We start from the raw sequence: 72,089 nt of genomic DNA, 5'->3' as shown, positions 1-72,089 counted from the left end.
TTGTTTGTATGAAAAAGAAAATATAATTTAAAGAAGCCTTACATTTGCCGTATGTGCGTCAAAAAAATAAGATGGAATTGAAGACCAGTGTTGGCAACGTAAGTTACTCCGAGTAAGTTACCCATATAGTTAGGCGTAACTAATTTTAATTAGTTACACCTTATTTTCTGCGTAGCAAATGCTTATGTAACTAAAATAGCTAAAAAAAATGTTGACTAACTGTGAATGAGCATTGAAACAAATAAACAATAACATTTATGATGTAAACATAAATTTTATTCCATAAAAACAAAAAATAACAAAACAAATATTATAAAGAATTCAGAGATCAAATAATCTTTGTAGGTATGTAACTCAAATACATATGTAGGTATTAAATTAATTGAACTCGTCAAACTCAAAGTCCTCCAAAGATAAATTTACGTCTTCCATTTTTAAAGTTCCATAAGGAAACATTAATTTTTTGGAATGTTCGAAAGACAGCCGATTTCTCAAAGGGACGTGAATTAAAGACCATTTCGAAAAAGTACGCTCTATTTCTGTGAACGATGGTTTAATTTTATCCATCTCTTATTTTTCATTAGAGTAGACTTTTGTCCTTTTTTGACGACTTTTGTTTGCATTCGTTGTACACACAATCGAGCCACTTTGACGACAGTGATTTTCTGTTGGGAATTTGTGTATGTATGTAGCATATGACGGACGAATTGTTTTAATGAACTCCAAATACAATTTTTGACTCCACAATGTGAAATGGTATGTTGCACGTCAGCTATTTCCGGTTCAGAAATGACCAGTTTTGTTGCCTTGTTTTCCTCTTGCGATCTTTTAAGCAACTTTGATTTGAATGTTTTGGAGACGATTGTATTTCCGAAGAAGAGGACCGTAAATATGACGTTGACAGAAGAGACAAAGTTGAAGTAGACGCTTCTACAGATGCCTGATTATCTGATAAACCTATGCCCGTAAAAGTTGACGGTATAGAAGAGGAAGTTGAGGGCAGAGACCAAGTGGAAATTGAAACTTCTCCTTGGTTGTGTGCTGACGCTGAGTGCTGACGCTGAGTCCAAGCTGGCTGTAGCTAGAAGAACTTCATTTGTTGAATCGTTGACCAGGATGGATTGTGGAACTGTTGTGATTGCAACTCCATCTTCGCAAAATTATATCTAAGCAAATACACATTTTTCACTTTAGCTGTCTCACAAGTACACAAATTTTTCATGAATATTGTGGTTATACTTACTGATTCATCTCCGTAAATTAATATATATGTTTCTATATCATTCCGCTCGGCATTCACTAGAGGCATCTTACAAGTATTTCTGAAGATAACAATGGTTGCATTAGCGAAACAATTTATTCCGTTTTTGGATTAAAAACATACCAGTGTCCTTTTAATCGTTGCAAAGCAGTGTTTTGCAATTGTTTATTGCAAATTTTGCACAAAACCATCAATATTGAGGTTTCAGGGCATCTTTTTGTGATGTTTTAATATTCTGAACAGTAATAAGCTTTCGGATTGACGTTTTATTTCATTGTTTGACTCCGACATTTTAATTTTTATATTTGAACTTTATATATAAAACATGACTTTTTTCTGGAGAAATTTCAAAAAAGCTGATTTTGATTCCGTAAGACGCTTGTCTTTAAGCTTTTTTGGTTGGAATGTCTCTTAAATTTTGAAAAATGATTGAAGACATATAATATGATCGAAAACTTTACGCAGTTTGGAATGTACAAAACCTATCTGATTGGTACCTTGCGTTGGTAGGAGTAAAACAAAGGTGTAACCTGCTTAAAGGTATGCCTTGTGGCGTAGTGATATATGGGATAGTAATTCAAATAGTACCTACCTACCCGTGGCATTATGGTTAGTGCATTGGACTCTCATGCAAGAGGTCTTGGGTTCGATCCCTGCCTATGCCACCTTAAGTTTTATTGCCGGGTACTGCCTCTTACGAGGAATTGACAAATTCTCCAAGAGCAATTATTCTTGTCATGAAAAAATGCTTTCTTAAATTAGCCGTTCGGATTCGGCATATGAACTGTAGGTCCCCTCTATCTCAGCAATGACTCGCACACAGGAATGGTTGAGAGTTGTAAGTCACTAGGCCCTGGTTCTCTACGGACTGTTGCACCACCTAATATATTTATTTATTATTCAAATTTCTATTGATGACCTCGTGAAACAGGGCGCTTGGCTGCAAATAGGAAATGGGGTTTTTGGGGCACACTATATACTTCCTATTGAAACTAGACTTTCACCACTGTACCTTTCATCTCTAAAATTGCATTGTTTTGTTAAGCTTATGTGTAGCAAAACTGAAGAAATATAGAAGGATTGCAGACTCTATAATAAAATCCAGAACTTCGTTGTTTCAAGAATGGATAAAGTTAGCTAAGCTTCGTTTCAACCCTTCTTTGCGAAATTTGACTGAATGGAAACCATTTTTGAACAATCTGCTTGAAAGGCTTGATTTTAAGCCTAGAAATGATTACGTGAACAAAGCAATTGACTCACTCTATAGAGAGACATATTAAAATCTTCTATATGATCTTGGTGAAATCCATTACATTCTTAATGATTTAAAGACCAAGCAGCGAATATTGCCTTTAAATTTCATACAGCTTTGTAACGACTTGGAGCTGTATTGCTCTTTATGCAACAATAGATTCAATCTAATTCTGACGGGGATACGTCGACAAATTTGGCAACAAAATAACCTTGAACAAAACGAAATAAAACCAATCTTTAACGGCAGCGAATGGATAAAGTTGGCAGTTTTACCTTCATTCCTATCCCTATAGCTTAAGTTCTTCTAAAGGTAAAATATTAAATAAACAAAATATCAATTTTAGGTAATACTTATTTCCTACTACGCCATTATTATTTCTCTTTAAAACGTAAATAATTCCAATAGTTTAAAAATTCGAAAACAATATACACTGAGTACTCTAGCACCTATTGTTATTATTATTTCCTATAATTAAATCAAATCAGAGACTTCCCCAACGATTATTTAAGTTGTCAACAATCTTAAGTATGTGAAGCACTTGAAAGACTTGAATGGAGCAGATTATCTAATAATAATAATTGCGGACAGAGGTTAAGTAGCGGCGTATATATTAAAAATACAAACTCATTTCTTAAGGGTTTGTGTTTTATGACTTAAACAATGATTGTCCTATCTGGCGTGCTGTAAAAACACCTGCTTATTTTTGTTTGACAACATGATGAGTACATATGAACTTTTGACAAAAATTAAATCAATACACAAATGTTTGTGTGTACAATGATATTATCTTTAATTTCAACTTTAAAAGAGAGGGTAATGTTTACCTTTTATGTTTGCTCTAAGCAATATAATAGACATTAACATTTAAATCATCTATCTTATTTCGCAAAATTTAACCCTTAATTACTTGGGTAGTTGGATTTTAAAAGGAACCCATATATGAAAAATGATGATAGCTATACGAATAGTTGAGGAACTTTGCAAAATTTTGCGGTAAGTACTTCGGATTACAATCTATGAAATTTAATACGATAATGGATTTTAACATTAAATACTTTTATCAAGGGTTGATGTTGGGTTTGATGTTTAGTACCGCAACATACATAAAGCTTTGAATGTTTTATTTTAAATTGTACCTATTAACAGTAGTCAGATGAAATTAGGGCAACTTAAGCTAGAAAGGTATATTTTTTTTAAATAACACACCTTTTTGAGGTAGCGTTTACATTTTCTTAAATAAATACAAAAAAAAAAGAAGCTGGGATCGACCCACACTGGGAACTTCCCTTCCCGTCTGTCGATATATCTTGCTTAAATGTTATTCGTACTTTTTTAAAAAAGTTGTCAGTTGAATTTTTCTAAAAAAAAATAATCAAAAATTACAAACATTTTGCATATAATGAAAAAGTTTGATTTCAAAATCTATGTATTTCTGCTAATGAGGTTTTAAGACGAAAATCAATTTTTATCAGGTTTAGTAGCATTTAAATTTTGTATTTCTTGTTTAAACAATTATAAACAATAATCAAAGAATGAAATCACACCTATTTTTACTTTTATTTATAAAAAAATAAAATGAATGTCGAAACAATATTTTCTACAAGTTGAAATTAGTTTGGAGCCAATATATTTTATTTTAAAAAAAATATTTGAGTCGAAAATCAGTTCTTACCAACTTTTAACTTATAACTTTCTGTGGGAAGTTCAAAATTGGAACAAATCAATTTTGATGTAAATACTCAGCTGTAATCTTCCCTACTTCTTAAACTGAATATCTTGACATTTTTCTAGAATTTGTCAACAAAAAAATATGATATAACAATTCCTATAGATTATTTGTACGTCCCTTACACTTCCTGATACAAACTATCGTTGAATATCCGTTTTAAATAGTTTTTATAAAATTTTTGTGACAATCCTAAACAAAAGGCGAAAAACCATAATATGGCAAACGAATCATTAATGAATTAAATTATTTCGAAAATGGATGCACTTTTAGATGAAAAACTAAAAGATATTGTCACAAAGAATGATATTAGCGGTGTTATTTTTCGCGTGACAGAACTTGAAGAGAAAAACAAATTATTGAAAGAGAAAATAGAAAAGATGAAAATAAGTGAATCCAGGTTTGAAAGAAGATTGAAAGAAAAACTATTTTATCTCATAAATAAATTAGGTGGCGCAACAGTCCGTAGAGAACCAGGGCCTACTGACTTACAACTCTCAACCATTCCTGTGTGCGAGTAACTGCAGGGATGGAGGGGACCTACAGTTTATATGCCGAATCCGAACGGCTAATTTGAGAAAGCACTTTTTCATGATAAGAATTACTCTTGGAGAATTTGTCAATTCTTTACAAGAGCCAGTACCCGTGAATAAAGGTTTTAGATCGCACAGACAGGGATCGAATCCCAGACCTCTCGCATGACAGTCCAACTCACTAACCATCATGCCACGGGTACTACCCGTCTTATCTTCATCGAGCAGTTTAAAAAACACACAATTATCAGTTTATAAAGACCTCACATTTAATGAACGATCTGAAAGTTTCCATCTGCGTCAGTTGAAGAGAGTGCTGCTGAAATTGCATACCCGGCTTAAACTAGAGATTAAGCATTGAACACTATCAGTTGAGGGACGTCATTATAAATGCAACAAGGATGGTATTATCACTTCATTTAAAGAAGCCGATAAGTACTTGGTTAATCTTTTAAGCAAAACCAAACTAGACTATCTTGTCAAGGTGGCAGTATCTAAAATTCAACATAACAATATTAATAATTAGCAACGCATTGCCTGTCAGGTTTTGTTCTACAATATAGCTGATCTTGTAAACAAATCTTTTTTATGTATTTTTTTTAAAAATATATTCGTATATTTCAAATTTTCTTTTTATTCGAAACTTTTGTTTTATCTGCGAATTTTAAAAATTATGAGAAATACTCCGTAGGTGAAAAACTTAAATGGATATCTCCTACAAAAACGCCAAATTTTGTGGATGCTTGTTTGGGTATAAGGAAAGTATTAAACCCATCTATCAACTAAAGTTTGTAACAACGCATTATATGATTATGCTGCAAGGATGTTTTGCCGGAGAACAGCTTAATTTAATATCTTTTAATTGAATTGTCGTCATTGGAATAGAGACTTTACAATTCTTAAAAACTTCTTTTCTGAGTTTTCATCCACCGATTTCATTCTTGGAGGGGATTTCAATGTAAGCACAGGCACAAGAGCAACAGTGGACTGCAACTTATTCTACATCTTCGATTATGGAAAGAAGATATAGAAAAGATTCAAACTGTGACAGTACTGCACCAAATTTATTGAATTTCTTGATGATATTGGTGCATTTATTCTTAATGGCGGAGAGTTTAGTGACAAAAATGGTAAAAATTGTAAGTAGTAGAGGTTTTCTGCTGTTGCCCTTCGTACGAAATCTCTAATTTGGTTGAAGATTTAAGTGTAGATTGTGTAACCTTCTCAGATCACATGCCATTAATTTGTTCCCTAAAATCTTCAGAAACAGCAGAAAATACCAACCAAAGAGGTATCTCTTGAATAAAATGGTATGACCAAAGAGGTGTTGCTTATAATACCGACTGATTCAATTGAAGAACTATGCAAACTAATCAAAAGCAAAGGGAATTCCCATGCAACAAAATGTTAAGTTTGAGCCAAAAAAAATATAAGTTTGATTTAGTTTGTTTTCTGGCCAAGACAAATGTTCTTAAACACCTTAAATCCTTCAGATAACTAAACCTGGAAGTATGTCGTAGGAACTACTATGATGCCAACAAAAAATAAAGGGTTTTATGTATAGAACCAAAAACAAGCAAATACACAGGCAGTCCATTAAAACCACAACGTCAATAAAAGTAAATGAATTTAAAATACATTTTGAAACCTTACTCTCGCAATCAAATAATTCAGCTAGTATCTCATACGCCCTTCCTCAGCGACATATTCCAGAGTTAGATTACCCCGTTGAGCTGCCCGAGATATATGCTGCTACATCTTAATCAAATGATTAGACAACTCCTGGTTTTGATGAAATACCGTATGAATTTTATAAAAATGCATGTCCATCTCTTATTGAAGAAATGCAGAAGTTATCCACTGAGATTCTTGAAACTGCAACGCTTCAGAAAATCCATTATATACCCATTGTTCAAAAAAGGAGATACAAATGTTTTGTCAAACTATAGAGGACTTTCATTTCTCGATACGCTCTATAAGCTATTTACTATAGTTCTATTGAACATACTATCAGCTTGGTTAGAAACCATTTAGCATATAGAACCAACTATTCTTCTGTGGACCAAGTTTAAAATATTTCATGCATAATTCAATTTCAACTCTGCCAAAGGAAGAAACTCAACGCTTTTATCATCGATTTTAAGGCTGCTTTTGATAGCATTGACAGGAATGCTCTTATTTATAAGCTATCGACTCAGGGAATATCTTCGAAGATACTGGTTTCTATAAAGCCTTTTTATAAGGATACTACTGCAGCTGTTTGGGATGGTTCGTGTTTGTCAGACTTCTTCCCTACTAAGAAAGGTTCGTCAAGGATGTGTGCTAACATCTCTTCTTTTCGTTCACTTTTTAATTGATTTTCACTTGGAACTTCTAATCGGTATTGTTTTATACGATTTTCAAATTAACGCCCTCTTATATGCGGACGATATTGTACTGTTGTCAGATAATCCTTCCAATTTATAACAGCTAATTGAGGGTTTTAAGACTTATCGCATTCAATGAAATCTTGAAATATATCTTAACAAGTATGAAATAGTAATATTTCGTAATGGTCGAAGAAGAGCAGCGTGCGAAAAATGGTTTTAAAATAATTCTGAAATAAACTTTTCAACATTCTTAATAACTACTGCTACTCAAACTTATATTACTTCTTGAAAGCGTCAATTAAATATAACAATCTTATAATAAATATGTTTTCATAACATATGCATGTAACTTAATCTATACTTACTAAGATTATATATTTTTAAATTTCCTAATTTTAAACCAGCAATACTCATTTTTTGTAAAATCTTTTTGAAAATAAAATTATATATCTATCTATCAATCTCTCTACTTAAAAATCATTATTACAATAAAAGGTTTGATTCAGCTCTCTTGAACACCATCTAAATGTATGAAGAGTTACCTTCCTATTCAGCTATTTTAACTGATTATGTCCTTGCAAAACATACTTTGTAAGAATCAAAATTCAAAAAATATTTTAAAGGCTATCACATTGTTGATTTAGTTTCATACGATTACCATAATATGATATGAATAACTCTTTTGGAAACTATGTATATAAAGTAATCGGTCCGATTTGACTCATTAAACTTATCAACAAGTTTATTAATAATTTAGATTTTATCTAAACGCCTTTATTTAATAACAAAACATAAACAAACCATCCATGACACACTCTCGGTGATTACTCATCTATCTAAAATGCCAATACTTTTGTCAAGAACTAATTCCCTCTCTACTATTAGATAAGTATTAAATATCTAACAATAACTCAGGAAACATTCAGCTACTTAAATTTTAACTTGTATGATTTTTTAGAACCATACGAAAACAATAGGTATTTTAATTTGCGTTTTAAGAAAAAGACATACTTAAAAGTTGTTAATATGAACATGAAATAACAAAAGAAAATAAGATTATTTGTTTTGCATCTTATGACTGAAAGGTTTAAATTTAGTTTGTTACAAATGTATTCTTTCATTTAGAAGATTGCCATAAAACACCAAATCCGAATCTTACCTAATTGAGCTTTTGACGCAAGACTACCATCTTCAAAGTTTCTGCTTTAAAGTCAGTTAAATTTCTTTCTTGCTTCATTGATTAATCAAGTATTCCTAAAATTTTGTTTGTCACTAATTTCATTTTATATTCTTGTTGTTCTCACAAGCTGTTCGAACTTCTGTAAAGTTTATGTTTATTCTCGATAACTATGTAGGAATAACTTTTAATAAGAAAATAGAAAAAACAAATGTTTCTGTTTAAAAGTAGAACAAGCGTACCCGTGCAGGAACTCTCGCAACCTAATTTTATCTCAAAGTTGAAAATGTATTAGATATCTGAAGCTTTTTGTACTAAGTCTCAGTTGTCCGTGCCTTGTACAAAGTTAAAAAAACGGAATTTAATTTTGCAAACACTGTTTTTCATCCTGGGTCCTCTATATAAAACATACCCAAACATACACCTTCATCCTTACTAACTTACTTAAAGTCATCTACCTCGCTGACCCGAACATCTCAGTCGTTGGACTTTTATCATTCTGGTTAAGTCTATGTCGTCGCTGCAGAGCTCGTTGTTCATCTTCTCCTCCATTCACCTTCTATGCATACGGGACCGAAGATCACGAACTTTTCTCTCGAAACGACCCAAGGTGCTTTCATCCGCTTTTGTCAGAGTCCATACCTCTGCACGTTATAACAGGACGGGGATGATGAGGGTCTTGTATAGCGACACTTTAGTCTCGTGAGAGAAGGCTTTAATACTCAATTGCTTTCCTAACCCAATGAAACAGCTATTAGCAAGAGTAATTCTTCGTTTGATCTCAGCGCTGGTGTTGTTTTCTGCGGAGCCTCTAGGTGGACGTCCTTAACTACCTCAAAGCTACGTCTGTCGATGGTGACGTTTTGACCAAGACGTCGGTGTTCATTAACTGCTAAGCCCATTTTTGTCACCTCTGTCCCAATACTCGCAAAGTCCCCATTAAAATCGCATGACAGCGCATCACCTTGTTAAACCCTTTTTGTCCCTTACGGCACAGTGCCAATTCTTCAAGGTCATCGTTCACAAACGGACTAATTTGGCTGGGATGCCAAAGCTAGGCATGGCTCTATGAAGCTTGTCCCTGTAGATACTGTCATATGTGACCTGGAAATCGATCCATAAGATTGTTGACTATGGACTTCAGAAGGGCACATTTTACGGCTGAGAAGATTTTGTAAGCGAAGTTTTCAAGGCTGAGTTTAGAGGGTTTCATTTTTTTAATATCGGTCAAACAATACTGAGGTTCCATTCATCGCACATGCTTTCTTCCGACCATATTTTATAGATAAGAGCTCAGCTTTTAAGCCGTCTGCATTCTTTTCTTCGTCTAAGTCGCGAAGACAAGTGTCTTCTACATTGAATGGATCATCCTGCCTGACAGCGGAATTCGGTTCGTAGTCGTCGTCGTTACATAGTCTCCAAAAGTGGTCTTCCATATCCTCAGCATTGACTGCTGTTACATTATGATGGGTAAATTCACAAACGTCAAATTTGTTGGTAGTGATTAGGCATCACAACTATTTTGCCAAGCTTACCCTTGCTCAGCTGATTACAATGCGATGCTAATTGACATAAAGTTTTACGTTTAAAAACAACTTTTGCTTTATAATGGATGTAATACTAATAAGAACTCTCATTGTAATTAAAATCTGGAGCCACACATTTTATCTCCTCTAGAATTTTTCTTCTAGATTTTTCTTCACAATACTGACTTTGATTTTTTGCCGGAAATAGATTCGCGTTCATATTTTAATCTGATTTCTATTGATAGTTTATTTTGTGTGTAATTTAAATTCCCTGAAATTCACCAAATTCATTAATTTATAAACAGTTAAGAATTTTATTGAATACTTTTCATTGTCTTTTTCCGCCATTTTTAGCTCCAAATCTCTTCGGAATCAACAACTTATCAAGAAATATTTGTATTAACTCCAAACGAGAATGTCTTCGATTATCCAGTGTTACCATTTTCTTGGGATGAGCTTTTGTTTATGGTATGAGGTGTCCCTAAGGTATGGGCTGCGTTAACATCTCCCACAAAAACATTCTGCACAGTTCACTCCCTAAAATATCATTCAAAAGTCTGATGTCTGATATTTTTATACAGATGGTTCAAAAACAAAAGAAGGGGTACTTTGAACGACTGAAATTATCGCGGAACTATTGGCGATAAAGAAAGTCTTGTCCTGGCTTAAAGAAAACGTGATATCAACATCTAATATCCTTCTTTTTCAGATAGTCAGGCCGCTATAAAATCCCTGGACTCTGTCTCTACAAACTCTATAACAGTCCATAACTGGCAAATGAATTTAAAAGGAAGGGTACAGTGCAGCCCATCCTACCACATTTTGCACACACTGGCATACCAAACGCTACTTGTAAATTGTTGCTAGTGCCAGGTGGAACAACATCACCACTTCTTTTGTCACGGAAAACATCTGGGCAACACTAGATTTAAAGCGTTCAAGGTGCTTGCTATCTCTAAGCAGGTCGCATATAAGCTCGATAATAGGTGTCATAACCGGACACTGTCTAAAAGAAAAACATGCCACGCGACTGGGTGTATTCTCAAATGACTTTTGCAGAAGCTGTATGGACGAGGAAACAGTTCTACACCTTCTCTGTTCATGCCCTGCTCTAGCTCAAAAACGTTTTGTAAGGGACTCAAACAGGTTCCATTGAGCTTAGGCCATTTAAGTGGCCTAAGTGTGTCTGTTTTCATCATGGACAGCCCCTTTAACCTAACCTAACCTAACCTGATGTAATAGTTTTTTGACAACAAACTATTATTTAAATCAACGAAATCCTTCAATGGAGTAAAATAAGTCCGAACCCTATATTACACTGAATTAATAATTTGGCTTACTCTCACATAAGTTGCTCTAAACGCAACTAAGGTTTTTGGGGTTTATATGAAATTTTGTTGATTTATTTTTTTTGGCTGAGATAAAAACTTTTTTCTTGCACCTATTCTACAATTAATAAAACCAAACATTAAATTCAGTGCAAAAGCACTAAAGGAAATAAATTAACATTTGTGATAAAAGACAGGGTAGTCATTCGGAATAATATGTAGGTAGGTGATTCTGATCGCTACTCGATAAGATTATAAAGTTTCAAGTGGATACTCTTCGTTCGTATAAAAGCAATTCCGAAATTCATATAATTAATCATTCTACTTCATTCATTTGAAAAGCCAATTCAAGACCTAATCTCTACAACTAATTTTTATTTTTATTTTACAAAATGGTTAAACACTTCTCAATTTTAACTTTAGCTCTGTTGATGACTTTCGTGATCTTTTGTGAATCAAAAACACATGTTCGAAAATGTAAGTAATATTGTTTAACTAAAAGTATAATGACAGTTTTTTTAAACAACTTAATTATTGATTTTTTTAAACAGGCCCTGGGGATCTTCCGTTTCCGTTAAATGTTCAAATCGATGATTGTGAAGAAATGCCTTGTTCTGTAACTAAAGGGACAACCACACACATGGAAATTCAGTTTGTTGCATGTAATACAAACAAAATAATAATTGGTCATAAAAATATTAACTTAAACTTATTGTTTAATCTTTACTTGCAGTAAAAGATGAAACGTATCAAATTGAAACGGACATTCTTGTTACAGTTCTAGGCATCAAGATTCCATATGAGTTGCCTTCGGGGAATGGCAATGTTTGTAAAAATCTTATGTTCGAAGCTAATTGTCCACTTTATGCAGAAGAAGATGTTACTTTTAAGCTTGAATTTCCAATTGATAATAATTTTGTAGAAACAAATGTAAAAGCTGAGGTTAAACTTAAGGATGTGGAAGATGATGTTGTAGCTTGTTATATTGTTGATATGAAAGTTAGTAAATAATTTTTTAAATACCAGAAATGTATAAATATTGATACGTAGTGTAGTTTAACTACATGATAAGCCTGCCATATTTAACTTAATTAAGTTAATAGTTTATTTAATAAGTTAGGATTTAAGATAATTTAGCTTTACCATAACAATAAATATAATTAATTTAAAAATAACTTCCATTCTTTTTTTAAGAAAAGTTGTTAGATTTTTTCACTTACTTAAAGATCATAAAATTCCTATCTTCACAAACATGCATTTTAAGCCCCCTTTTGGACGTCGGTTCAGTAAAGTTCACTCAAAAAAATATACGCCAGTTCAGTTTGTTATTTTTTGTCGTTCATGAACCCTAGAAGAAGAAGGAAATGGAGCAAAATTGTTTTTTAAAAACACGAAACCTACGATTTTTAGCTTCTGGAAATACTTATCAAAGCCTTATATTTTCTACGGTAATATCGACACGAAGTCTAAGTTCAATTATACCTGAAACTTGCAAAGCCATAATAAAAGTACAAAGCGCAACAGTCTATGAAGAACCAGGGCCTAGTGACTTACAACTCTCAACCATTCCTGTGTGCGAGTAATGTTTCCAGAGATGGAAGGGACCTACAGTTTATATGTCGAATCCGAACGGCTAATTTGAGAAATCACTTTTCACAACAAGAATTACTCTTGGAGAATCAATTCTTCGCAAGAGGCAATACCCGTGAAAAAAGTTAGGTCAGTCGTTCTTTGACTCCCAAACAGTGAAGAAGTGTTTTTGTTTATATTTATTTAAAAGTTAAATAGTAAGTTAAGTTATAAATAAAGTTGCAAGTTTGCCACCAGCAAAAATAACAAATCGATTGCCCAATGGAATTGGCGTTTGGAAATAGATCCAAGGGTCGTGGGTTCGATTCCCAGCCGGAGTCAACAAAAAATTTAATAGCTTGTTTCACAACAGAGAAATCGTTGATTTTATCAGTTGGGAATAAAAAGTAATGGGGAAGGAGAAAAAAGCAGGGCTTGTTGCGGTGGTGCCAGCAGCGGTACCGCAAGGAACCGCAACAAAAAAAATGGAGAAGAGGGAAGGAATTACCACGGAGAGTGAATTCTCAGACTATGCCGAGCCTGAGAAGACAGAATACATGTCCGAAGGTGGAGAGGGGCTCTTCAAGTCTCTGAATAGTGATTTAATCCTATCGGATCCAGAGCCAGTCCTGCTGACAAGGAAGGCTCTGGAGGTAGTTGCAGACCTTCAAGAAACAGAACTGGTGCAGGCCCTGCAAGCGAAACATGTAGCCATCAGCCAGCTCGATCGAAGTCTTAATAAGCTCAAGGAGGAAATTGAGCCCCTCCTCAGTTAGATAAAGCTGAAACAAGAGGCGCGCCGAAAGCAAAAGGCAGCTCAAACACAACAGCAGCAAAAACAGTCACAACCCAAGCCCGCTCCCGAGATAAAGAAAGATACGAGCGGAGCAAAATAAAAAGAGGCCATCAGTATTGACAGGCCCAATGTCCGAGGACTCATCGACTTCGGCTAAGGCCAAACATTAACAACAACAACAGCTACAACCAAGGCAGCAGGAGCTGCAGAAACAGCAACAACACCAGAAACTACCACAGGCCAAGAAAGAAAAGATACAACAAATTAGGACACACAGAGTTGACCTGTACGACATAAAACAGGTATGTAAGTCGGCCACTAAGGGCAAATTTTAAACGAAAAGGAAAAGAATTATTTGGTCCAGTGTTTCTCACTGGCCGAATACAAGTTAGTAAAAGGGTTACTAAAAGAGGCCACAGCTGAGTTCTTCAGATGCATGCCTAAAAGCTAGAAACTTAAGACGGTCCTACTGAAGGGCATAATTTCCTGCACGGAACCGGAGGCGCTCTTAACTGAGCTCCGTGAAAAAGCCACTGACTTTTCGCGCCAAAGCAGTTTTGAAAGTGTGAAGAAAAACGAATCTCTCGACCATCAAGCTGTTCATTGGGACATATTAAAAAAACACGCGACATTCTACAATGTACGAAGTGCCAGAGGTTTGGAGGTTTGGAGGTCAGGTGCTCAGAAACCCAAATCCAAGGAGAATGCAAGCAGGGGAAGGAGCGGGTTGAGGATTTGACCATGTTCAAGTGTGTCCTTTGTGAAAAACAAGGGGACCCGGCTAGCTATAATGGTTGCCCTAAGGTCCAAGAAATGAAACAGAAACAACCCAGTCAAAAAGCCGAAAGAAGTCGAACAGTTCGACAGGCTCCAACACAAAAATTCGTGGATCCCAAATTTTCCTATGCCTAAATGGTGTCAGTTAATGGGAACACGAGACAGGCTTCACCAATGGTTTCGCCTAAGGTACCAGAGGTGCAGCTTGACATTGTTGAGCATTCAAGGTCAACTAACAGGGCTGCAAAGTCAGATAAAGGAGCAAGGAAAAAGGGTAGATCATCTCTACTCTTTGTTGCGTGGTCTGGCGCAATTTAGACCATAATGGGCGCGCTGCCGGAGACGCGCCTAAAAGTCCTAGCTGTGAATGTAAATTTACTGATAAGGATTAAAAGAAGAGCCAACATGTTTCAATTGTTGAAAGAATACAGTCCCGATGTGTTTATGGCTAGCGAAACCAAGCTTAACCACAAACACAAAAAGTACAATATCGTAAGAAGAGACCGGCCTAATTCCACTCAAGGGGGCGGTCCGGCGGTGTCGCTCTCTTTATACGAAAAGTCGTTAATTATAAAGTCATATACAACAATGAATTGCGAAACTCAAGACGCTAGAAGTTTGCGTTGTATGCATCTCTCTCACTCAAGGGAAGCGAATGTATATGATTGCGGCTTATGCGGCTGGAGCTCCGCAGGTTACTTACTTTGCATCAGACCTCGAGATACTTTTTAGGGAACTTAAACTGAGCTTGGAAGAAAACTATTTCATCTTGGCCGGTGATTCGAACGCAAAACATGAAGATTGGTAAAATCAACATAGTATAATCCCAGAGGTAACCATCTTTTTAATTTGATGAATCTTTATAGCGTTGAATATGGCGTCGACCTGCTGGCTACTGAAAAGCCATCATATCCAAGAAGCGGTTCCTTTCTTGATCTTTTGATGTACGACACAAGACTGACACTTACAGACAAAATGGGTAATCACCCTCGAAACTGCTTACAGACAGTCGAGTACGACAGTGATTACTGCGGACTAGCTGCTTTAATGCAGATTCCGAACGAACGCATGGAGTTGGAACGTTGCAACGCATTCTTACAATTACAGTAAGATGAACTGGCCTCGTTTCACCAACGCCCTAGCGAGAGAACTTCGTTCGAGTGAAATACCCCCACCAAACAACAGAAACCTGAAAAGTACAGAAATTGACGGTGCTACACACTAACCATCATGCCACGGGAACTTGCTTTTAAAATAGTATTGGCCTCTAAAACAGCTGATCTGGAAGTACTAAAGACAATAGTAGTCTTGCGTTTTTTCGGGTGTGTTTTCTTTCCAAACATTTTTGCATGTTTTAAACCTCTTCTAAACCGAAAGCTATAATTTTTCGTCATTTCCTTTCACTAAAAGGCATACCTCTGCGATGCCGAGAAGTGTTTCACAATTTTGATGATCGGTCAGTCAGTTGCGGTTTTTTGCGATTTTTGAAGTGCTGTATTTTAGAAACACTTTTGTCTACGAAACTGAAATTTGGTAGTTAGAGAGGGGCGAAAACAAAAAATTGTTAATGTAAAAAGGGAGTAGGTCAGAACTTAAAAACATTGATATATTGTTTTGAACATTAATTGAACATCTTTCAAGTATGTTATTCCGAAAGTGCTCATGGATTAGATTAAATTCTATTCAAGTTCTATAAATACAAAACTAAAATCGAGCACTTAAATTAATAAAAACTAATTTAATAATCTTAATCTTATTTAGCTGTTTCAATAGTTTCATTTTCAAGAAGTCCTTTCAATCTGAAACCTTTTAATTTTTATTAAAGAGGTCATATAAATTTTGTAGCTGTATTAATCAATGCATATTTTTTTGCTTAAGGTTCTTCAGAATAATTTAATTATAATCATAAAAGGAACGCAATAACCTGCCCGAACTATAATGCAATTTCTTTTCAAGGTTTTATTTTTTTTTAACATTTTTCCTCTCATCATCATCGTATCCTTGTTCCTTGCACAATTTGCAAACAATTCACTGGTTCTCTTGAGTGGAAAAATTAAATTTTTAACGTCATCATTTTGGTATTCGTTGGCGCTTCTACTGTAAGTCCTGACTAGCCTGAAAGGTAGAAAAGCAAAAAATCACTATTTTACTTACAACGAAAAAATTTTCATTACCATTACAGCACAGAGTGGATGTACATTATATATATAAAATAATAAAAACTTACCCTGTGTTGTTATGCTTTTCCTAGAAGAATTAATAAAAAAAATTTAAAATAAAAATTGGACACAGTGGTCTCACATTGTAACTCTTAAAAAGACTATTTATTTATTTAACTTTTATTAAAATGAAACTCATTTAGGTATTTTTACTTTGGTCTTCTTATAAGATTCAATAAACTACCCTTATCAGATTTATTGCAACCATATACAACAACAACAAGAAGTATTAAGGAACATCATTTTCATCATCATAATGAGCTCGACGATGATCCAAGGATAACTTGGCAATAAAATTTCATAAAAGAAATCCTTACTTATATACTTTCTTATTAAGGCAAATTGTCAGAGGTTAAAAAGTGTTGCTAATTGGCACAAGAAGAAGCAATCGCTGTGAAGCTTTATTAAGTCCATGATGTGATGATTATGATTACCACCACCACCAGGTGATGATATGATGGGGGAGGAAGGATTTGGCCTTGTTGTGAATATTCTTCAATATGATTTTATAGATGAGGGAAAAGTAGGTACATTTTTGTCTTCTTTGAGAAGTAATTTCTTGGATTATAATTAAGAGCGCAAGCTTGATATTTTCAAAAATGAAAAAGAGTCTGGAGTTCGTGGGGAGGTTCAGCAGAAGTCAAGTATTTTAGTATGAATATTTTTAAACTTATAATGACGTGTCTGTTTTTGACAATTTTTCTCTGTTAAACTCGAAAACACTTTCATATACAGCTTGCAATGAAAATGTTTTGAGTTAAGCAGAAGTTCGTCTCAGTGACAAATAGACATTCCTTTTTGTTATATACTATACGGATTTTTTTTTGAAACAAATTTAAGATAAGAATTTGTATATGATTGTAATAAAAAGTAACGTTTCAATGAATGTCTATTTAACAAGACAGGAAAAAAGTATCTACATACAGCCCTTGCATTCCTTTTTATAGATAAATACATTAATTTGTTGGCCTAACAGTCTGTAGAGAACTGGAACTAGTAACGTACAACTCTCATCCGTTCCTTATTACTACAACTAAGTTTCTAACACTTTCTGGTTTAGTATGTTATCATTGGCAGGACATAATCCTCAACCAATAATATCATAAAATAGACGAAAAAGAACGGACTACAGAGGAACTCTTGCTAATGATTACTGACGTGATTAACAAGTCTAACAAACAGTTTGATATAATGAAAAATTACATGGAAAGCTGTTTGCAACTAGTCAAGAAGATAGATACAAAAATTAAACCAATTAGACTTACCTTTAAAAGCTATGACAAGAAACAAAATATATTACTTGGGAACAGTCGGGGCCAACATTCATTATCGCCGAAGACATAGCATAATCTGTGGTTGCAGCAAGAAAATCTCTTATCCCTAAACTACTCGAATTTAAAAAAAGAAGGAAAGAAAACATACTTCAGATTAGATGACTTCGTCGTTGAAGGCAAACTATGGAAAGAAAATGAACCAGAAATTTCAAGAAAATGATCCTGTTCTAACGAAAACTTACAAGAGAGAAGAATTACGAGCTAGACGAGAACTGCAATAGTTTGATCAACTGACACTAACCCCAGGAACCCGATCAAAAAATTCCTGACTCAACATCTTGTCGAACGAATTCATAGAAAAAAAGAAATAGTTCAAAACAACGCGAAAAGTACGAATATAAACGACAGAGGTGAGTCCCTTTTTGATTATATTCTTAGTACTAATCTATTAGTAAGTAATGTTGAAAATGAACCAACTAAAACTCAACAAGAAGTCCTAGTCATAACTCTTGTCTCAGATACTATGCACCATATGATCTTGAAGTTTAAAGTATCCAAAGAACACTCATTCTCTGATCGTAGATATATCCAGTTCAATATTAATGTGAATGAAGTCCATTGACTTTTAGAAAATATCGGAAAACTGACTGCGCTTCATACAGGAACTTATTGCAAAGCTTACTAAAACCTGGACTATCTAGTCCTTCCTCTGACGAATATCCATTTAAGGGCAACTATTGATACAAGACTTCTGTCTTCGTCACAATATGCCTACTGGAAACGTAAATCGGTGGAAACAGCGTTACACACCTTAGTACGTACCGTCGAATATTTCCTCCATCATAAAGAGTTCACTATGGTCGCTTTTCTCGACATCGAAGGTGCCTTTAACAACGTGGACACATCTGCAATCACATCTGCACTAACATCTCTTAATGTAGAGATATCGCTTCGGGAGGTAATTCATTTAATGTTGACTAGCAGAATAATTAACTCAAAACTGGGCAACTCTTCTGGCAGACTATTCGTTGGAAGAGGGACACCGCAAGGTGGTGTTCTATAACCTCTTTTCTGGAAGCTAGTGGTGAATGCAATCCTAACTAGTCTGGATTCGGAGGCTTTCAGAGTGATAGCCTATGCGGACGACGTTGCTATAGCAGTTTCAGAAAAGCACCTTAACACCGTAAAAGAACTCTTACGAAATGCCTTAGATAGATTTATATTTCGGCTGATCGGTGTCGACTTTGTGTTAACCCACACAAAACCGATCTGGTCTTATTTTCGAGGAGATACAAGGTGCCATTTGTCAACCCTCCCTATACAAAGGAATCCAATTAAAATTCTCAGACGAGGGTCTAGTACTCTCTTTTCTTGCAAAAAAGCTATTGGTAATAAATGGGGCTTACAACCCAGAATCACGCATTGACCATAAACATCGGTAATCATACCGATTTTAATGTACGGTGCGGCAGTATGGTAGACTGTTTTAGAGAAAGGTATAAACAGGGATAAGCTAAATAAAGTCCAACATTCAGCTTGCCTATGCATAAGCGGATCGCTTTTCACGACCCCGGTCTGCCGAACTGAACACCTTGCTCTACCTAACAGCTCTTGACATATTCAGCAAACAAATAGCTGAGAGCTCTCCTATTCGCCTCAAAGCTTCGTCGCAGTAGACTAACAACAACATTGGTAACTCCGTAATTCTTAGGTATTTAGAATCAATTCCAAAGCACATAGACTACACCATCCCCAACTGCAATTCGACAGAAATTTCCAGATTTCTGTGCCTTCCAGATCTTTTTGGGATGATAGGACATTCTTGGAAGATGAGTCAATCCATTTCTATACAGATGGGTCAAAAACAAAAGAAAGGGTTGGTGGAGGTGTGTACTCTGAACGACTGAAATTAAGTCTCTCATTCCGCCTTCCATATCATTGTAGCGTGTTCCAGGCGGAACTTTTGGCGATAAAGAAAGACTTGTCCTGGCTTAAAGAGAACGGGATATTGAAATCTGATATCCGTATTTTCTCAGATAGCCAGGCTGCTATCAAATCTCAGGACTCTATCTCTACAAACTCTATAACAGTCCATACCTGTCTATCATCTCTAATGCAGATGGCACAACAGTTTAATATTCACCTTTGCTGGGTGATGGGCCATAGAGACATTCCAGGTAACTGTAAGGCAGATGAACTCGCCAGGAACGGTACACTGCAGCCCATTCTACCACGTTTGGGACATACTGGCATACCAATCGCTACTTGTAAACTGTTGCTAATGCAAGACGTTGTGAGGAGGGCAGGTAGCAGGTGGAACAACATCACCACGCAAGAATTACCTAGAAGAATTCTTCTTTAACGATCTAAACGATCTAAATCATATCAGCATAATCAGCCTTTCACATTTTGTAAGATACTCAAACTGGTTCCATTGAGCTTAGGAGGAAGCCTCAAGATTCATGTGGTGTCACAATGGGCCATTAAACTGGCCTAAGTGTGTTCTTTTCCAACCACTTTAACCTATAACCTAACCTGTCCCAACAACACTGAAACAATCAATAACAAATAGCAATTTAAATATACCAACCATAGACTATACAAACAATGAAGGCCGAACAAGACTCCAATATCAATACAAATATATCAGCACAAAAATCCTTCCCAAACCGATCGATCGCCGTAGGAAGAGTAGATCAAAAACCTCCATATAAAAATAAGCAAACAAATGATAAGTGAGCCAAGAATGTGTACTTTAAATTTGGGAAACTATCTTCAGACAAAAATAAATAGAATTGAAACTGTACTTAAAAATATACATTTTCACAGCCATCACAGACTTGTAAGAATAAAGATAAGAGTTGACATTAAGAAGAAGACAAACCTATTTTATCCCTAAAATAGAAGCCTTGATTGCTTTTAGGTTTTGAGTATTGTTTTGAAAATGTATGTATAGTTCAATAAATTATAATAATAATAAAAAAAAAAGAGGTTGGGATGCGACCCACACTGATAACTTTTAACAGAGTTATATTAAAACGACTTGATTATAACGATAGTAAATGACAGACTAAATATTTTATTGAAAAATATTTTCTTTATACATAATAGTCAAAACTTGATTACTTAGAAATTTTGATCGCAAGTATAAACTTAACAAGTTTTCCAACACCTCCACTCGAACAAAATTTACCTCAAACGTAAACCCATGTTATTAGAACAGAAATTATGTTTTTCGGTAGAAACTGGCTTAGTAAAATAATCTGCAACCATTGATTCAGTTCCAATTCCAATGAAAGAGATAATGTTCATGTTCTTCTTCTCACGAATAAAGTGATGTCTAACATCAATGTGTTTGGATCTTGATAAGTACTTGCTTGTCGACGCCAGATGAACTGCACTTTTGTTGTCGCAATATATTTTCATGACCGAGTTGTTAAAATTATGGTTCAGTTCAGACTCGAGGCCACGAATCCACATTGCTTCTTGAGTTGAGGCCGAAAGTGCCATATATTCGGCTTCTGTTGTGGATAATGCAACAGTTGGCTGATGTTTTGTCGCCCAAGACACGGCACCTTCCTGTAAGATACGTATGTATCCTGTGACAGATCTTCTTTCGTCACAATCGCTTGCCCAATCTTAATCAGAATGTATTTGAAATTCAGGATTTCCATTTCTTGAAAATTTCAGTTTGGCCGATTTTGTCCCTTTCAGATATCTAAAGAGTCTCTTGACAGCAGTCCAATGTTCTTTGCCAGGACAGTTGTTGAATTTGCTTAATTTGTTGACTGTAAAGCAAATATCCGGTCGAGTGCACTGTGCTGCGAATAATAAGCTTCCAATTGCTTGCTGATAAGGAATCTTAGCCATTTCTTTTTCTTCTTCTGAAGATTTAGGTGACATCTCTTTTGACAGTTTTATGTTGATATCCATAGGAGTTGCTACTGCAACCAATGCTCATGATCATCGGCCTATATTCATCAGGAAGACCTTTCAATAATAAGCTACCAACCCATTCATCATTTACTGCAAATCCTATTTCATTCAACTTCTGTGCGGTCGAAACCATTTTGGCTTACGTAATCTTCTATAAAGGAACATTCTACCAGGACCACTGAGCATAGTTTTTGAAGTAAACCTATGCGCCTGTCCAGACCAGAGTCTTGAAAAAGATTTTGCAAAGCAGTCCAAACTTCTTTGGAAGTTGTTGCATTCTTAACATGGACATAAAGACTCTTGTCGATAGCCAGAATCATTTTGCAACGAGCAATCTTGTCCTTAGAAAGATACAACTCAACGCCAGGAACATTCTCGATACATTTCCATGAATCTTCGAGTTCTAGTTGGGTTTTCATGGCAAAACTCCATGTTGACCAATTTTCAGAACCAGTTAGCTTCTCCATTTGATGGACTCCCAAATTCTGTTGTACAGACATTTTTCTCCAATATATGTATATAATATATATTCCTTGAATCTTGCTATTGTCCTGGGCCCATAACCTTTTAACAAAGTTATATTAAAACGACTTGATTATAACGATAGTAAATGACAGACTAAATATTTTATTGAAAAATATTTTCTTTATACATAACACTTGATTACTTAGAAATTTTGACCGCAAGTATAAACTTAACAAGTTTTCTTGCTTAAAAGTTTATCTATATGTACTCGTATCAATTTTTACCAAATTTGCGTACTATTTTTTGTAGATTTTAATTTTATAAAAAAACGGACTGTTGGATTTTTATATAAAAATTACTGAATATCGAAAACAATATTTTCTGTGAAGCAAAATAAGTTTGAAGCCAATATTTCAAATTTTTGAAAAGATATTTGAGTCGAAAATCAATTTTTACCAAATTCTGTTTAGGTTTTTAATTTTTGTACAAAAACTGTCAATTCGATTTTTTCAAAATTTTACTAAATTTTAACAAAAATATTTTGAAAGATAAAAGTAGTTTAAAGCCAATATCTACAATTTTTTAATAAATATTTGAGTCGAAAATCAATTTTTCCAACTTTAATACATTTTTTTTTAGGTTTTTATTTTTTGTAAAAAAAATATCAATTAGATTTTTCTCAACATTTTTCAGAATGTCGAAAACAATATTTCTTATAAGATAACATATGTACGTTTAAAGCCTAAACTTTAAGTTTTTGAAAAGATATTTGAATCGATATTCAATATTTACCAACTTTGAGTAATGTTTTTTTTCGATTTCTATTTTTTATAAAAAAAAACAGTCAATTCGATTTTTCTCAAAATTTTATCAGATGTCAAAAATATTATTTTTCGTTGCACAAAATTGTTTTGGAGATAAAAATATATTTTAGTCGTAAAATTTTGGAGGAAACAATTTTTTTTTTAGTTTTTTGATTTATAAAAAAAAGGTTAAATGGATTTTTTTCAAAAAATATACTTCTTTGATATCACGTTACAATATATTATATAAAATTTAATTCAAGTCTCTAGCATTTTTGGTTCGTAAGATATTTAGGGTTAACCAAAATTTGCACCTTTTTTTCAAACTGCTATGGTAAAAAAAACACCCACGCAATTTTCTTGAGATCCCTTTCTGCATCTTTCTGCCTTATTATCTGTATAACAAAATTTGTTTTTATTCTATATCTCTTCTGGTTCTTGAGCTGTGGACGACGAAAAAACGTCGCGAACGTACGGACGTACGAACGAACATACACACGCACGCACAGACATCTTTCTAAAAACCTTTTATTTCGACTCTAGGGACCTTGAAATGACGCGAAATGTCAAAATTTTTAGTTTGACAAATCGGACTCATTACAATAATTTCCTATGGGAAGTTAATAAACCACAACTACTTAACCGAGAAAAAAAAGAACTAAGCGAACTCAGAACTATAAGATCTAAAAAAACCTCAATTTAAAGAGATTAGCTTTCACTACCTTTATTTAGTTCAATTCCCAACTTGGAATACAAAATATGGTATAAGACAATTTTAAAATTTAACATTCTATTATACACGTTCAAAATATGTTAACGGAACTAACTACCTTGGGTTAAAATTATGGACTTTAAATAAACAAAACGAAAACTAAAGCCATGTCAAAACACACAAAATAATATAAAACGTTGGACTAAGAATATATTGAGTACGTAGATTATATATATATTATGTATTTGGGAGAGCTAAAATCTTTAAGAACCAGGAAAATAAGGAAATCAACAAACGTGTTACAAATAACTGGAAACAATTCTGGAGCATGAAACATATTTTACCATATATAAACATATTTCACCAAAGTGCAGAGACAATGAAATTTACTTTCGACTCTGCTATTCTACCAATCCTTAGTGACGGACCAAAAACAATGAGCTTGACGGCAAAAACACTTGATCAACTAAGGATATGTCAGACCAAAATGGAAAGGAAAATTTTGAACATATGTATGAAATGCAGATATTTTACCATTGAGACAAATTTAAAAAATGCGATAGAATTGATGACTAATTATTACACTAAATGGAGAATAAAGCTGAATTCTGACAAACTACAAGCCATCTTTTTCAGTAGAAAAAGAAAATCTTGTTACCTACCAAGCAATCAACTTACCGTTAATAGTGTAAATGTTAAATAGGAACCAAGTGTGAAATATCTAGATCAAAAACTGACATTCAGAGAATATATTGCCAGAGCTCTGCAAAAAGTTATCATTGCTATAAATATTTTGTATCTTTTTATAAATAGAAAGTCCTTTCTTAGCAACAACAATAAAATGATAATCAAAATAGTAGCATTCCAAGCAATACTTTTGGATTGATGCCAGGTTTAGGGGAAATTTGCAAATTATCATCTTAAAAAACTGCAAGAAGCTTCTAAAAATGATGCTTACATTTTTTCTTATAATCATATTGCACAATTTACAGAGATTCAGTATAACCCTACTTTACTTCTGAAAAAAAAATAACAATTTTATATAAAATTATCACAATTTAACATAATTAACAAATCGAAGGAAAAAGTTACAAAAAAACCTTCTTCAAATTGTCAAGAATCATGGTTATCCAAGATTGCAGAGAATAGGAGGCTAGGAAGCATCGAAAAACGCTAATCTCAAAAATGCTTTACAAGTAAAATAGAAAGTTAATAAATAACTACATACAAAAAAAGTAGATAAATAAAAACAAAAAAATAAATAAATAAACAAATAATTAAACAAACAAATGAATGAACAAGTGAATAAATAAATACAATAAAAACAGACAAAGTATATATGATAAGAAACAAAAATAAATAAATAAATAAATAAGGATAGAAATAAATAAATAAATAAATAAATAAGTAACAAATATAAAGCTTTAACCGTTTTTTTTTAATTTTTATTTTTACATTTTTTTTTTCAGTTTCGTGTTTTTTTAATTTTTTTTTGTATTTTTTTTTATTTCTAAATATCCAAATTTGAGATAAAGAAGTTTTCCGATAGTCTGCAAGATGCATTATATCGCATAAACAAATAACTTATTCTAAATAAATCTTTTTCAATTTTGGCAAGTAAGTGGAGATCTTCCCTAGAATAGTGCCATGGCAGATTTAACATCATGTTTAGTATTTTATTTTGGGTTCTTTGTAATCGAAGTAAATTATTTATTAATTTACTTATTTATTTATTTTTTATATAGTTATTTATTTATTAGTTTGTTTATTTTATTTATTTTATTTATTTATTTATTTATTTATTTATTTATAGACTTATTTATGCACTAATTTATTCATTTACATATTTATATTTATTTACTTAACAATATGTTAATTCTTACTAACAAATTACTAATATATTAAAATATATTTATCAATTATCATTTATATTATCCTTTTTTCTACTAACCTAAAATCTAGAAATCTTAGTTTTATTTGAGTCAAAATGTAACTGCACTTTTCAATTTGCGTTGAAGGTTTTGTTTATATTTTCCTTCAAAAATATTACCTACTTAAATGATTATTATCTAAATTCTATATATAAATTAATATACTTGTTCAGCAGAAAGATATATCAAATATCAAATCTCTGTATATAATTATTATATTACCAAATGAAACTGTTAATACGAAAGTAAAGAATATCTATCTATCAGATATTCGCAATAGAACCGGAATAGAACAAGAAAGTTGAAATGGAATCTAGACTTCAGGACCAAAGATGGTCAACGAAATGGAGACCAAATAGAGTGATGATATATCACAAATTGGTACAAAAAAAAACCAACAATAGAGACATAAGCCTTGGGGAGGCTTATTTCAGTAATCAATATCAAAAAAGTTTAACTAATTATTTAATTTTATTTTAAAGTAATTTTAGTTTCAAATTAATTTTCAATTTATAACAATATAATTTTAATATTAAATTTTTTTACAGTAATAAGTGTTAAATTGTCATAATTTGTGTATCCAGAATTTTTAGAAAAAAACAAAACAAAGCCAGTTATTTATTTTATCTTCCTTATACAAAGTATTGTTGTTAATATTTGATAAACAAAATGTATACAAAATATGTTATTATTTATAGTTATAATTAAAGAAAATTTAAAAAGCTTGTAAAGTATACGTTATTTATCATCTTTTTCACTGCCAGCAGCATGAGATCATATTTTCAACTGCAAATTGTGAAGTGGTAATTCAGGCAATTTCAGTGAATTTAAAAACTCGGTGGGAAAGTTGGATGCATTATCTTGGTTCATAACGGTATCTACAAGCAATATTACAGCTAACAGATATACGCACTCCAATGGCAAATTAAAAAGTAAATAAATATAGTACATCAGTTTTAAATGAAGGTTTTCTAAAGACTAAGAAACATTAAATTATTAATTTTTGTTCTTCATTTTAAAGTTTTTATTCAAAGTAATTGGCATCTAGTCTTAAAACTAGGACTTGAGTTACAATCCATTTTTTAAATACATACATGTATTTGAATTTTTTCAATACGATCAGAATGAACTTCATAAATTGGACTCCAAATAACATCCACGTATTCCAAAATTGATCTGAGAAGAGATTTAAACAAGAATCATTATATAAAAGGCTCTCTAAAATCTTTTCCATTACGTTTTATAAAACCTACTAAAAAATTAGGCTTAGGGCCCAAATAATCAAAATTACTTTTAAAAGAAAGTTGAGAATCAAAAATAACTCCAAAGTCTTTAATCATAGAAACCCTATCTAAAGCCACTGATTAATTGAATAGTTGTTTAACAAAATGTGAGATGGAAAAAGAGATCTTGTAACACTTTTTGATATTCAATTTCAGGCTATTGATGTGACACCAATTTGATAGGGTACCAATGTCAGATTGCTTAAGTTGACAACACTATCCAAGTTTTAAAGGCTTTACTAAAGTCAATGCATAATGCTTCCACTTGAAATGTTTGTTCCGAAGCATTAGTTACATACAAAGTGAAAAAAGTTTAATTGGTAATAAACGGTGATTTTTTAAGAGCTTAAGAACTTTTTAAAAAAAAAAACGCATAAAATTTGCAAAATCTCATCGATTCTTTATTTGAAACGTTAGATTGGTCCATGACATTTACTTTTTGAAGATAATTTCATTTAAATGTTGACCGCGGCTGCGTCTTAGGTGGTCCATTCGGAATGTCCAATTTTGGGTAACTTTTTCAAGCATTTCGGCCAGAATAGCCCGAATTTCTTCGGAAATGTTGTCTTCCAAAGCTGGAATAGTTGCTGGCTTATTTGTGTAGACTTTAGACTTGACGTAGGCCCACAAAAAATAGTCTAAAGGCGTCAAATCGCATGATCTTGGTGGCCAACTTAACGGTCCATTCCTTGAGATGAATTTTTCTCCGAAGTTTTCCCTCAAAATGGCCATAGAATCGCGAGCTGTGTGGCATGTAGCGCCATCTTGTTGAAACCACATGTCAACCAAGTTCAGTTCTTCCATTTTTGGCAACAAAAAGTTTGTTAGCATTGAACGATAGCGATCGCCATTCACCGTAACGTTGCGTCCAACAGCATCTTTGAAAAAATACGGTCCAATGATTCCACCAGCGTACAAACCACACCAAACAGTGCATTTTTCGGGATGCATGGGCAGTTCTTGAACGGCTTCTGGTTGCTCTTCACTCCAAATGCGGCAATTTTGCTTATTTACGTAGCCATTCAACCAGAAATGAGCCTCATCGCTGAACAAAATTTGTCGATAAAAAAGCGGATTTTTTGCCAACTTTTCTAGGGCCCATTCACTGAAAATTCGACGTTGTGGCAGATCGTTCGGCTTCAGTTCTTGCACGAGCTATATTTTATACGGTTTAACACCAAGATCTTTGCGTAAAATCTTCCATGTGGTCGAATAACACAAACCCAATTGCTGCGAACGGCGACGAATCGACATTTCACGGTCTTCAGCAACACTCTCAGAAACAGACGCAATATTCTCTTCTGTACGCACTGTACGCATTCGTGTGGTTGGTTTAATGTCCAATAAAGTAAACTGAGTGCGAAACTTGGTCACAATCGCATTAATTGTTTGCTCACTTGGTCGATTATGTAGACCATAAATCGGACGTAAAGCGCGAAACACTGATTTTGGTAATAAAATTCAATGATTTGCAAGCGTTGCTCGTTAGTAAGTCTATTCATGATGAAATGTCAAAGCATACTGAGCATCTTTCTCTTTGACACCATGTCTAAAATCCCGCTTGATCTGTCAAATACTAATGCATGAAAATCCTAACCTAAGAAAGTTACCATTCTTCATATCAACTTGAAGAAACTTGTTGAATATGCCTTTGAAAGGAGCACAGATGGAATCACAGCAACATTTTAAGACTGGGGAAAGAATGCCATCTGGTCCAGAACTATAATTTGATTGAATTGATGTCAATGTGGAATTAACTAATGCTCTGCTTAATTGCCTCGAACCAATAACAAACCTGCTTGTTATGTTATTCTTGCACTGTTCTTACAAACTGAATGAGAGCAAACCGATTTAAAATAGTTTGCAAACAATTAAACTGTGGAGTCTAAATCCGACGATTCAAAACCTCTGAAGAACGTGGTATTTGGGATACCTATATTAATGTGATATGGTTTACATAATCGTCCAACTACGCAAGTAATTGGAAAGATTGTGATAAGAGACTGAATTGGTTACAACAGGTGGCGGACGGCGATTTTTCGAAGAAAATTGTCTTCAGCACATTTTTCACTCGGTGGGTATGTTAATAATGTTAATAAACAAAATTGTCGTATTCGGGGTTCTGAGAATCCTCGAGTAATTGAAGAGAGGTCATTACATCCACAAAAAATTACTGTTTGGTGCGCTCTTTGGTCGGGAGGAGTGATTTGACCTTACTTCTTCGAAACATACGATGGAACGACTGTCACCGTCTTATGATAACTTTCACAACTATATTTCGTGGGCGAGGAAGTTCTTGTGGATATAACCTTGCCACCAATATCTTGTGATTTGAAACCGCTAGATTTGTCTTGTGAGGCTACGCGAAAGACAGTTAATAACCAACATTCGTCAAGTTATGGCTGACGATATTTGTCAAAATGTAGTCGAAAATTACCTCAAAAGATTCGATGCTTGCAACAATTCGCGTGGAAGTAATTTAAATGATGTATAATGCCATAATGAAACTTTATATTAAAAAAGGAAAATAATCAAAACAAATATTTTAAATTTGTTTTATTTATGTTTTCTTTTGAAACCTCAAAATGAATGACCCCGTATATGTTGATGCTGCTATCATCTCAACACACATAAATTCGCTGATACTTTTATTATCCTGAAATTGTGTTATTCCAAACAAGAAAAAATTCCAGTTCAAGCTTTTCTGTCTTCCTTTTCATCTAGGATCCGGGTTTTGAGTAGTTGGAAAACAGCAATTACAGAAACAGAAAAGTTTCTTAATGACCGACAATATGGCTTTCATAACATTAGTGAAATAATTCTTAACATAGTTTTGGAGAAACTATGATTATTGCAATTGATATTTCAAAGACATTTGAAAAAGTCTTTCAGCTAGCTCTCTTAAATTTAAAATTTAAAGAAAAAAAGGAGCATCATGGTTCATTTTTAACAAAACTTATTTGGGCCTTGTGTTTTAATTAAATAAGAATTAAACCCTTTGCTTTCGGTCTTTTATCCCTCTCAGTAGAATGTAAGAATTGTTGGTCACTGTGCTGTATGTAATGCAACAAAAATGCACACCCTGTTATTATTTATTATAAATTCTCTAAGATATCCCTACCTCCATCAAAAATGAATACTTTTATAATAAGTTGTTTTTCTATTAAAAGTAGCATGTAATCAGAATTTGTAAACATTAATTGGAATAAAATTGAAATACTTTTATCCAATTCATTTGCAAAATGAATGTTTTAAAAGAATACAAAAAGATAAACCTCAAAAATAGTTTATCCATCACTTTGTTAAATTTAAAACCCTAACCATTGCTTTTAAAGATTTCAATTTTTCATTTTTCAAGACATCTTTCAGTAGAGGTACCTAAATATGTCACCCTACCTACCATAATCCACTCCATCAATACTTCTATATCCTTTCCCAAAAACGCAATTTTGTTGAAGCTTAAAAATAGAAGGCAGGACAATCAGAGGTTTTATTTTTGTTGTATAGAACTTGGCAATCAGTAGACATTTTATTGCTTCGCAAAACCACAAAAGGCTATAAAAAGTTCCACTACTACCGAACTGGCTTTTGTTCGCTTTTATCAAATAACGGTATGTTCTGTTTAGCTGATACGGATGGCGATGGCGGCAGCAGCATGCAGGCGAAGGGCGAATATTGAGTATTATAGTGTGTAGTTCATCGACATGGGGGCGTTCCTAAGGGGCATTCCAATGGGACTTGTTGCTTTGCCCAGTTATCCATAATCCTTAGGCTAAGAAAAAAAAAACCAAAGAAGCCCAGTAAAAATGTTAACAAAATAACTGTAGGCGTTAACGAACATGCGCTGTAACGTTTTCAACATCCCAACATTGTAGCAGATGGTTGGAGATGCTTCTACAAACTCTACAAAATAAAAATAAACTCTTAAGCACTCCGATACAGTTACCCGGTTGGGGGATGAAGCTATGCCAGTGTATGGATCTCTAGAGCATGGCGACGGACGCGGCAATTCGTCAAAAATTCACATGTAAAGGATTGCTCTCTATTGTTGTCATCGTCGCTCTTTAGGTTGTTGATGGGACGATAGAGAAAGGGACAAAAATAGCTTTAGACGAACGAAATTCCCTGCATACGTTGCGGGTGAATAAAGAAGAGTCCTGCATTGGCGTGAACTTTGACTAAGGATGGTACGGTACGGCTACGGTTTTTATGACATCGAATCAAATGGAATTCATTTGTTGTGCGACAGGTGCGCTATGAACAAGGATACAAAGTTTATTTGTCTTCAGTTCCTTGCCAACAACTGCCAGGATAACATCACGGTCGTGCATTGTATATTTCTAAGGCGTTATTAATCCTTTTTTTAATCACAAACAAATAACATAGTTATTGTTTTATTTTTTGAGCTGTGAAAAAAAAAAAATAATAATTTAAAAAAAGTGTACAGCCTAAAAGTATGCTAAAAGTGGAACTTAAGTTTTTATGTTTAACATTAAAAAAGTGATAAATAAAATTGTATAAGTGCCGGTTTAAAAATACACTTACTCGTATAATTATTTGTATTTAGTGCCTCGTTTGATAAATCGAAAAGATCCAGCTATACAACTTAATTTAATTAGAGGAACAAAATTAAAAGTTCGTGTAAAAAAATATTTTGTTTTACTTTTAATTAGAATCCGGCATTAGGAAAGATATCTAGGTTTGTAATTTTGTATTTTTGTTTGTTGATTTTTAATAAGAAACAAAAAAAGAGGCTTTGATGAGACCCACACTGATAACTTTCCATATTCGGGCCTGTTCGTAAAATTTAACTAAATATTAATAACATCATTTTGTGTAAGATACAAAAGTTTAAAGTCAATAAATATCTTATATCAAAAACCATTATTTCTTATAGAAAAATGCCAATTGGTCTTTAACAAACAAAAAATATCTTATGTAAAAAACAATGCAATGATTTTGAAGTTAATTCGTTCAATCATTCTCGAGAAAGATATTCGAGTCTAAAATCATTTTTACCACGAAAGCACAATTTTTATTTCTAAAAAGCATATAAAAACCAAATCTTCAAATAAATGTCCGCTCTAACGAAAACTTGCAAATTGTTTTTTCCAACTTTTTGTATTTTTTTAGGTTTCTTATTATATGTAACAACAATTTAACTTACATTTTTATAAAAAAAAAATTAAAAGATGTCAAATATGTAAGCCTTTGATGCTTAACATTGATCTGGAGAAAATTCGTTTTTTATTCCGAAAATATTCGTGATAACACATTTTGTATTTATAAAGAAAAAAAAGTTTTTTTTTGATTTGTTCGATTTTATACAAATTTGGTATCACTAAGTGTTGTAATAAATTCAATAAAGAAGCTTCTATAATTAAATTGGTTCGAGAAATATTTTTGGCCAGCCAAATTTTCATGTCTTTTCTTAAAATAACTATTACTCGTATAAGAAAACCACTTTTGATACATTTTTTTTAAAGTCCTTTTTTGAGATTTTGCCGACAAAATCTAGTATCCCGAACGTACTAACATCGCTCTAAAAGCTTTGTACTTAGATTTCAAGGAACGACAGGGGCCCAGAATGCACATTTAACGCGAATTAATTTCTCGCTTTGTAAAAACCAAAAAAATGACAAAAAATCATAAGTTATAGTAGCTTTTTGGATAATAGAAGTTGCATTTTACCAAAACAAAACAAATCTCTTGTTTTTTCTTTAGTAAAAGGTAAGGAATTTGTGTTTTAGGGGATTATATTTCCTTCTAGTTAATTTTTTTTCTTTTTAAAACATTTTCACTATAAACTTAATTCAGATATGATAGGATCTCTGATGACAACAAAAAATAATTATAAAGATCAATGTTAGTATGCTCAGCTGTTTCTTTTCTGCTTCTATGTTCTCTTATGAACTTAAAATCTTTATTTTTGGCCTCTTGTGATTCCTCTCCTAACTGTCCAAAAGGCAAAATTGCTTGCTTAATAACTTCAGATCCATTAATAAGCACTTTGTGAACACTAGTCGCTATATTACGAGTATACCACGGATCGAGGATACGTACTGTTTTGCAGTTTACAGGGAATACTCATTACATTTAGTGACATCTATTTCGTATCCAGATAAATCGATTGCATAATAATATAGAAGCGATAAATTAAAGTCTCATCCAACCCCGTCACTTCAGTCGACTTTTTATAATTTTCAAAAAAAGTTCTTGCCGTATTTGTAGATCCATATCCAGGTTCCGGCTGGTCAATAATGATGGCCAATGCTTGCCTCAATTTATAAACGATTTCCATTTTCTTGACTCTACTAAACTTTTATTATCACCTCTGACCTGCCAAGATTTGATGTGCAATCTACATGGTATATGCATATTGATTTTCAATCTTGGGATTTTTGTGGATCACATTTTGTAGATTATTCATTGCTGATGGCTCTTCTTAACATATGTAACAGCTTTGTGTAGACTTCGTATCGGTGGATGTGTGATAAAACTTGCCATCCACTATTGTAAGCACAAGATTAAAGTCGATATTCTGATATTGTTATCTCTGCAAATTTGCAATTTGCTCTTTAATGTTATTGACCTCTGATTTAGTAATTTCTGGTGTTTCTTTGGGAAAAATAATTTTAATAGCTCTGCAAAACCGTGTGGAAGATGGTACTTTATTTTGCCATATAATATTCGTATCAAAACAGATGACTCTTCTGCTGATGAGCTACTAAGTATTCTATAATAACTTTGACTACCGTCTATACAACATTTACTAACCAGAGTAAATAAATTGCTAGTTGATGTCAGAAGTACTTCTTTTTGAATTTCACATAACATATTCATTGTCAAATTAAGCAAATCTTGTAATTTAATCTCCATGAACATGAGCGGCATCTCGCTGACCACTCTTCCATAACGCAGATTGAGTTGCACGTGAAAGTTCCTCCAAAGAGTTATTGGCAACCATATTTTATCCTTTTTTCTTGTTGACTTCTAATACCAGCCTCAAGGAAATTTTTTGATGGCCTTCCAGCTTTTGAGAGCCCAGGTTGACTACCCACACCTTCATTACCAAACAATTTCATTTTGGTTTCAAGCCATGTTTTATTGAGTTTCAAAAATCTAAGTTGGTAGTTATTTGGTTTTTTCCAACAGATTCAACATTTTTCACAAAATTTTACAACTAACTTTGAATACCTTCGTTTTCCAGGTGCTTAGTGTTGTAAATATGCAATTCTAATGATCTTACACATTTAGTCCAAGTTAATATTTTGAATTTTAACCATTCCTCAAATAAATCATTTCAAAAAAAAAAAAAAATACTGGGTCAACGCGGGGACTTACATTTTGTTCCGGTTATATTTCTTAATATATGTACTAACTAATACAAACGTAAGTAATGTCTGCAATGATCTGCCATTTTAAATAAGACTCGATCTATTTTAACTTTTATCAAAAATACTATAACAACTAAACAACGGAATAACCAAAAATATATAAAAATACTTACTGTTTTTTATGGTAGATATAATATATAAAGCATTAAGAAATCACAAAAAAAATGCACCGATAAACATTCAACGACGTAACGAAATCTGCAAACGCGTGTAACTCTTTGTTTTGATAATAAGTAAATTGTTAAGAATTTGTTATCTTTGGTATTGCCATACTACTGAAGTATTTACAACAATCATTAACTTAATGCCTTATTACATAGTTTCGGTGTCCAGCATTCGATTTAATGGGGTTTGGATCAAATTATTATATGTCAGAAATTTTAATAAATAAGTTTTGGATGTATATTCTGGACCACAGTAGAACGTCGAGAAATATCAACATTTTAAGTTCGATATTAATTTACAATAACTTTCTGTGGGAAAATGTTTATGGTTTTTATATTGTAAGAGTTGGCATTTCTCAAACATTACATTGAATTAAATTTAAAGACCCAAACTAAAAATAATGCATGATTGGTTTTGACTAATTTGACACATTTTTTCTTTATAAAATACATTTACGGTCAATTACTTGACAAAGTTCTAGTCTCTAAAAATCATATTTTTGATAAATTGGGACTCAATTGAGTTCTATCTTCTTATATATAAAATTTTCCTGTCACAGTGTTAGTTGCCATAATCCTCCGAAACGGCTTAACCAATTTAAATGAAATTTTGCATATACATTCGGTAGGTTTGAGAATAGGTTTTTATCTATTTATTATATTCCTAAAAGCTATGGTTGAATTGCATCAACATCGTACACGGTGCAACGATCTTACGATAGTAGGTATTCAGTGACGCTATGTTCAATTAAGTATTCATTGCTATTGAAGATCTTTGCATTATCATTGCCAAATTACCACTCATTAATTCCTATATGCATTCACGAAATGGAAATGCATCTTATTTAATAGAATCTGAATGGAATCGTGAACAGCAATACAATAATGTAGAAATGGAAGCGATTGTTGCTGGCAATGTTTTTTTATTAATGAATGAAGAACAAAGAACCGTTTTTAAACACACCATGCTCGCAGTTTCGGCAGGACAAGGTGGAACCGGAAAAACAATCCTTATTTTGATAACTCTCGCTAAAATACGACCAAAAAAAAAATCATTCATGGCCACAGTGCTGAAACAGTGTAAAATAGTCATTTTTGATGAATGCCCTATGGCACACAAACATTCGCTTGAGGCGTTAAATTCAAAGATATAAAATCAACGACATACTATTTGGCGGCACTCTTTTCAGGTGATTTCAGACAAACATTTCCCGTTATTCCGCGTTCAACTTACGGTGATGAGATCAACGCGTGCTTAAAATCATTGCCACTGTGGCGTTATGTTAGAAAAATACAACTGAAAGTAAACATGCGTGTTCAAATGCTTTTAGATCCATCCACTGAAACATTCCCAAAACAGCTTTTAGATAAAGGTGACAAAAAGTTACTACAGATGAAACTGGATGCATTAAACTACCGGTCGATTTCTGCACGATTATTGTCTCACCAGAACGTCTCATTGACCAGATATTTCCCGATTTCAACAGACAATATAAAAATCATAATTGGCCGGCAGAAAGAGCAAACAATGTGGATGTCAACTAAATAAATCTCAAGATGCAACATTTGTTACCAGGAAACTTGGTGTTATACAAATCTATTTATAGTTTGTGGTTCTACCGAAGCTGTAAATTATCCAACTGAGTTTTTTGATGAAAAATGTTATTGAAGCGATAATTCTAAATGGCAAATTCCAAATTAGAAATATATTATTGCCGCAAATCCCTATTATACCCACAGATGTGCCAATTCAATTCAAACGCCTTCAATTTGCATTTGCAATGACTATCAATAAGTCTCAATGCCAAACAATGTCTGTCTGTGGCTTAGATTTGAGCATGTCATGTTTTTTACACGGAATTATACGTGGCGTGCTTTCGAGTGGGCAAACCATAGAGTTTATTTGTATTGGGGAAAGATGGGATCACAAAAAATATTGTACACTCTGTTGCATCAAGTAGAACTCGAGGCATGATGGTTAGTGCGTTGGACTGTCATGCAAGGGGTCTTGGGTTCAATCCCTGCCTGCGCCACCTTAATAATAAAAAAAAAAATTATTTTCGCGGGTACTGCCTCTTGCGACGAATTGACAAATCCTTCAAGAGTAACTCTTGTCATGAAAAAGTGCTTTCTCAAATTAGCCGCTCGGATTCGGCCTTAAATTGTAGGTCCCTTCCATTCCTGACAACAGTACTCGCACACAGGAATGGTTGAGAGTTGTAAGTCAGTGGGCCCTGGTTCACAACGGACTGTTGCGCCACTCCATTTGATTTTTTTTTTGTTGCAGCAAGGAATTGATATTTTTTTTGTCTCTATACCTCTCCCACTTATTTACCATACTTACAATAAGTTATTTATTTCTAGCAAAATATTCTCTACAAATTGTTTATATGACAAAAAAACGATTGTCGGGTCAGCTAGTATTTTTATAAAATATATATAACGATAAACGGTTTGCCAAAAAGTAATACAAAGAAGCTGCAGAGCGTAAAATGCCGTCACAGTTTCATAAAGCGTAAACGTTACATATGCATTTAAACCTATTGAACTATTAACTTTTCGTACGCTCTTTTTAAGGTTTACATATATTTCACATTAATTGGTGAGAGGACATAATATGATATATAGAATATTAGAATTCGAATTTTTAGAATATTATTGAGCCTGCACAGATCCATCCAATTTAAAATAGTCAATATTTTCATGGATAACATGCCCAGATAAAAGTGTAGATACGTAAATTGGTTTAAAGATGACAATAGGCCCGTTTTTAAACTCGATAACAATCTCTTGGCTGAATCCATTGAACACACGATTTCTAAAAACTGTTCAATATACATAATTATTATTATTATATTTTTATAAATTCTTTATTTTTTTCAATTTAATTTTGTACAAAGTTCATTAAAGATTATGGTACTGCTATTCTAATGATTTAAAACAAAAAAGCATTGTAGAGCATGAGTGATATTTTAGAAACTATTACTATACATTTGAGCATGTTCACAAAATTTGTACAATTTATACCAACCCCGAGCACCATTTAATATTTCGTGAAGACTATTGACAGACAAATAACTTTCTTGGTTATACAATCACTGAATTTCTTGAAAAATTGGACACACAGCTATAAAATGGTAAACATCTTCTAGTTCTCTTCTGTTACGTTACAAATTTGCTGCAAATCAACTCTATGGAGGATGAAATTAAGGTTGAGAATTTCCACCTTTGCTTTAGAAACTGTACTTATTAAATTGGCAAAGTTTTCAACATTTAAATAGCTTTCTTCCGTAGGTATTCCGTGATTGAGTTTACTATAAATATTTCTAGAAGAAGACACTGATGCTCTGGTCAAGTGTTGATCGAATATTGCATCATCTATTCTTGAGGTGATAGTCGCAGAAAAATCGTGCCACTCATGCAGATTTCGTTCAGTTATTGAAAACATGATGTAGTGAGGTATAGCCAGCTGGTTCCATTCCCTGAAAGGTGATGCATTTGTATGCAATAGTCTAACCAATATCAATTTATGAAGACTGGTATCCCTTCTTCTCATCACTCTCATATAATAGTCTGAAGTAGCCTTAAGGTTTCTTATATAGATTGGTGGTAATACTGTTTCGACATGAGTTGCGTAGGTCGGCGTGGAGTTCGGCAAACGAAAAATGTCTTTGGGCCAACTCAAGCTCTTCGAAAGGAGTAACCCCAAATGCTTGTATCCCATAGCACATACAGGAGTTGACTGTATAGCATTAAAAACCTTGAATTTTGACGAATGGTCAATATCGAGATTTGTAAAAAAAAGTCGGATACATTGAATTCAATGCTAACTTAGCTTCACTGCTTTTTTTTCTTGGCGTGCTTGAAAAAGTTTAAGTTATACGTAAACAGAACTCCTAGATACTTAAATTTACGTACACATTCGATCCGTTCGCTACCAAGTCTCCAGGCTTCTTCAGGAGCTTTTCTACATTCTCGGTTTTCAATCATCATTGCTTTTGTTTTTTGAACGTTAATTTTCAGAATCCATGTTTTACAGTACGACTGTAATTTATTAATTTGAAGTGGCAGTGAAAAAGGATTGCCAGCTAGTAATATAAATTCGTCAGTATAGAGCAAAACTTTGTTGAGAGTTCCCGCAAAGATTACGTCAACCGGTAGAATATCAGGAATATCATCAACAAACAGAGCGAATATCAGAGGGCTCAAAATGCCTGCTTGTGGAACGCCTGCCGTTGTTTCGAACCACTCTGGCAGTTTAGATCCATCCCATACAGTTGTGTTTGAAGATTTCAGAAATTGAAAATGCATCAAAAGTTTTCGTGATATTCCCATATTTGGGAGCTTATAAAACATAGCCTGTCTGTTTACTGTGTCGAATGCAGCTTTGAAATCAACGAAACAGACATAAAGTTGTTTTTTTTTTTTTTTTAATCTGATTTCTAGCTAAGCTAGTCAATGCAAATATGTGATCCATAGTGGTGAACCCAGAGCGGAAGCCAGCTTTAAATATGCTGAGAATATTAGTTCCTTCAGTTCAGGCAGATAATCTATCATAAAGAATTCTAGAAAATATCTTTTTAAGCGAGTTAAGAATGGATATTCCCTGTAGTCCACAGGATGATTAGGATCTCCTTTCTTAAATATTATAAAAATGAGGGCTTTAGTAAAATTTGAAGGAACACAAGCATTTTCATAGAGGAGGTTGAAGAAATAAAGAATGTAGGTCTTTAAACTATTGTTCAAATTTTTGAAAAACTCTGCTGGTATTCCATCGCTTACAGGTGCTTTGTTGTTTGACATTTTCATAAGAGTTATTTCCAATTTACTTAACGATATTAAGCAGTGTTCAAGATAATACTTTCTTTAATTTATATTAAATGCATGATATGATATTTAAGAGATTGAAGGTCTCGTAATAAATTTCTTTTGATCTCTTAATAAATAAGATGTTTTTTAAATGTTCAAATCTGAAATGAAATCCAATGAAACACAAAAGCACCATTTCTATTTCGAAAAATAGTAAGACTATAGAAATCAAATCTTTAAATAATAATAACCGCTCTAACCAAAAATGGCAAATTGTTTCTTAATTTTGTTTGTAAAATAATAATAACCGCTCTAACAAAAAATGGCAAATTTTTTCTTAATTTTGTTTGTAAAATGTCAGAATTTTGAGTAAAAAACTATCTACGGGGTGCTATAAAAATTGCAAAACAAGGACATGTTAGAACTCAAAAACATTTTTAAAATGAAGTTTCCTTGATAAACCGAGAATTATAGATAGTGTTTTCATTTATTTTAGAACTTCGTCAAAAAATTGGCTACATTAAACAATATCAAAATAATCAACCAATTCGTCTTGCACCAACTCTTCATGAGGTTAGAGATTTCTATGTGCTTATTAAGGATTAAAATTAAGGAACTGTGCAGAACTGTAATGAATGCAGAATTCAATTTATATTTGTTTTACAGTGTTTATTTAGTCGTACAACAGATTTCCATCTGCAGTTTGAATGAACAATAATCATTCTCAAGTTTAGTTTGCTATTTCAGAAACTTCATATTTTCAAGATACTTATAGCAAGAAAAATGCATCTTTCAATTTGAAAAGGCAGCAAGAAAAAGAAAAACGCATCCATTATAGAACAAACTACATTTCGAAGATTAACTTGATCCTCCAATATTTCTAAAACAATTTGGTGCAAAGAATGGATTCGTCTTATAAAGCTTAACAATGCTCCCATCTGTTAGCGACCTTATTTTCTTGAATCTTTATAGTGACGGTTAAATCTCGCAGTGTCTTTTTCTTTATAAAAAAAATACAATATACCGTTTTTAAACAAAAGTTTTTTTTTCATATTTATTCAAAATAGTAAGAGCATTTCTTGACTAATTTAAAAAAATGTTTGTATTTAAAATTTAATAAATTAGGTGTTGCCACTGTCCGTTGAAAACTAGTGCCTAGTGAATTACAACTCTCAACTATTCCTGTGTGCGAGTAATATTCTTATGGAATGATGGAGGGGACCTACAGTTTTAAGCCAACTACGAATGGCTAATTTGAGAAAACACTTTTCATGACAAGAATTGTTCTTGGAGGGCTTGTCAATTCCTCGCAAGAGACAGACTAGTGAACCATCACTTTACTACGTGTAATGCGATTTATCTATTTAGAAATACCAATACTTCTCTACCCCAAAACAAAGGTCTCAAGCAAATTGACCTATGTAACAGATGCAAGATCTCATACAGCCCTATTCTGCTATTCACGTGGATAAAAGAATACCTTGTAGTATTACCGACGTTACCGACATACACAGATTCATTTCGAATGAATAGCAAAATAATGATTAGTAAAAATTCAAGTAAAATTCCCCCCGATGAATAGCAGAATAGGCCTGATAGTGACGAAGGCGACGGATTTCGATAGTTTTATAAATCCATTTTTATATAATCCTGTATTTTTGTAGTGTTAATTTTGAGTTAAGACTCGAGTTATATTGCATCTACAATGAACCGAAAGGTGCGTTTTGTAAGTAATGCAAGACTTCGTGTGGAAAACCTAGACTTTATTCTAGCATCTTTTATTGAAATCACAGAAAGATGTAAAGTGCCAAAAACTTCACAAAATGTTATTTGTTTTAACGAAAGGTATACATACCCAAGGGTTATTCACTTAATCCAAAAAGTCTTCGTACAGCAGCCTAAATTTAGTATTTTTTTGAAAAATAGTACTAGAAATAAATCTAAAAACCAAAGTGATAACGTTGAAAAAAGTGTGTTTCCACCTTCACCAAATTTAAAAAAATTGTGATTATGATTTTTAAAATACTTGTTTTTAATATATTGTTATTATAAATATTTTATCTAAGAATCAACAAAAAGAAATCTGCTGTACGGAAACTTTTTGAACTATGTGTATAAGGTTTGCCCACTTTTTCGATCTAAATGCAATGGAAATCATTTACAATAATCCAACAACTTTATTATTGGTTAGATTGATATGTTCAATTTAAATGAAATTTGACTTTGTTGGAGTTACTTTGCGGCGGTCGATTCGTTGACACCAATTATAGGTGACTCAGCCATTCATTCCAATGTTCATTCCAATGTCACATCGTCTGCTTGTTAGAATAAACCAATTACTTTATATAAAAAATATCGAAAGAGGCGACCAATCGACTGGTAAATTCCTTGATGTGGTGATGAATGGCTTGTGGCATCACCCTGTTGAAACCACAAGTCCATATTTTTCAAATTGTAATTATGGCAGGTTAACAGTGGCCACTCATAGTAACTTGACCAACGTTATCGTCAATGAAAAAATATGGCCCAAAAACTAGAACGCGCCGCCGCGCCCACATGAAAACGGTACCAAACAATTTGTTCTTGTAGATTAACAATAAATAAATTGACAGTCACAGTTCCATAAATAGTGAAAGGGTGCGTTCACAATTAAATTGCCCTTGAAATCTATGCCTTTTTTAAGGAAGAGTCTCTCGAAGACAGTTCGCAAGGCCTCTCCTCATAAGGCGAAGGGCATCCAAAGTAGTTTTCCATATTTTGTTTTGCATTGCAAGCTCTGAACGGTCATTCATTTTACACGCCATAAGCTCCTCTGCGAGTTCCATAAGGCTATCATTTCTGAATATATTTTTGATCTCCTTACTTGTTTTGAAATGTCGAAAAATTATAACAGGCGGTACCGCTGCTACGTTTAGTAAGTTGAAAAATACAACCATCAGCCAGCGCTGTTTTTGACGTGTTTAGAAATATATAAAAACCTTATGATCAAAAACATCGGGTCCACCTTTTGTTTTGTTGTTGTCAATTATCATCACAGGCTCATATTTAGAATCGGGGCTGGCTTTCTCGCATTTATTTTTTCTTTGATAACAAAACAACTTGATAGTTAGCCTTCGGAATATAATTCACCAACACCATTCTTTCAGGAAATCCAATGATAGGTGAGTGGACTGGCCACTACCGCTTCCTGTCATTAAGAAATTACTTTACTTCAGAGAGTCTTGGAACGTATCTTTTCATTTTGTAGATTATTCTAGGGTGTCCATAAAGTGTTTGAAAAAAAGAGAACTTTTTCAAAAATTCAAACTTATACGGTTATATTCCCCCCGCTCACCTCATCATCATCCAAATAAAAGATATGATCAAATGTTCGTTTCATAAAAGTATATACTTTATAAAAGAAGCATTAACTACAAACTAATTATAATAAATAACAGTAATTAGTAAAACTTAAATAAAAATTAATTTAAAATATTGCTGAATTCAAGTAGATAGACGTTCTACATTCACATTTTGTCCAGGAATACAAAAAAAGAACTGACACAATTTTAAAAAATAAATAAAATAAATTGGGTGGCGCGACAGTCCGTTGTGAACCAGGGCCTATTGACATACAACTCTCAACCATTTCTGTGTGCGAGTGCTGTTGTCAGAAATGGAAGGGACCTACAATTTTAGGCCGAATCCGAACGGCCAATTTGAGAAAGCCCTTTTTCATGAAAATATTTACTCTTGAAGGATTTGTCAATTCCTCGCAAGAGAATTAATTATTTTAAATTAAGGTGGCACAGGCAGGGATTGAACCCAAGACCCCTTGCATGACGGTCCAACGCACTAACCATCATGCCACGGGTACTACTCACATTTTTAAAAGCTCTGAATAAAATTCTATATTTGAACACGAATTAAAGAAACTGACCCACATTTCAACAGATATTTTGTTTTTAAAATTTTAATTTTGAAGTTCTTTCGAAAGAAACTTGTTTAAATAGCAAAATTGGTCAAATAACTTGGAGTCATCCAACAAAACTTTTTTAGAAATTAGGTAATCGATACTTTTTTCTAAGTCTTCCCATATTAACCCTCCGATGCCAAGTGGGGTTCCCATCACCCCACTACGTTTTATAAAACCTCAAAAGAATACCTTTCTCAGTTTCTTTTAATGTAAATACTCGATCTTTAATAAATTATATGATAATTGATTTTCAGTTTCATTACTGTTTTTTTTTTTTTATAAAAGTTGATGGGGCGATGAACAACAGCAGATGTAATTCACTAAGGCAAAAAAATTGAACTGTCCACTTTTCTAAATACTCATAGGACTTTTTGTAACGATTAAAGCAGTCTTTCTTCGTCTTCAAATCCTTTTTTAACTAAATTATTAAGAATTGATTTTGTAGCTAGAGGAATAAAATGTTGATCATATCTGTTCTTTAAAATAGTTTGAAGAAAATCTAAAACCTAGATAGGTTCGTATTGCAATGCTTTATTTTAGTGGAACTAAAAAGTTTATTTTTTTTAATAAAAAGGGAGTAAGATTACTATTTTTCAGGCACCATCATTTATAAAAAGAAAATAGAGGAGAAAAAAAAACATAAATAAAAAGAGTACAAAAAAAGGATTTCATGGAAAAAGAAAGAACAAGAAAGATCGGAATCCAAAAAGAGAACACGTACTCTTTAAAAGAGATGTTCTGGAAACCCTAGATTATTCATAAGATGTTGCGATTTTTATTGAGCTACTTCGAGTCTACGGGAGTGAAAAAGTCATCGATTATAAGGTTGCGCCCGGTGTTGAAATATGCTGGCATCAACGACATCACAACACCATATCCACAACCAAGTTCTGTACTTTGATCAGAGAACTTTTATTAACCACTTGGTTTACTGAATATTAAAAAGTTGTAGACGCTTAGCAGTTGAGTTATAAATTACTTTTTGAGCTTTATATTTATTTTAGTATTTCCAATACAAAATTTTTCATATACCACCACAACACGATTTTACATTTACAGCCAAAACTGTTAATTGTAATTGAAATACAAATTAGAAATAATAATTCGTACAAATGTATAGACCTACTCAAGATCTTGAGAATCCTGTGGAAATGTTGAAATCTGCTTACAGGTTATTAAATAAGGCAAACTGGAAATCTCCATCAAAGCATTTTCTGTCAGTTCTGAAGTGACACAAATTTGAGAATATATTTTCAGATGATATGACAGATTAATTTTCTATTGAAATTTCAACTGTATGAAAATCATTCATAAATAAGTTAGTTCAAATTACTATTTATACTATTTTACTAAATTGATAAATATGTAATTGTTATTCTGTGGCCATGAATTGTGAATCTTGTCGGTTAAATAAGTCTTCAGTATTAATCCCCATTTAAAATTCTCCGTTTTGCTTCACTTTGACTAAAATAATGGAAGTCATCGTAAAAAGCAAAATGATGTTTCATTTTCCTTAAAAATTCTGAAGGAATCTTTTTAAATATCACTTGCATTTTTCTAATCTTGCAGAGGGATCAGTGGCGTGATGATAAGTGCGAGATGCCTGTGCCAGTTCTTTTTCTATTGTACTGCCTCTTGCGAGGAATTGACCAATCCTCCAAAAGTAGTTCTTATCATGGAAAGTAAATTCTTAAATTAGACGTTTGGATTTGGCATATGAACTGTAGGTCCCCTTCATCCCTAAAATGACTCAACTAGGAAGGATAATTCCTGGCGTTTTGAATGGCCCTTTGACTTTAGAAGTGACAACTGAAAAAACATGAATCTTTCAGGAAGCACACATTTAAAAGGAGTTATTCTTAGTATACAAAAAGCACAGTCAGCAGTCTTATTATCCATTCCATCAAGCTCTTTCTTCATCTTTATTTAAAGCTTTTTAGCAGTTCAATGTTAAATTCTACCTTAAAGTAATGCTCTTAAGACTCAAAGCTGTTGGCTTGCCTTTCATACTTCAAACACTTATACCTAAAAGTTAAGCTAATTTAATTTCTTTACTTGTTTTCCTATGTTTAAATTCCAGTGATTCACTTAAAACCTAACCGAAAACCATTTTTCCGTTTAAATTATTTACCCTTCAAACACAAAAGACGGTTTTTGCGGTTCAACCTTCTGTTGCAAAAATTATCTGGAACTTAGTTCCAAGTTTGTTTAAGGAAAAGCAGATCATGAACTAAGTATTTGTAAGACATTTAAACTGTTTAAACTCTTCGTCATCAAAATTGTACAATATCATTTTATCTTAAAAACAAACTAGCATTTCCTGTACTTTATCACCTTTATTTTGCAATTCTTATTAATCTCAAACATTTCAGGAACTACCCCTTATAAAATATACAAAAAGAAATGGAAAACCTTATGGAATACCGCATGCTACCGGCAATCAGTACATTTCCGCAATTCAATCGACCTATGTCAATTCTCTCGCCCTTGGACTTATCCTTACGTTCGTCTTCTATTCCAATTACACCACCATCAACACCCTCACCCCCAAGAAAGCGCACAAAAATGTTCGAAGAGCAAAACATTTGGCGTCCACATTCCCTAAGCTACTTTGACGGAACACCTTTCGTGGGTCAGCACCGTGTGGCGGAAAATCCAATCACCAGCATTAACAGGACAACAAGTTCAAGTTCCCCATCAAAACAACCAGAAGACGACAATGACTGTTGCTTCAAGGATAAATCACGAACTGCCAGCAGCAATGTGGAGGGTGGTGGTGAGAGTGAAGTCGATGGTCAATCGATAAATATTTCCGAAGATGAAACAATTATTCTGACCGAAGACGACGAAAACGACGTTGACGCCGATGCCGCATCCGATTCTGACAACGACGACGAGGAGTATGTCGACGTGCTGGGCAACGATGACGAAGAGTACAGCGCACCCCCGAAACAGCTATTTCTCCCTAATTCAGACGAGGAAAATATAAATCCTCCGAAGGCGCTTACTCGAGACAAATTAGTCTACGAGGACGAAGAATTACACAAGAAGGCCATGGATGGTTTCGCTAAGCTCTTTGTGAGGGATTTTAAGAACGACCCAAACCCCGCCACACAAACCGCACCAAAAATCAGTGAAGAACTGGCAAGCACTAGTGCTAGCGTTGTCCCTGAGTTCACCAAAAGTTCGAAGATGGAAAAGAAACGATTCAAAATGCGGAAACAGCTTTCGCTGGACGAGGACAATACCAGTCCTGTTTCGGGAACAATCATAAGAAAGCTGCGCGACGACGAAGAGCTGGTGGTGCGAAAAGGTGACATAGATCCAGCCTTCAATGTGGTCGAAATAACTGAGGAGGCAAAGGCGATTTTGGCGAGCATAGACAACAAAATTGGAGCGTACTTATGTCAGCTTTGCCGAACACTGTACGACGATGCCTTCCAACTGGCCCAGCATCGGTGTCCCCGCATCGTTCACATTGAATACAAGTGTTCCGAGTGTGAAAAGGTTTGTCGAACTTTTCCCTTAAGGGGATTTGATTTGTATTTGTCATTTTATTTTCTTTAATTTTTTGTTGTAGGTATTCAATTGTCCGGCTAATTTGGCATCGCACAGACGATGGCACAAACCGAAAACCGAAGCAATGGGGAGTTCACATCAATATAGAAAGCGTATTTCAGTTGAGGGTGAGACTGTCAAGCGTACCGATGGCGAAGAGTCAACTTCTGAGGGAATATTCAATTGCAATCAGTGTGGAAAATCATTTAGAAGGTACATATGATGTTTCTGATATTTTTTGAAAAGCGTTTTAATAAGAGTTTTGTCTTATTACATCATAAGAACATAACAATATATTTCAATCCTTTGTCGAAATTGATCACAGTTTGTTGAAATTTGTATTCGTATTTCTGTTTCTGTGGTAGCTAAGAATGCCTCAAGGGTCAGTAGTTGATTGGAAAGGGTCAATTTGGTTTAATTGGGCGGTTTAATACAAATGTATCTTCAAATTTTAAGCTTTTCAAGGGTATCGGAGAATAAAGGATGATTATTCAGTAGATATGTGCTTGAAGGTAAACTCAAGAAGTCAATTAGTTTAATATTCACCTAATCAATACTCAAACTTAATAATTTGAGTTGAAACGAAATTTAACTTTTAATTTGCCGTTTTTCCGCCATCTTGAAAGCAATGGTTTAAAATTGAACAAGTTAGTAAAATGTACTTACGTTATCTTTTGACGTTTCATTTTAATGACAACAAGCTTATGACCTAAATTAATTAAAAAAGATGAATTTTTAAGAAACATCTTTACAGTAGATAAAATATATTTGTTATTTAAATACAAACAATTTGATTTCTAAAGAAACACATTAAGGCCTTATACAAAATAATTTGGCGTAAGTTATACAAACTATTTAGCTCCTTTAAGACTAAATAATAAGTTTTATGTTTGCAATATAACTTTTCATGAGCAACTTTTGGAAGCCTTAAGCAGGCAAAACAATACAAGCAATAGTTTGTTGACGGGAGCTATTGTTTCACTTAATAATCTTACTTATTTGTATTAGTAGGTCAGTAATAATTTATATTTTTATTATAAAAGCCTAATACAAGACATTAAAAAGCAACGTGATTTTCACTGTCAAAGATCTTCAATTTGGTCTATAATTTAACCATTAATCGTCTTTCAAACGAAGTCATTGAATTTTATTATCAAAATGCGTGCTCTGTTAAGAAAGTTCATCACGCGCTTCTTCCATTTTATGATCAGTTAAATCGACCCACTGAAGCGGCTATTCAGGCTACTGTGACTAAATTTCTCACAAAATTTACATTTTTGGATATTAAACCACCAACACGCTTAGCTTATCTAGAGTGTGAACTAAAGAAAATATCGCAGCTGTATCGGCCAGTGTTAAAGATAACCATCAATTATCGATTCGTCGCCGTTCGCAGCAATTGGGCCTCTGTTACTCAAGAACGTGGAAAATTTTGCGGAAGGATTTAGGTGTGATGCCTTTCAAAATACGTACAATTTTTGGTGAATGCGCTTTTGGAAAGTTGGCAGAAGATCCACTTTTTTACCAAAAATTTGTGTTCAGCGACGAAGCTCATTTTTGGCTCAATGGGTACTTAAATAAGCAGAATTGTCGATTTTGGAGTGAATATCAGCCAGAACCATTGCAAGAGCTGCATCCAGAAAAAGTCACAGTTTGGTGCGGTTTATGGGCTGGTGGCATCATTGGATCGTACTTCTTCAAAGATGATGCGAATAGTAACGTAACTGTGAATAGTAGGCGCTACCGTGAGATGATATTAAACTTTTTTGTCCAAAATGAAGGAGCTTGACTTGCATGACGTGTGGTTTCAACAAGACGTTGCCAAATGCCACACAGCACTCGCAGCAATGGACTTATTGAGAGGCGAGTTCGGTGAACATTTTGTTTCACGTTCGCGACCGGTCAATTGGCCGCCTAGATCGTGCGATTTAACGCCTTTAGACAATTTTTAGTTGGGCTATGTTAAAGTTCATGTCCATAATTCAATCGACGCATTGGAAGACAACATTGAAGCATTTATTCGTGAGATACCGGCCGAAATGTTGGAAGGAGTATGCTAAAATTGGACTAAGCGGATGGAGTATTTGAATTCATTTGCACGAAATAATATTCAAACATTAAATTATATGGACCGTACTATCGATTCAAATAATGACTTCATGCGTTTTTCTGAATTGTATGTGTTTTTTTTTTAAATCACCCTTTAGAAGCTATAAGTTGTTAGTTGGGATTGTCATACTATAAAAACAAATGTCTGTACATAAAGATCTACAAATTGTATGTAATGCTTTGCAAAAGTAGGTGAAGAAAAATAGACTTTCATTTAAATTAAATAATGCAAATCCTTCTAAACCTTATGAAGATTGTGTGGTGGGAGATTTATGTTTTTAAACAGGATTATTTCAAAAAGTAATAAAAGGTGCACGAGGAGTGGTGTCATTAGAATCATTGATCGCACGTTCACTATCGGGGCATTTTTCAAGAGTAATGGTTTGTACACAACCCATCGACAGTTTTGTTCAAACTTTGGTAGACGACGAATGAGTGAAGTGATGAAGAGACGAGATTCAACAAATTTTTGGAAATGCCAAAATTCCAAAGAATTTTGGTGAATGACTAGCAAATGCTTACACGGGCCTCTGTCTGTGCCCAGCATTAGTCTGTTGTCTGTCCCTAAACATGGGAAATCTGCAAATCCGGCTCGAATGACCAAAAACTAGAATACTGTTTTTATGTTAAAGAAAAGCCGAAGGACAAAATGTTCTCAACTAGAAATTTAAGCAAAGTTTTAGAAAAATATGCTGGTTTGAAATATTCCAAAAGAAAAGACTTTGTCTTGTTCAAACTTGTAATTAGAATAATCTTTTTTATCTTATGACCTAGTGTACAATACAAAATATATACAATCCATTAATTTCGTTATATAATCTTGACATTCAAATGACATTTTTATCTTATTTAACAATTTGTGGAACGTATTTATTATTATTATTTAAAATGAACTAAATGAATTTTTAAAAAATTAATTAATGTTCAAATATTTTAAAGTTGTGCTTACATTTGCGCGAATTATTTACATTCGCACAGATGAATAGGTGGGTCCAGAGGTCCCGTACAACTGCTTTAGCTATAAACATTCCAAGGATACCCATAAACATTGCAGTGGTGAAAATTCACAAGTAGAGCAATTATTCATGAAATTTTATAAAACTATTTAGAGTTCCACTTCCATCCACTGAAAATTGAAATCGTTCAAGAACTCAAAGAACGTGATTTTGTTTCACGCAAACATTTTTGTAAGACGATGTTTGCAGCTTTTTCGTACTGTGAATTCAACTTTTTCTAGCGACGGTACTCCTTTTCATTTTAACAAGCACTTTAATAAAAAAAAAAAAATGCCGTTAATGGGCTCCAAAAACCTATAACCCTCGACTGAAATACCAAAAACCATTGCATTGACCAAGATAACTGATTGGTGCGCCTTATCCACGCATGGGATAATTAGACAATTTTAGAATGACCGACAAAAGATTACGGATTTCTTTTCCTGCAAGCTCATCCATCGTTATCATTGCACACGTGGTTATAACAGGATGGTGGTACCGCAAACACAGCCTGGGATTCAATGAGTTTGCTTCGGTAAGCTTTTCCTCAAAAACTTATCAGCCGCTTTGTGGCCATCCTGTGGCCACCGAGGTCCCCCGACTAAATTTTGAATTTTGTATGCGGCTACCTAAAAGAGAGAGGTTACATCAACATTCCCTGAAGTCTATTGAAGCTAAAAGAAAACAGTCGTGGAGAAATCAGCGCCATTGAGTCAAGTTTACTGCAGCGTATGGCACGTAGCACAAGGCTCCGTTTTGAACAGTGCGTGCAACTCGACGTATTTCAAATAAAAGAATATATCAAATAGACTTTTTTAATTTTAAATTTTCTAAATGTTTTGACCACTTCTTATTTTGGGAGCATTCCTACTTACTTTCTTAAGGTTGCGCTTCTGTCCTGGTGTACTAGGGTAGGGCCGCACCCTACAAACTTTTCCAATTACTTCCTTCCTACACTCTACGTTGGATAAGGTCATTTTCCACTTGAGTGCGCAACCTGATGAATAAAAGCATTCCTTTATATACATTTTTTAAGTTAATTAAGGCGCCATTTAAAAAGTCTATTTAACTGTTGTTCTAGTTTTTATTTCAAATAGTCCATTTCCATCTAATAAATTACTACCTAGTAGTGAAGTAAATATATTTAAGAGCAATTAGATCAAATTTTAAGTTTATTTTATAATTCATCTTTGGTAAACAATTAATTAATTTCAACAAAAACGCACTAAAAGATTTAAACAAGGCCTGGAAACCGTCGCTAATGAGTCTTGTTCTATTCGCATATTCGAATATTAAAGATACAGCCTTGACATTTTCAGAGAATATTTTTGAAAATACATGTTGTCAAAAAAGGGAAACAAAAAAACATTTGTTTAAAAATTGTACATTAAGTCTCCTTTATGTTTTTAAACGTTTATTGGAAATAGCCCACTGTGTGGAAAAACTAAGCCAAGTGAATTAAGACCAACTTTTTAAAAACTGGCCTTACTGTACTATAAAAAAAGTACAATTTGTCATATGGCACTTTGACAAAGCGAAGTAAGTTGAAAATATGTTGAGTAATAAGACCCACTTAATTTTACGATAAGTATATACAGTGATTATGCGGGGGCCATGCTGTGCTGACCCATTCAACCACACTGCTTTGGGGTAGATGCGAAGTTGAGTGTTTGCAAACCACAATGTTGAAAGTGAAATTAAACTAATTTGGTTTCATTTCTCTCCGTTTAAGTGTAATAACACCAACTGCTGGAAATTGCAAAAGAAAAATATAGTCAGTTTTTGTAAATTTGGCCTTATTTCACTTGGCTTTATTTCGAAGCGCAATAACAAACGGCACAATTTATTAAAGTAATTTAATGAAATTTGTTTTATTTTTCTATGCATAGATTTTGGAAATACCATAAGGCCATTTAACGATTCTTTTTTGTTTTTAATGAGATCAGAACAAACAAACAGACTTTTTGAATATTAACGTAAGATAGCCTACAAATTTTTACATAAAGCCATTATTTTTACAACTAAACTCTTTGAACCGTATGGCTCAATGGAGGTTATGACCCCCAAAGGCTTTTAATTTTTCAAAAAAGTTGTTGAAAATAAAAAAAAAGATAACCCAGAAAATGTTGCAGCATAATTTGTAAACTACTAGTAGCTATTTTCTTATTGCGAAAGCAACGTCACACGTCACATTTTTGTTGCGACAGCTTTTACGTGTAACATTAAAAAGGTTTATTTTGACTGTCGCTTATCAAAAGTCACCACCCCTGATTCTGCAGGCAAAATATTTTCAGATGAACCCTTGTTTCATTGGAAATGCGGTTTCTTCGGAAAAATCGGAATTGAAAGTGTGTACAATTTAAATTTTAAACTCAGATGAAATTTTTACCTCTCTACTCTCTAATGAATGTTTAAGGTGACTTTAGGGTTTTACCATACAATAACTTTGTTATCTTTTTTTTAGTTAATTTGGTTTAAGATTACGTTTTTCAACGTAGCGCTATCTATTTTCTCTTCGACTTTGGGCTCACTCTTTGTTACTCTTTTTAATTCGAGTCCGAGAATAAATTTAAGTTCATTTTTTAGTAATATTCATATTTACTAAATATTATTTAACTTACGTTCATGTATTTACATTTTTAGAAATTTAAAAACAAAATATATTTTTTCATTTCAGACAAGCATATCTTAAGAAACATCTAGCTTCACATCAAATGTTAGAAGAACTGAAGGCGATCGATTCGTATAAACAGACCAACAATGCATTTCCTCATAGTGCTTCTAATTTCACCTTCCACCAAGTCAACCATCAAGTTCATCATCATCAAACATCACAAAACCATCATTTCTTACATCATCCTCCTAAAACCTATTCAAATCATCCACCTGGAGCCCGATTTCCAAATTTATTCACAAACTTCGACCATCGAAGGTTTCATGTTCTCAGTGATTTGTATTTATCACATCAGCTTGATCGGTCTTCAGCATTTCAATACGTTCAAAATCAGAACATTCGAGGTCTGCCTATGGCACCTATGATTTCGCCTTTGATGCAAATGCCTGTGAAATGACAGGTTTTGAGACCAGTGCCAAGGATAGCACTGATAAATAGTACGACCACTAACTCTACCGCAACCAAAGTAGCATGCCACGAACAACAAAAATTACCAACAGCAGGAGTTGGTGGGGGCATTGCTTCTGCTGATGGTAATGCTGCCTCGTCAGTGCCATGGACAAATACTTCGGTGGAATTCACTAATTTATGAAGAACCTAAGAGGAGACAGTGCTGTAGGATAAATTGAGAGTCAAAAAGATCAAGAAACGTACGAGTATCATAAAGTTTAAGCATCATTATATTGATTATTGTCAACATCTTGCGAATGTACCTTTAGAAGTATAGATATTATAAATAGGAATTAAATTGTTAACAAATAAATGTTTGTTCATTTTATTTAAATATTTTTTGAAATCCTTACTGATTATAGAAAGATGGTAGAAAAAATGCATGACCGCCAGAAGCCTAAGCATATTTGAGCTTATCCATTGTCAAATGCACTAAAAAAGGCATTATTGAATTTGGTTAATTTGTGTATTAAGACATGCACTCATCATAATTATGATCATAAAAATCACAGCAAAGTGATACTCACCACGATTGATTACTCCAAAAAACATTGTCGTTTTTGGAAGCGAGCTTAGAAAATCCGTCAGCAATACCAACATGGAAAGCAATGAGTAGGTTCTAAGTAGCCCTATAGAAAGTACTTGAAACAGTTAGAGAAATTCGCGTTTCTGTCCCACAGACACGATTTACGAAGAAATTAAAAGCACACCTTGCTAAGGGTAATAAAAATTCGTGCATAGATTGTTAAGGTAAACATTCATTACGCGTCTGTCCTTCGTTTTTGCAGAAATCAGTTTTAAATAGAATTCAAATAATAAGATCAAATAAAGCATGTTCCAATTGATTGATATTTCTTTATTTTCGTATAACTGTTATTTTTGATAAGCTACCGCACAGTTTACATACAGAGATTTGATATTTTTCTATGATATCTTTCTGCTGAACAAGTTTATTAATTTGTATATGAAATTTAGTTAATATTAATTAAAGTAATAATTTTGAAGGAAAATACAAACAAAACCTTCAACTCAAATTGAAAAGGAAGAATACATTTTGACTCAATTTAAATTAAGATTTCTAAACTTTTGTCTAAAAGTATGAAAGTAAAAAAGGTAAGTATTTTATAAATACATTTTAATGTATTAGTAATTTGTTAGTAAGTAATGAACACATAAAAAATAAATTAACAATTTAACGAACAATTCAAACTAACAAAAACATATCTGAAGAATGGTTAATGAATCAATTGATTTATAAGCGGATTTTCAGAGATTTCACAATTTAGCAAGAAGGTATTAGTCAGTTTATTGATTCTTAGAGATATCAATTCAACATTTGCTTTCTCATGTAAGTCTATAGTGGAATGATATCGTGGAAGCTTCTGACAACCTGGTAATGTAGGAAAATCAGAAGTATAAATATCGTACAGTAAAGGGCCTGGTACTGATCCTTGCGGGACACCATAGTTGACTTGGTAACAGTTAGACGAAAAGTTGTTGACGAAAACACTACATAAAGTAACAATTAGATAAAAAAAACTTGGGATAATTTTTACAAGATACGAAGGAAACCTAAAATATGCCACATTGTGCACAACTCCATCGTGTCAAACTGAGTCGAATGCCTTTTCTATATCAAGTAGAATATGCCCAGTCGATTTGGCACGGGATCGATTTTTCTTAACATGTTCACAGACTCTAAATACCTGTTGAGTAGTACTGTAATGCGTTCTGAATCCAAATTGTTCATTCAGAAATATCTGAAGCTCATCAACGATGCGTAATATATTACGTTTCAAAATTTTTTCGAAAACTTTGCTTGTTGGGAGTTTTGACGGTTTTCAAGATTTATGAATCGGTATTACCTTTGCATGTTTCCAATCGAATGGAAAATATTGCGTTTTTAGACACGCGTTAATCAAAAATGTAAGAAATTCGAGCCCTGTAGTAGTTTTTTAAGATATATGTTTCTTATGTTGTCTAGTCCATCAGATTTTTTAAGTTTGAAACGATGTATTTGACATCCTCCCTGGATATAAACTGATCCCTAGGAGTTTCAGTGATTTGTGTGTGAACTGTAATTGCTGTTTCACTTACTAGCATTTTAATTTGATCATCACTAAGGTGTTGAAATACACTATGATTTTTCAGAAAGGTTGTTGCAAGGACATTGGCCTTATCTGAGTTTTAATAAACAACTTCACCATTATTTTGAAGGTTAGGTATTTGTCTGTTTTCATGTTTGATAATTTTTGCTATGTTCCAGAAAGGTTTAGCATTCTTTACCAACATACTAAGTTTCTCATTCCAATTTTTATTTCTAAATTTACTTATTTCCTTCGCAATCTTTTTGTTATAAAATTTAACTTCATTGCGGTACTCTTCTAAGCGATAACGTTGCTATTGTCTTTTAAAAGAATTCCTTATACGAATGTTAGCTGAAATATAATCCGACATTTTAATGGCAAATGGTTTCTTGATTTTTTTTGGTACACATGTCTGCGCTGCTACCAAAACTTGGTTTGAGTAAAAATAGCAAAACAAGTTATTTTACCCACATATTTAGGTTAGGTATTTTCTCATGGTGAAAAATGTACTCTTAGAGCATTAATAGACCCTGGATCAGAAATCACTTCGATTTCAAAGAATGCTCAGCACCGTTTAAATTTTCATTGCACTCCAACTAATGCAACTATTTCTGGAGTCAACGCTATCCTAGCAACGACGTCTAAATTGATATGTCATTTTAAAATGGGTTCTCATTTAAACACCACTACAGTTGCGATCCAAGCCTTAATCGTTGATAACATAACAAGGAAACTTCCTTCTCAATCAATACAATCGCTGAATCTTTCAAAATTATCTGGAATTCAACTAGCTGATCCTTACTTTTATAAATCTTCCAGAATGAATCTACTTATTGGAGCTGATATTTACCTGGATATCATTCTACAAGGACTTAGTTATGACATTTATGAGTACTCGATAGCGCAGTATACAATTTTTAGCTGTATTATTTCTGGTCCAAATCAGAAATCAAATAATTCTTCGCCTTCAAAATTTGCATCTTTTGTCAATAAAGTCTTAATTACGAAATCAAACGCTTTAGGGAACTAGAAGAGATTTTTAGCCCTAAAATTATGTCGAAAGAAGAGAGTTTCTATGAAAATCTATATATTCAACATCGACTTATAGACAGTCTTTTTAAAAATGAATTTTCTAACGATTTGCAACTTGGTTTTTCTCGAAATATCTCCTTAAAACGATATATTTCTTACGAAAATAGACTTTAAAAGACACCTTTACTTAAAGAAGAATACAAAAATGTTACACTAGGATACTTAGACGTTGATCAAATGATAAGAGTAAATATAGAAGAAATATCTCTCAATAAAAAAGGGTTTCATATTAAATTCCTCATCCCGCGGTTGTCAGACCAGAAAGTTCAACTACACGCCTTATAGAAGTTTTTAATACATCAAATCCATCTAAAAATGGAAACAGACTTAACGACGTTCTTTACACTGCGCCAGTTTACAACAAGGCTTCCTTTCACTAATGCTTCGTTGGCGTACTTATCGATACGTATTTAACGCAGATATTGCCAAAATGTATAGGCAGATTATCCTTTTCAGACATCATACCCAATAATTCTTTTCCGAACGGTATCTAACAAATCGGTAGAAGACTTACGATCGAAGATGCTTCGTAACAATTTTTATGTAGACGATTTGCTATCCGGATCGGATACCTTAGAATTTAGAGTAATCTCTTCACACAATCGAAAATAATTTCAATTCTCGCCACAGCTGGTTTCGTTCTTCGAAAATGGACAGCCAATAACGCATCTCCATTAGCAACATACCAAGAGATCTTCATTAGACAAAATACCAAGAGATCGAATTTTAAACGATTTCTTTCTTAACTTGTCAGATCAAAGCTCGGAGTTTTTGGAATGCCAAAACCTAAACTTTTTGATCCTGCAGGTTGGACTGCACTAATTATAATCAAGACAAAAATTCTTATGTAGCAAATATGGAAGGACAAAACACAGTGGAATGAAACGTTAAATGACCATTCTTTATCTGTTTGGGAATCGTTTACAAGATTTTTTGTTGAAATTTCAAGGTTCAAAATTCCTTGAGGTCTAGCAACAGGTTCTTCGATATTAATTGAAATTCATGGTTTTTGTGATGCCTCTGCGGTCGCACATACCGCTGCGATTTATTTAAAACTTATAAATCTTACTTTACTTAGTAAGCTCCAGTTAATATAATTTCACTTCCACGACTGGAACTCTGTGGTGCTGTTTTGTTCTCGAAACTTATAAAAACCGTATTAGGCACTGTCAATGCCGAAACAATTACTGTTCACTTATGGATAGGCTCATCAATAGTTCCCACATGGTTGGAAAAACCACCATGTTTTTGGCAAATTCCTTGAGATTAACTTAGGAGATATTTCGTGGAAATACGTTTTATCAGCGGACAATCCGGCTGATTTAGTAACAAGGGGATGGCGCCAGCTGAATTTCTTGACGGTGACTTTTGGTCCGGTTTAGCTACGTACTAACCACTTACCGTACCCCTCTTCCATGCCCTCAGATGTCAACGAAGCTGACCTATAAAACAATTTTAGACTTCTCTAAACCATTCTGAAGATATCCTTCAAAGATTTTCGTCTTTTTCAAAAGCACTCAGAGCAATATTATATATATTTAGGTTTTAAACCCGCTCGAGCCCACGGTTCAGGATTAAACCAATTAATACAAATTTGAACGAGAATGAGATCCTTTTTGTCAAACAAAAAACATATTATCCTTTCTAAAATGGCTTATTTTCCGAAAGAATATAAACATTTAGACTTAAATCAAGCCAACTTCTAAAGTTGAATACAGTTCTCGACTTAAAAGGCATTATGAGAGTAAATGGTCTTAAATTCAAGTTTTTCTTGGGCGGAAAGTTATCTAATTATATTGCCATACTATTCCTATTTTACCAAAATTCTTTGAATTATGCATGAGATAACTCTGCATGGAGGCAACCAGTCAATGATTGTTTTGCTTCGTCAAGAATATTGGGTGCCTAAGCTTAAGAATTTAATTAAAATTTGCATACATAAATGTAAAATGGTGTTATTAATAAAAACCAGCAAATCTCAACATTTTCAAAACCATTTTCCAAAGTTGTAGTAGATTTTGCTGGTCCCTTTGAAATCAAAACTTATTTTGAGCGCAGATGTTGGATAACTAAATGTAATTGTATTTTTGTATGCTTTTGTACACTTCCAGGGAACTACAGAGCTATCAACAGCTTCATTTTTGGCTGCATTTTCTAGATTTGTTGGAAGAAGGGGTCTTTTTAGGGATATTTATTTTGGCAACGGAACAAACTTTGTTGGAGCTAATCGAGCTCTGAAAGATGATTTTAAAACCATTCTAAAAGAATCATCTTTAAAAAATTATAATTATTACAACAATTGGCATTTCATTCCACCCGGTGTTTCTTGCATTGGCGGTTTGTGAGAGGCTGGTATTAAAAGCTTTAAAACCCACTTTAAAAAGGTTGCTATCTTTTCCCAATTTTGTCTATAAGTACCTGAACCAAATTTCCAAGAATCTCCTATCTCTTAAGTAATTAATGGAATTTCAGAAATATAAACTGAAATCAAAAAAAATAAATTACCAAACCACTGTCACTGCCACTGTGCTCTGTATAGCTCAGAATTCAAGAACAAACTGACAGAACATAAATTCTTGAACTTTAAAAAGAAAATATTTTCATATTAATCAATTATTTGAATTTAAGAATATCCAAAAGTTCAAATTTTTCTATTGCCATTTCTTCTCTCTCTTTAAGACAATTCTGCTCACATTTTTTAATAAGTTTCTTGCGATGTTAGAAAATTTTATTTTTAATTTCAAATTTAGCGTTTTCACTTCCGAAACTTTTTGAGGACCGATGGTTGTATTTATGGAAAACTAGCGGTCCCGACAGACTTCGTCCTGATGTCATAAATATTTTTAATTTGGCAATAAGTTCATTTGTTTCCTACTCATGGATAGTGGCATCGGAGGTGGGATCCGCTTTAACGACAGGAGACAGCATTGAGGTTTTGAAGCATAAAATTCTACACGGCAAGTAAATCCCAATTGGACAATGCTGTCGTGATCAGGGGTGGAATCGGCTAAGGTGATTGTTGATACATGACAATCAAAATGATCAAATTTGAAGCACGTAAGGTGATAGTCAAATTGATACATACCTAAAAAGCTGTCACAAAAAAATGTGATAGTCGTTTTCAAACAAATATGTGTATTCCGAATAGAGCTACCAGACGCTTACACAAACGACTGGAAAATTTTCTTAATTCACTTTGTTTCTTTAAAAAACACATTCCTGTGACCGACAAAGATTACAAAGATTCGATTTTTCTCAAAATCTTACATAATGTTGATACAATATTTCTTATAAGATAAAATTAGCTTGAAGCCATAATCTCAAATTTTTTTAAAAGATATTTGGGTAGAAATACAATTTGTAACAACTTTTAACAATTTTTTTAGGTTTTTTTTTAAACTGTCAAAACGTCGCGAACGTACGGACGTATACAACGCATGCACAGACATCTCTCTAAAAATGTTTTATTTTGACTCTAAGGACCTTGAAACGTCAATATATGTCAAAACTTTCAATTTGACAAATCGAATCCATTACAATAACTTCCTATGTGAATTTAATAAGCTTAACATACGTTACCGTTAAAGATCCACATCCGGAGGACAAGGATGTGCAGCTAGAAACGAATATGGAAAGTTGAGGGTAGTGTGTCGTCAGCGCAACAGTTGAATGGATTAAAAGAGACAAAACGGATACCTTGTTTTTATGAGTTTCAAATGAGGAACCATCCAATACAACTTGTATTGAACGATTACAAAGGTAGTTTCTAATTCAAAGAAAAAGAGATTCATCAATACTGTTTTGAGCTGTTATTTAATCAGCGTTTTCACAAAAGTGTTAGGGTTATAGGACGATAGTTAGAGGGGGAGAAGGATTTACAATTTTGAGGGACAAATGATGTACGTACAAATGAGACACGTAAAGTAGGCAAGATGGAAAGCTTACGCAGTGGTTTTTCGAGCGTTGAAGAACACCTCTTCAAAACAATAGGGGGTATTGTTGTGGCTGCAAGGGAAAAAATGAAAGATTAGCATATTTTTCATGCTGTTTTATTTGGGAAATAAAAATCAAAATATACACTAATACTGGTGACGTTCTCCACTTCCATTCTTCGGACGATTCAGTTTCCAAAACAGAAGAGTTCTGCTCTTCTTGATCAGTCAGTCCAACGGAAGGGTTTCAGAAGACTTCTGGGCTCTTCCGAAGGTTTTCTGGACGACCAAGGGAAAGCCACTTGCAAAATAAAAGAATTTTTATGTGGCAAAACCATTAAGTAAAAATACAAAATATTTAGCTTCGGCGTGGGAGGTTCCTTCTTTCCGTGCTGGAGTTCGCCGTCTGGGTGGTTTGTGTTTTTTGCATCCTTCTTCCTGGTTTCTATGTTTTTATGTTTTTTTTTATGTTTTTATGTTTTTTGTCCGATATTTACTCAGGAATAAACATTAATATAACGCACGAATATGATAAACGTGTCACAATTTGCAAATAAATAATTTCGATTTTTGGTTCTGTCAAAGTTAAATGTAAAAGTTGACAGATGACAGCTCACTTCGTATCCCACTGTAGCAAGGGATATTTTTGCTTATCCAAGACACGACCCAGGATAGAAGAAGGGGGGTTGTTATTTACTGGCCAGATTTGAATATTTACGAGGAAGACCGTTGCGCTTCTCAGCCGATAGTGCGGGCCAATAGTAATAAAGAATCGTTACATAATAATGATGAGGTGATGGGCTAGGTGGAAAGGTTAATAGATCGCACGGTAGATCGACAGTTTTTACCATCTTCATCGGTGCGATCAGTAATAGACCAAAGCTAGCGAATCACTAGTCAAGTGAAAGGTAGTAAGGGCGGTCATTGTGCTGCATTAGCAACGAATAGTTTGTGCCGGTTCAACAATAAAAAAATCGAAATTGTGTTCGTTGTTACAAAAACCGAAGAATAGCTTGGTTCCATATTGGTTCATTTGTTTAACTAAAAGCGCGTAAAGGTGAGTGCGTAAAGAATGCAGAATAAGTGCGAGTTAGTGATTTTTCTTTGTTTTTGATAATATTAGGGTGAATTTTTGGGTGGACGCAATCAACGTAGAACCGAAAGACGAAACGCGGTCGGCCGTATAAATTGGTGCCTAGCTGTTGGAGGGAGGGCCAAAAAAAAGCCCCGAAGTTAAATCTGACCCGTGAAGCACCCGGGTCCACAAGTAACCCTATCTTATTAAAAAAGAAATCGTATTGGTAGTGTAGTGACTAATTGGGCAGCTCAAATAAGCCTTTTCGAACACTCTGAGCGCCCCGAAAATTCACCCGCGCTGCGGATTTTTGCCTCCGCCGAAAAAGACATTAGTATACGCATGCAGACGCATGCAAAAGATTCATTATTGCTCAAGAAAACAGAAGTGCCGTCCGATAGTCCGTAGTGAAGCCCCGGCGTTGAACATATCACCGGCAGGCAAGACGCGCCTGAGCACGCATGGAAGAACGACATTATTGCTTGGACATCTCCATTACTTACTACTTCTTTATATAATTATAATTAATTCATTTATTTATTCAAAATTTCACTTATTTATTACCTTTTTTATTATAATCTTCAATTAATTGCTTAATATTCAATCCTTATTCCTTTTTTTTTTGTTGTTATATTTGTTTTTTTTTTTTTTGTTTCATAGTTATTCTCACTGTGGTTTTGGTTTTTTTTTAAACTCAGTTCAGAATTTTTTTCTTGTTCCAATTTAATTGTTATTTCGACTTGCCATAGGGAGTGTTTGCTAACGTGATGTAGATTTCAACGGTATAGGCGAAGAATTCCAAAAGCAGCGCGACGGCGACGAGGTCGACGACAGCGCGCGCTTAACGCAACATTTTGCTCATCCCCTCGTATACACCCGCATAAAAGCTCTGTGTAGGTAGGAACGGCGGATCGTAAGTCAAGCCTTTATTGGGCAATATTAAGCCCCCACTTTATCGAACCGACTCTTAGGTAGAGGTTGAGATATACATGTATTTTTTTTTTAATTAGAGTAAATTTATTAGCATTAAAATTATTTCTAGTTAAGTTTGTTTTCTTTGTTAGTACAATTTTCTTAGAGTCAACTATTCTGTTTTTTTTGAAGAAATAAATTGAATGTAAATCCCAAATCAATCCTAGAATGTCTATTCAGCTTCGATTCTGTTCTTTTTTTTTTGTTCATGTCTGAGATATTTGTTATCATGAAGTGGTGAGTCAATTGGAAGGAGGTGCGGTAAGGTAAGCGGTTTTTCGAAAGGGTAGTATGTGAGTCCACCACTGACTTGTCTCCAGATTTGGGGAATCCGAGATTCTGGCCGAATGGATTTCCGGCTGGGAGGGAACAGGCCAAACCGTGACGTCATCAACGGCGTCCGAGGAAAGCGAACCAGTGGTGGTGGTGTATCACTATTTTTGAAATCTAGTGTACTAATAAAGGCATGATCTATGTTTTTGGAAAGAGGTGAGGTCCAGCTACGGTGGCAAGACCCCCCCATCCGACGAGTATAGCTGAGCAACGCAAGCATGCCGCAGCTACCGTAGCGGACATTCCTTCCCTTTCCCGATTCCGCCCGAGTCCTTCTCCTGAAGAATCCTTCCTCGCCCGTCCCTCTCCTACCAATACCCTTCCTGTTGCCTCGTTTCAGTATACTTTCCGATTAAATATAAAACACTTTTGATTTTATAAAGTGATAAAAAAAGTCGTTTTACGTAGACTTTTGTAAGCAACTGTATATTTTCCAATACGAAACTGCTCATATTAAAAATTGTTATAGAAAAAAATCTGTACAAATACTATCAAAGAAAGCTATTATCAGTTTGCAGGGTTTAAGAAAAAATGAAAGAAAATCATGCAAACAATAGTAATCATATATTCATATTTAACTTTGTTTTTTACTCCGACTAAAAAATACCGTCTTCTGCACAGTTATTTTAAAAATGTTTGACATTAATTGTTCCTTTTATTCTATATTTACCGTTTTACCTGTCAGTAAAGAAAGAAATGTGTCCACTTCCAGCGGCGGTGGTGGAGCGTGGACTATTGGTTTTTGCTGTCAAGAAAAAAGAACATAGTTTATCTCCACCCACCTTTTTTTCGTTGACTTCAAAGGATTCGATTGCTGTGACAGAAATGTCATTGACAAAATATTGATCTAATAACAAATTGCAATGAAAAAAAAAAACAAATAAATGGTCAGTATCATACATGACTTTGGTCTATTATTTTCCACCCCCAGATACCTAAGTAGACAAAAAGAAAATCGTCCAATTCCAATTATTTGTTTGTGACATTTGAAACAAAAAATCTATAAGGGCATTAAAAATTCAATATTCTAGTTCACGAATTTCCGACTGCTGTGATGATACTATTTTTAGTTAACTTTATCAATTGTACAACTCAAATAAATAAACATAAATTTGCCGATTTCTGATTTAAAACTGAAATATGTAGTCATTATAATTACAAAGCAGAGCGGTCATCTTTAATTGAGCAGTCCCCTTCTTTTAATGTGTGGTTATGTTTCTGACAATATTATTGAATTCAATATGAAGTGAATATCCTTTGCTGTGATTTTGGGAATGGGGGCGATATAAGCCAAGTTAATATGCAAAGTTACAAACAAGATTTCCTGTATTCATAGTTCACATATTTGTATGTAAGTGTAGCTGAATTCTATGTGCATTTTATGTTTAAATAATTTATAACGTATGTTTGTCAATTTGCAATGTGTCAATGTGGTGAAAAGGACAATTGTAGGCAGTTAATTATTTCGTTTACTTGGTAATTAGCCTTTGTATGGACTCTTTGGATTTTAATATTCAATTAAAATAGTCATATAGTATGTATATTGTTATCCTGACAATTACTGTGGGAACTAACCGCACTCAGTTTGGGGTGGTTGTTAATTATTAAATAGTTTTCTATTTTGCACCAAACAAAAATTTGTTTATAGGACTGCATCCAGTAAAATATGAAAAGATCCGAGGGGAGTAGAGGGAGTGTAACGATTATGTATAAATTCATGGATGACGACAAGACGAGTAGGTGCAAATCCTTTCAATTTAAAATTTCAAACTATTTTTTCTCAAACGTATACTAACAACATTTCCAATATCTTAAAAATGAAACATTTTGACATTCTGATAATTTAGGATGAGTAAAAGTGGTAAGTAAGGTGTGTACCCGTGGCATGATGGTTAGTGCGATGGACTGTCATGCGAGAGGTCTTGGGTTCTATTCCTGCCTATGCCACCTAAAGTTTTTTTTCACGGGTACTGCCTTTTGCGAGGAATTGACAAATTCTCGAAGAATAATTCTTGTCATAAAAAGTGTTTTCTCAAATTTGCCGTTCGGATTCGGGTTAAAACTGTAGGTCCCTTCCATCCCTGACAACAGTACTCGCACACAGGAATGGTTAAGAGTTGTCAGTCACTGTTGCACCATCCAATTTATTTATTTATTTATTTTATTAAAAGTGGTAAGTTGGAAAAAACAAACACAACGTTCAAAAGGAGGTGGGGTAGTTATTTTAGTAAATAAATCTATTAAACATTTTGGCATTCCCGCTATTAAGTTTGAAATTATTCCCAGGTGAAAATGGTTGCTAATGAAAAGAAAACTTTGTTTAAAAGAGATATATTAAAATTGTTAAGAAAAAACGAACAATTTTTATTCGGAAGTGACTTAAACTGTAGGAATAAATCGTGGGGTTGTCTAAGAGCGAACTGTGGTGGTAATATAATTAATTATACTATTGCATTGAACAGATCGCTTACTTTGCTGCACGTTCTCAAACCAACATACTATCCAAGTTCCACATTTCAAAAAGATCGGGTGACTATTATCATAACTGCAGATTGGGTTCAAACCCCACTGAAAAGTTGTTGGGGACAGAAAACAAGTGAGAGGGGGGAGAGGTGTTTCCACTAAGGCACCACTTCTTATATAGACGGCAGCGAGGAAATTTCTGAGATGGAATCAATTGTGGCGTCTACAGTTCTAGTAAGGTTGAACACCTTATAGGGAACCTTATAAGGAGCGGTTTATCCGGCTCCCCGTCCTTAGAGTTATAATAACGATCTGGCCCTCCAGGCTGGAAGTTGTGCCGTCATGGTGACTTTCTCACCAAGTAAGAACATCATATGGTGGTTCACAACTATGATGTTCTTACGTGGTGAGAAAGCCTCATATACGGGCGGATTTACTGTTGACAACCTACGCAAACGAATTAAGGACAACGAACTTCGGATATACACGTGGAATATTAAGTCCCTTAACAGACCACTTCTGACATTCGGAATAAAGCTCATAGGTTTTGCTGAAACGTCATGGTAGCCAGAACGCGTTTTCAACACCTCAACATTCACAAAGGAACTTGAATATCTCCAGATCAATCTACCGTTAACTAGATTGCCCATATTGCGATCGACCAGACACGCTTCCAGCATCATGGAGAAGGTACAATGTCGAACGGCTACAATCGCAAGAGATCGCCAAATCCTTCTCCAAAAGAGTTACAAGTAACCTTTCTTGAAGTTGGAACGACCACTTCTGCAACCTTTATAACGGAGACAGCGAACCGAATTCCGCAGTCAGGCAGAATGATCCTTTCAGCATAGACGACGAAAGCCAACAATCCCGTCCTTCCGAGTTAAACGAAATAAAGATTGCCATATCTAGGCTGAAGTCTAACAAAGCCGCTGGAGCAGTTTGAGATAAGTTTGTTAGAAGCATCACCAACTTATCTGTAACATATGGTCGGAAGAAAGCATGCCCGATCAATAGAACCTCAGTATTGTTTGCCCGATCCTAAAAAAAGGAGACCCCCAACTATAGAGGAATCAGTCTACTTAACATCGCCTACAAAATCTTCTCTGCCGTAATATGTAAACGTCTAAAGCCCATCGTCAACAACCTAATAGGTCCTTATCAGTGTGGTTTAAGACCAGGAAAGTCCACAGTTGATCAAATATTCACATTACGGCAGATACTGGAAAAAACCAAAGAACACCAAATCGACACCCACCTTCTTTTCATCGATTTCAAGGCCGCATATGACAGCATCTACAGTGACGAGCTGTATGGAGCCATGCCTAGTCTTGGCATCCCTGCCAAATTCGACCGTTTGTGCAGGATGACCATGGAGAATTCACGCTGCTCCAAAAAGGTTGGAAACAACTTAACAGAACCTTTCGATGTCAAAAAATGGTTTTAGACGAGGTGATGAGCTGTCATGCGATTTTTTAACATAGTAATTGAAAGAATAGTGCAGAGCTCACATGTCAACATTAGAGTCACTACCTTTCGTGATATCAATTGGGCTCTTGAGAGTATTGGCCAGAGGCGTCAAAAATGGGTTTAACCGTAAAAAAAAAATAGAAAATGTTCGACCCAAGCAAGAAGACAATTATTTTAACAGATGCTTCCTCATTCGGACCTGGAGCTGTCTTGCGACAGGAAGATAGTGATGATTTTCTTAAACTGGTCGCCTATGCATCTAGAACTCTGAGTGAAACCGAAAGAGGATACGCCCAAATAGAAAAAGATTCCTTAGCGATAACATGGGCCACGTGCGGGAAATTTAGAGATTACATAACAGGTATGTCATTTTATATTGAAACGGACCATAAGCCATTGCTTCCGATCTTCACTTCCAAGAACTTGGATGAATTAATACCCAGACTGCAAAGATTTAGAATGCGAATGATGCAGTTCTTATTTAAAATTTACAATACCCCTGGGAAAGAAGTCCAACTGAGTCACCGAACCAGAATCCAGAGAGCGAAGAAGACTTAAGAATTTTCGTAAAGGCAATCATTTCAGAGCTACCAGCAACAAAATAAACTGGATGAAATCAAAACAGCCCAACAGCAATTTGGATTTAAGATGCGAGATATGTCCGAAAAGCGAGATATGTATGGTGGCCTAGATGCGCAGAGGTAGTGGAACATGTCGTCATAGGATGCGAAGTGTGCATTTAACTTACTGCCCTGAGGCATGAACCACTTATTCCGACTGTGACTCCAGATAATCCTTGGCTGATGGTTGGAGCTGACCTTTTCTTTTGTAAATCGAAAACCTACCTAATTGTGAGCGACTATTATTCGCTTTATTGGAAAATGAAACTGCAAGATGTATTATTTCTAAACTTAAATCTATATTTTCCAGACATGGGATCTCGGAGATAGTACGAACTGACAATGGTCTGCAGTTTAGGCAGCTTGAGATGCCAGAATTTAGGAAATTTGCCAACAAAATGAAGATCTTTAACTTGCCCTTTTGGAGTACAGAGCAACAACAACAGCAAATCGATATAGCCCTGCCGAATTATTGATGAACCGACGATTACGAACGACTTTACCACTTGCAGCAAAGCAATTGCGTAAAAAGTCTATTAGACAGGATGAACTCCAGCATAAAGAACAAATTTTAAAAATGGGTTTAAGGGTTAATAAGGTCAAAACAAAGTTCATGCTGTCGTCAACAAAGGACCTACAACACCAACGTCTTGGTCAAAACGTCACCATCGACAGACGTAACTTTGATGTATTCAAGGACTTCGTCTACCTATGCTCCGCTCTAAACGCAGAAAACAACACCAGCGCTGAGATCAAACGCAGCTAACCGCTGTATCTTGGGGCTAAGAAAGCAATTAAGTGGTAAACTCCTCTCTTGAGGGAACAAAGTGTCGCTATATAAGACCTTTAGCATTCCCGTCCTGCTATACGGTACAGAAGCATGGACTATGACAAAAGCGGATGAAAGCACTTTGGGTCGGTCGGTTCGAGAGAAAAGTTCTTCGTGTGATTTACGGTCCCATATGCATAGAAAGGGAATGGAGGAAAAGATGAAACGACGAGCTATACGGGATGCACAGCGACGTAGACTTGGGGAGAAGGGAAAAGTCCAACGACTAAGATGACTGGGTCAGTCAGAGCGCATGGAAACCAATACTCAGGCCCGGAAAGTCTTCGAATCAACACCCACACCACAGGAAAGCGCAGTAGAGGAAGACCGCGAATCAGTTGGCGCGCACAAGTGGAAAGTGACCTTACCCAACTTGGAGCGCGAAACTGGAGAAATCTAGCTAGGGACTGAGCTAGATGGAAAAGCTTGTTGGGTGAGGCCCTAGTTCACACATATGTAAATATAGCGCCACCTTAAGCAAGTAAGTAATGTGTAACTTAACCTTAAGTAAACACAATTCAAGGACTAAAGTGACAACTTTAGTTATTAAATCATTTTAGAACGCAGTTGTCCAGCAAAAATATATTCTTATTTGTTACCATTTCTATTAATTGAAAAAACTCTACAAAAATTTAAAAACTCAGAAGATGAGAAAGAATCTGATATCAAGAAATTTGTGGCTTTCTATTTTAAATCTCAGTTCAGGATTGACATTTTTTAAACTTTGTTTTTAAAATATTTGTGGTATGCGGTTATTAAGTGCTTTTAAAAATACATTTTGCATTTAAACTTCGTTAAAAAATGTTCACATCTTTCTGAGATATCAAGTTTTGTAAAAAAAATATTATCATTTTAAAAATAAAAAATATTGACATTTTTGATCATCAAAAATCATCATCACTTGAAAACTAAATTACGGTCTTAGTAAGCCGAATTAAGAAAAAAAATAGAGAAAATTAAAAAAAATATATCGGTTCATTTAGAAAAATTTCGAATGTTCGATTTTAAACTAAAAAATTTGTATGGGGCTTCTGTTATTTTTGTGTATTAAATAAATTTAAAAAAAACCCTTGAGCTAATCGGCTGCCAACCTTTATTTCAATCGGCGGAATGGTTTAGGCTGTTAGGGCCAGGAAAGACAGACGAAATCGGGGGACTCACTTTTTTCGACTTTTCTTACATCGTAGTGATTCGAAGTTTTTCACGAACGCAATACTTGCAATATAGTTCATAGGTATACGAGTATGTTGCAAGTAAAAATCACTTGAATGTTTACTATTTATGTGCTTCAGAATATTTGCCTATTGAGTGTTCACACAAGGAAAAAACGAAAGTGTGCATCCTTTGTATAATTGGCACACCAACCTAAAATTAGTATGGCTTAATGTCCAGCCTAAAGTGTCGGAATACTAAGTAAGGTCACCTTGCGATGTGTTTTTACCTTTCCCTATAATTGTCTCCTCGGAAGTCGAAGGGTTTATAGTCTAAATTGCAAACTATCGAATTCTGCCTCTCAATCTTGGTTGAAAACGCTTTCCTCAAGTTATTAAACTGGGCCGGTTTGGGCTTGGGGATTTTATTCGCGAACTTTCAAAAAGTTTCCGTTTACATTTTAGACCAATTGGATTCGACGGATAAGAACTGAACTCGTCTATTAAGCCTAGGTTGGTGTTCAAATCACCAATGTGAAAGAGACCACAAAGGTTTGACTGGTTTTTGAAATCGGCATGCACCCCAGCGAAAAAACCGGATGTCGCAGTTAGACCGAAAGAAAAAAGCAGATCATAACAAAAGGTCAGAATAGGATGGCATACTTGTCGTGGCCTTTTGGATGAGGGAAGTTCGCCATGAATATGGCACTTTTAAGAGAAGCTAAGAAGAGTGAGGTTGGCAAAAAAAAGAAGAAGCGACAAATTTTTGAGAAGAAAAAAAAAAGAAGAAAAAGTCGTGTTAGTTGTATTGGGATATAACTAAATTAAAATTTAAAATTGGAAAAAAAAAAACAAACATAAAATTTGTGAGGAAGGCGTGATTAAGAAGAGAGGAAAACAAGAGGCAGGATCGATTTTCGTAAACCAAGGAAGCTAAGTATATTTTTTTGTTGAGTGATATAGGGCTTTTCTTGATCAAAATAAGAAACAAAACGTATTAACTTGAACAAAACTTCTTTATTACTAATGAAAAATATTATTTTGATTACATGGAAACAGTGAAAAATAAATAAGCTTTAATTTGATTATTCTCAGCAAAGTAATTATTAAGTACAGTGATATTTCATATCGTCATAGATGAAGCCTCTTACAATTTCGTCGCGGGCATTGCATAAATCAATTTTTGAAATAATTTCGTCACAATCAGGATTTTCCATTTTTTCAACATAATTTTTATCATCAGGCTTAAAACTAATATTCAAATCCTCTACACATTCTAAATTTTTAACATTTTCAAATTGTTCTTGTTCTTTAACATCAGCTCTTTCGTTTTCAACTATTTTAGTATCTAAATCACCAATCGCTAACTTAACATTTGTTTTATGTAAGAAATCTTGACCTAATATGATTGGGTCGTTCATAGTTTTGTTACTCACAACATATAGACAAAAATTAACATAGTTATCATAAAATTTAACACTACATGATAAATTACCTAAAATTACCAATTGGGAACTGTTAATTCCAACGAAATTGCAAGGTGATGGTTCAAGTGACGTCATCAAAATTGGTGGTACATACCGTTGTTGAATGAAACTTATAGGACTGCCAGTATCTATAACGGTCATGATGTTCATCCAAACTCCAAAACTTTCAGCTTCCCGATTCGCAGATTTAATTTCATACTCCAGCACTCCATGAAAATCGGTCATCAATGTTGAAACTGGAGATTTCATTGTACATTTTCCTCTCTTGACGACGAGAACTGAAGACTTTTGTGGACAATTGGTGATAATATGTCCCTTTTGTCCGCATCGGAAACATGAACCTTTTTCTCGGCAAGCTTTGGGAAAGTTACTTGATATGTGACCCTCTTCGTCACAGTTAAAGCACCTGACCTTAGCATCAACACGTGGCACACTTCTCGAAGGTTGTACAGATCTGTTGTAACCAGAACTCGTAGGTTGCAACTCGGATTTCATTTTTTCATGCTTGCGCAGAATGTTCTTGAGATCAGCGATGGTATTTGCAGTAAGCATGATTTGCTTATTAAATATTGAATCAGGAATCCCCTTGATTATATAGGCAATCACATCCTGTTCATCAATCTCTGCGGAAGAAGCTATCTCCTGCATGGATAAAACGTACTGCTGGTAATTTTCATCTCTACGTTTTTTTCGATTTCGCAATGTGTTATGGACGTCTGTTGCGGTTGTATGGTAGTGAAACTCGGACATCAGAGCGGCTCTCAGATCTTTCCATGATCGAAACGTTCTTGACCGCAAAAATAACTTGGCCGTACCTTTAAGAAGTCTTTTGAAATAAATGAACGCCTCTGAATCGCTCAGATGGTAAGTGACCATAGCATCCTCGACGTTTTCAATCCACTTACTAATAGGGTAATTATCGTCGCCACTAAATAATGGTAAGGACTCCTCGATATCACGTGACGAATGTGCACTAACGTGCTGGAACTCACGAATAGGGCTGTTAGTGCTGAGTTCAACCAAACGTTTTTCCAACGCAGCGATTTCTTCCTTTTTCTTGACTAATTCACGTAGTTTTTCAAGACGTTGTGACACAGCGCCATCCTCGTCCTCATGTGCGTCATCACAACTTGCCTCACTTTCCTGGTCAACAACAGGGAACAGATTTTCAATCTGCTCAGGTTCAAGCGAATCAATGGCTTCATTTAAACGGGCCTTAAGTGAAGTCTTGGTACCGTGTGTGCTTAAATTCATCTGGACAACCTTCTCTTTAAGGATTTGCACAGGAGCGTTTTCCAAAAAACTCAAAACACGAGCCATTGCATTTGCATCCATGTTTGGAAAAATTTTAGGATCAAATTTTAGGACAAACAATTTTTTTTTTTAGTAAATTTTCTTTAATTTATCGTAAGAAATGTAACCACTATTCAATTAAATGAGGAACTTTATCCCACTTCTGATTTATTATAGGGCTTTTCTTGATCAAAATAAGAAACAAAACGTATTAACTTGAACAAAACTTCTTTA

The 72,089-nt window shown here is 34.2% G+C and overlaps 2 protein-coding genes across 3 annotated transcripts; both read left to right on the top strand.

Moving 5' to 3' along the window:
• Nucleotides 1-11,513: 11,513 nt before the first annotated feature.
• LOC129943327 (uncharacterized) lies at nucleotides 11,514-12,245 on the top strand. The gene is made up of 3 exons (XM_056052671.1): nucleotides 11,514-11,652; nucleotides 11,727-11,837; nucleotides 11,909-12,245. The coding sequence occupies exons 1-3, from the start codon at nucleotides 11,568-11,570 to the stop codon at nucleotides 12,184-12,186; spliced, it is 474 nt and encodes a 157-aa protein (XP_055908646.1). The 5' UTR covers nucleotides 11,514-11,567; the 3' UTR covers nucleotides 12,187-12,245.
• Nucleotides 12,246-18,111: 5,866 nt separating this feature from the next.
• LOC129942728 (zinc finger protein 91) lies at nucleotides 18,112-53,363 on the top strand. Of its 2 annotated transcripts, none has more exons than XM_056051774.1 (4): nucleotides 18,112-18,220; nucleotides 45,638-46,772; nucleotides 46,846-47,036; nucleotides 52,605-53,363. In XM_056051774.1, exons 2-4 carry the CDS (start codon nucleotides 45,669-45,671, stop codon nucleotides 52,996-52,998), a joined length of 1,689 nt encoding a protein of 562 aa, XP_055907749.1. In that variant the 5' UTR covers nucleotides 18,112-18,220; nucleotides 45,638-45,668; the 3' UTR covers nucleotides 52,999-53,363. The 2 variants fall into 2 exon arrangements, with proteins under 2 accessions (XP_055907749.1, XP_055907748.1); XM_056051773.1 differs by lacking the exon at nucleotides 18,112-18,220 and adding an exon at nucleotides 30,939-31,639 and having other exon boundaries at nucleotides 52,605-53,362.
• Nucleotides 53,364-72,089: the final 18,726 nt, after the last annotated feature.

The sequence above is a fragment of the Eupeodes corollae genome, chromosome 1 (genome assembly GCF_945859685.1).
Source record: "Eupeodes corollae chromosome 1, idEupCoro1.1, whole genome shotgun sequence".
In the NCBI taxonomy this organism is placed as follows: domain Eukaryota; kingdom Metazoa; phylum Arthropoda; class Insecta; order Diptera; family Syrphidae; genus Eupeodes; species Eupeodes corollae.
This window is presented reverse-complemented; position numbering and strand designations above follow the sequence as displayed.

Excerpts from the sequence above, each read along its gene's own strand:
- LOC129943327 (XM_056052671.1), top strand. The coding sequence starts at position 11,568 with ATGGTTAAACACTTCTCAATTTTAACTTTAGCTCTGTTGATGACTTTC. Across the intron at positions 11,653-11,726 it reads AAAAACACATGTTCGAAAAT|GCCCTGGGGATCTTCCGTTT; the intron begins GTAAGTAATATT and ends TTTTTTAAACAG. Across the intron at positions 11,838-11,908 it reads GGAAATTCAGTTTGTTGCAT|TAAAAGATGAAACGTATCAA; the intron begins GTAATACAAACA and ends CTTTACTTGCAG.
- LOC129942728 (XM_056051774.1), top strand. The coding sequence starts at position 45,669 with ATGGAAAACCTTATGGAATACCGCATGCTACCGGCAATCAGTACATTT. Across the intron at positions 46,773-46,845 it reads AGTGTTCCGAGTGTGAAAAG|GTATTCAATTGTCCGGCTAA; the intron begins GTTTGTCGAACT and ends TTTTTGTTGTAG. Across the intron at positions 47,037-52,604 it reads TGTGGAAAATCATTTAGAAG|ACAAGCATATCTTAAGAAAC; the intron begins GTACATATGATG and ends TTTTCATTTCAG.